This window comes from Astyanax mexicanus, chromosome 23, assembly GCF_023375975.1.
Source record: "Astyanax mexicanus isolate ESR-SI-001 chromosome 23, AstMex3_surface, whole genome shotgun sequence".
Taxonomy (NCBI): Eukaryota; Metazoa; Chordata; class Actinopteri; order Characiformes; family Acestrorhamphidae; genus Astyanax; species Astyanax mexicanus.
In genome coordinates this window covers 17,003,584-17,059,436 of record NC_064430.1, presented here as the reverse complement: position 1 = coordinate 17,059,436, position 55,853 = coordinate 17,003,584, and the positions used below count along the sequence as shown (strand labels likewise).

Here is a 55,853-nt window from a genome sequence, read left to right as displayed (position 1 = left end):
TCTTTTGTCTTTATAGCAGTCCTAATATTATATATTTTATTTTTCTTTCCGTGCTAAAAATAATGTGGTTATTTTTTCAGTGTGAATAATCAGCAGTAAAAATTAAATATTAATATTTTCCCACACGCTGATATTTAACAGTATCTATTTATATCAGGATGCTGTTATTTAAGCTCAGTTAAAGGTCTGTGTGTAGTGTGAGCGGGCTGACTCAGTCCCTCAGGCTGAGGAGCTGCAGTAGCTGCGCTGATGCTGGACATGCGCGGATGGGCTGGAAAAATGGCGGCGAGCTCCAATGGAAGCGAAGAAAAGCGCTGAGATTTGAGGCAGTAAACGGTGGGTAAGAGCGCTGGCACTTATATTCCGATTATAGATTGAAACCGGGTCATTCGCTCGCGATTTCTGTGTGTTTTCTGTACTAAATATACATCCATAAAAAGAGAAAATATATATCTGCGGTTCAGCATGTCTTCTGTGCGTGTTATTACCAGAACTGTGCACTAGGGCTCTCTGACACACACACACACACACACACACACACACACACACACACACACACACACACACACACACACACAAATATAACAGAGGTGTGTGACAGTAAAGGTAAACACCCTGTACACAGTCCAGTCCACGCTTACAGTAACTGAACCTGAAGAAGCGGTTTATTTACATTCACACTGCTGGATCTGTCAGGAGAATCTAATCTGATTTCTCTGTGGTTTAATAGCTTATACTCTCTGATTTAGTTTTTACACTGTGACTTTTCACCTCTCATTTCTTTATTAAACCTGAATCCGGATCAGTTCTCCACACAGAGACTCACAGCCTGCGCTTCACTCACCGCTCTGATTGACACGCGGGAGGAGTGGGCGGGGCCCACGCTGTCGTTCTGGACACGCCCACTCCCGGATAACAGCAGATTAGTGGATCAGAAAATCACTTTCACTGAGGGGCTTAATCCAATGCAGTCTTTTTGCAACTCTTTGTTTATCCTTTATTCATTTTTCCTTTCTTTAATATTTATATTATATATTTCTCTCTCTTTTTATAGCAGTCTCAATATATTCTTTCTTTCTTGTGTTTTGTTATTTTATTTGATCCTTCTTTATAGCAGTCTCAATATAAACTTTATATTCTTTTTGTAATACATTTTATACTGTCTTTCTTTCTTATAGCAGTCTCTATTATATCTATCTATCTTTCTTTTCCTTGTTTTCTTTCTTTATTTTTCCTTGTATGCTTTCTTTCTTTCTTTCTTTCTGTTTCCTTCTTTATTTCTTGTTTTTTTTGTTATTTTATTAGTTCCTTCTGTATAGAAGTCAAATATAAACTTTATATTCTTTTTTAAATACATTTTTATACTGTCTTTCTTATAGCAGTCTCTATTCTATTTTTCTTTCCTTCTTTCTTTTTCTTTGTTTTCTTTCTTTTTTTCTCTGTTTCCTTCTTTATAGCAGTCACAATATATTCTCTTTCTTTTTCCTTGTTTTTTATCTTTTTCCCTTATGTCTTCTTTATAGCAGTTCTAATATATTCTTTCTTTCTTTTTCTCTCTCTCTCTCTCTCTGTCTCTTTCTTTCTTTCTTTCTTTCTTTAAGCAGTTCCAATATATTCTTTCTTTGTTTTTATTTTTTTTGTAGAAAATATATTATTTCTTTCTTTTCTTTCATCTATTATTTTTCTTAGTTTTGTCTTTTTACCATTTTTCTTCCATCCATTTTTCTTTGTTTTTCTTCATTTTACAATTCTCATTTTTCTCTTTTTTTATTGCAGTCCCAGTATACTTTCTTTCTTTCTTTCTTTCTTATGGCAGTTCTTTCTTTTTTGTTTGTTTCTTTTTTTTATTCTTACTGAATCTTCAGGTTACTTTAGATTCCCTCTCCTTGCTGTAAACTGGCTGTGAGTTTACAGGAAGCTTCCTGTGTCTTGGAGATGGAGGGGTGGGGTGGTGTGTTTGGGGCAGGGTCTGGGTCCTTCAGTAGAGTGGGGCTCATGAAATGTAGACATCGTCTGTTAATGGCAGGCACACAGCCGGACTGCTTTTTACGGCATTTTGGAATCTTTATGACAGGCAAGTGAATGGGTTTCGCTGTGTAAGACTGAAGAAAGAGAGGAGCTGCAGTGTTTGTGCAGTGAAGAGCAGAAGGTGAATGGAAAGGTTGGCGTGAGGTTGAGGAAGTTTTATCTTCACTTCTCCAGCAGTAGGAACTGATTATAGAGCCTTTTGGAAGAATGAAAGAAACCTGTTAAAATGTGTTTTTGAGAATGGATTCAGACTTATCTTATTATTTTTAGAGTAGTTTTAGCAAAGTTTACTGCTCTCTTGTAGGAACAAAGTGTTTAAATGAATCTCTGTATAATGAAAATAGGTATCCTTTTAAACTTAAAACCACATGGTTTATTGTCATTGTCTAAACACAATTTTGTATCAGATTTTTTTGTCTTTTTTAAAACGTATGTTAAAATATGTTAAAAGTAATAAAATGTTATTTTAACTTGGATTGGAAGTTTTTTCTACTCCCTTTGTAAATTTAGTCTGGTTTGCTTTGAAATAATATATGCAATATATATATGCAACATGTTTCTTTGCTGAAATAATATCTCAGTATTTCAGGATATTTTTCCGATAATGTACTGCATGAGTGTGGGGTTGTGTGGTAGACAGATAGACAAGTAGATATAGTGTCCATCCATTTCATTTGATGTGAATGAATGTTTTTTTTATAGTTTTGGGGTCCCCATAGAAAACAACTCTCTTTTTATTTATTATGATCAGAGCATTAGACTTTCAGATTCCTAACAGGATTTAACGAGTATTTAAAGAAGTATTTGAAAAAATACTGGGTTAATCTGGGTCAAATGTTAGTGAATTGAATACACTGATTTTTTTTTTTAGTTTAGTTTTTTTTAGTTTTTTTAAATGCACTAAGATGAAAATATTGGCCCAAACTATTAGAATTAAACATTTGGATGAAGGCTGTACACTGAACATGTTTCTTCGCTGAAATAATATTACAATATTTCAAGGTATTTTTTTTGATAACGCTGTGCTTAAATGATAACAAAATGATAATAAATAAACTATACTGGTCAGATATAATCTGTCCCTAGTAGATATATAATAGGAAATGAGAACAGTGTCAATTTCTCTGTTTGCTACAAACAGCAAAAAGTTGTACCCTTATGGCTCTTATGACCCTAAAATAATATGATTTTAGCTTATTTACCTCAGGAGTGCTTGTGCTAGTCCTGATCTTACTTCAGCAGTGATGTTGACACAGACTTAGCTAGCTAGCTAGGTTGCCGCAGCAGTGCCATCAGTACTGCAATTTCAATTTTATTCATACATTTACCACAGCAGTGCTTTTTAAGTCACATATAGGAAGCTGTTAGTAAGTTACGCTCAGCTTGTGAAGCTATCTCAGCTATCCCTGTACAGCTTGTATGTTCCAGGTGGAAAACAGCCAGACAGTTTGTGAAGAGATAGTAAACTGATAGGGAGTGTGATGAGTGATAACTGAATGCTTCATTTAATTTATGGGAGTAAAGTGTAAAAAAAATAAATAAAAATAAACCTGTGTTTTTTTACACAGCAGCATGAGTATCCCTTAATACATAATACCAAAACATCTCGTTCTGGTTTATTTAAATAAAGAATTGATGTCAGTGAAAGTTAGATTATTTAATTATTCTTTGTATGTTCTTTTTTTATTTGTTGTTCGTCTCAGAACCCAGAATGTTAGGCTGAATTAAACAGTATAATTTCTCTCTGTTCTAAATCAACCTAAACTTTTATACTCCTTCATGCCAGTACAGGAATAAGAGTCTGCTCCTCTGTTTCTCTGCATCAGCTCGCACTCTGTCTCAGCTGTAGCCAATTTTTGTTTGGCCGTAGCCAGCCTGGGACTTATCGCTCACTGGTGAGACAGAGGCTTTGATCCGACCATCCTGCGTTCTTCAGGAGCTTTACTAACTTATTTCTGTCAGCCTCTTCAGAAAACACAGATAGGTGCAGTGCTTTGATTTCAGCACAGCTATCTGTGATTTAGTGACCCTCTTGTCTTTGCGGGTGAAATGAATGGGGTTAAAATGAGCGGAAGCAGTGGGGGAGATAATCCACGTCTTCTGTAATGCTGGAAATATGGTTCTCGGGGCTGGTGTGCTAATGGACTAATGTGAAGTAAAGCTGTGGTGGTACATGCTTGCATTGCTCTCAGTGAAATAAGGCTTTAAAGAGGCAAAAAACCTATGGTTTGTCAAATGCCTGATAAACAGATGTATTTGGTATTTTATAATGTTACAGTACATGAAATTTTGGCCAAACATAGTTTCCAGGTTTGGTATTTTGAAATAGGGCTGTCCCTAACGATTATTTTTTAAACGATTATTCTAACGATTATTTTTTTTCGATTAGTCGACTAATCTATTCATTGAGAAACATATTTAAATAATTATTTTACGTTTTAAAGCAAACGATAAATTACTATATTTATATAACAACAACAACAACAACAACAACAACACAAGCCTACTAAACCAAACCCCACACTTATAATCACTTAGATGTACAGCACGTTGTTTAGATCTTTAACGCTAAAAATGGATAAGCTCCCATACACCACAACCGTGTGTTGCACTGTTTTCTGTGACCGCTAGATTTTGTGACCACTGGCAAGTAGTTCTCAGCAGACCGGTGCACTGGCCGATTCGAAACGTGTTCGTTTCTAATGTTTACCCCGACTGGCCAAAACGGTTCAGTTTAGGGCTGAGGGTAAGGTGTAGGTATTGAAAGCTTCCGTTTTGCCAATGAACGCTCATAACCGTGAGCACTGGTCACAAAATTCCGACGGTGACAGAAAACGGTGTGACACCGCAGCGCCGACGGCGCTAGCTAAAATAACTTAAGGCAGCTAGCTTAGCTAAACACCTGAACTTATGAATAATGCTACTGTTTCTGGAAACTGCGAAATGCCATGCACAAATATAAACCAAAAATGTATAATTTCTGCCTGTGGCAGGTTTAAAACCTTTGGTAGACAGCCTTAAGTCTTTTTAAGGACACCCGCGGAGACCCTGATGTAAACGGTAACTTACTGTGTGACCCTGTTGACATAGTGCTCCTGGATGTTTGCGCTTCAAGTGCTCCTTTTGCACGTATGGCAGAGGACCACATTGTTGCCCTTTTGCGTGAAATGCTCCCAAACTTTAGATGCCCGCTGGCGTTTTTTTTGTAGCTGGAGATTGCTCTCCGGAGTCCAAGCTCTCTAGAGCTTAGATTCTCTGCCCGAACCCGACATGACCCGAGGCCCGCCCGTAAATCCTACCCGGGCTCCAGAAAATAGTCCGAGATGTAGGCGTCTGTTTTTTAATTATATTTTTATTAAAAAAAAAAATAACGAAAACTGAAAGTGAAACTAAACTAATTTATTTATAAGCGCTGTTTTCACTACCGCAGTTCTACAGCGGGGGTGTTGTGCCGATTCTGTCCGCGAAGCGGGAGTCAGATTCAGCAGAGAGTCGGATTCGGCACAAACGCGGCGGCACCTCGCGGTCCGCGGTGTCAGTTGTAAGCGCTCGCGCTAGCCGCAAAATACGGCAGAAAACACTGAGGGAGCTGCAGAATTATGAATGGGACTAGAATATGAGCACGAGGAGATCAAAGAGAACCTTCACCTGTGAGTAGCTCTCACCAGAACAAGTCAGAACAATCTCTCTCTCTCTCTCTCTCTCTCTCTCTCTCTCTGTGTCTCTCGCACGTGAACTCCTCCGCGTTTGACTTGCAGAACTGTGTTTAGCTGTTCTTAAAAATCATTTTAATTAAATAATAGTTCTATGCTTCTATGTTACCGTGTTAATTAACATAATTCTGATCACATTTCGCTCATTAAAACAGCCCGAAAACAGCCAGTTGGAATTTTTGGGCCCGATCTAACCTCTAATGCTCTCCACAGGCACCGCCATGTTTACGACGCGCCGACGCACGTTATGCAAATCGATGTATTTTTGTAATCGATGACGTCGATTATGTCGACGCGTCGCCCCAGCCCTATTTTGAAATAATGAGAAATAATATGTGTATTCTACTTTAATTCACATTGTAATGCTGCATTCAGTTTGTCTCGAGTGTGGGATGTTGGAACTGTGAACATAAATCCTTTAATTTTCCCACAAAATGGTCAGTGCGCCTTATAATCCAGTACGCTTTATGTATGAATTTTACCAGTCAGGTTGTAAGGAGCAGTAAAGACACTCCACTCAAGTACAGCGTTATACAGAAATTTCAGTTTAGCTATCCAGCTCTTTTGCAGTTCAGAGGCGAGTTTTATGGGACTGTAGCCTGCTGCTAATTCTGGATAGCACTCCTGGAGCAGAATAAGCATTAGCCGCTAACCACACTGCACTAACTTTTTTGCTGATCAAAGGCAAGTATATTGGACTGTAGGTTGTGTGTGTACCATGTTAAAACAAGCTATGTGGGACAAACCGCTGCCTAATATCGCCCTGAACACTCAGGGTTCCTAGCAGTTAGCTGCTAATGCTAATGCTGTTGCACCTAGACTTAGTGGAAACCTGGAAATCTAAGCTAACTGTAAATAAACAAAATCCCTTTACTCACCCAAAAAAGCAGTTGTCTGGAGAGAAATCTGTGTAGATTAACATCCAGCGCTTGTTTGACTTTAAAAGGAAATGTTTTTTTTTTTTTTTTAGAAATACAGTTTTGTTTACTTAGCTTAACTTAACTTAGTTACCCGTCCCCACCACTCAGTGGAAAAACTACAGTAAATTTATTTTAGGGCCTAAACAGAGTTTCCCGCTGCTCTATCTAGGTAGGGTGGTCGTCTTAACAACAGACACTGCTGCCTTGACTGCATCTTGCTCCTCATTCATTCTTAATGGAAAAAGATCTGATTTTTAGTGAACCATACATCAAAACTGTGCTTCTGATCGAAACTCTATATACAAAACTGGATCACACAATCAGAAAAAAACATATAATGGAATAGTGTTGATACTTTGAACAGTAGGACAAATTATGCAGTAAAAATCCTGAAGAAAAATAATAATAATAAGAATATAAATGAATATATATGGTGGAAAGATGGATTAAAAACTGATAAATATATAAGTGTGGGTCAGTATGGCCGTGTATTAAAGTTCATTTACATGAAGCACATGTGCATTGTCTTCTGAGTGAAAAGATAGAGATTAGATATAATGCAGGATTTTTTCTTTAATATTGCATGTTTTTCTCTTTCTCTAGGATGGAATTGTTTTAGCAGTTTCCAGACTGTTCCATTACCACGGGCTGCAGTGCTTAATGTCAACATGGGAAAAATACCTCAGAGAGGTAACTGCTTCAGCTGTATTCTTTTTGTATTTACTTTTGCACTTTTTTATCAATCTGTTAATCTGTTTTCCTGTCATGTTGTATGTTGTACATCTTGAATTCTGTTTATTTGTACAGACCATAAAGAAGGCAAACGGGAGAAAGGGGTTAGCTGTGATCCACCAGCCCCCCTACAGATGTCTTACAATGGTACTGCCCCACTTTAATGCATGTGTTGGTTATACCTAATGTATAGCAGACATTATCTCATGCTCACATGCTCATCATATGTATGCTTCCCTCCCTTGTATGTTTCCCAGAGCCATTCAGGTGGGAAGCTTATTTAACGGAGACTTCCTCCATGCCAGCATCTCCCAGCTGCTTCAGACAGGTATGCAACGTTTAATAGCAGTGGCACCAGAGCTGCACAATATACAGCTCTGAAAAAAATTAAGAGACCACTTCAGTTTCTGAAGCCGTTTCTCTGATTTTGCTATTTATAGGTAAATGTTTGAGTGAAATGAACATTTTTTTTTTTTATTAACTACGGACAACATTTCTTCCTGATTCCAAATAAAAAATATTGTCATTTAGAGCATTTATTTATTTAAATGAGAAATGGCTTTTTTCAGACCTCAAATAATGCAATGAAAACAAGTTCATATTCATAAAGTTTTTAAAGTTCAGAAATCAATATTTGGTGGAATAACACAGGTTAAATCACAGTTTTAATGCATTTTGGAATGATTTCCTCCACCAGTCTTACACACTGCTTTTGGATAACTTTATGCCTTTACTCCTGGTGCAAAATTTCAAACAGTTCAGCTTAGTTTGATGGCTTGTGATCAACCATCTTCCTCTTGACAATATTCCAGAGGTTTTCAATTTGTTAAATCAAATAAACTCATAAATTTTATTTGGTCACTTATTTTTTTCCAGATCTGTATATTGTTGTAGCAACATAGTCACAACATGCTCATATGCAGTAGTCACATTGAAGGGCACCTAGTGGTGTGTAATTTTGTCATGTAAAATGATTTCATATTATCATATTACAGTGATTTTGCAGCTCAACACAAAATAAATAATTTTGTATTTTTAAAAGTTTTCTAATTTTTATGACTAATACGTCAGTGGCAAATTAGATGTATCCAATAGAGGGGACACACTATATAATCAGAGACTGAAATAATTTAGCCATAAATGGCACAAAAAAGTAAAAAGGATGGATATTTTATACCAAACAATGACATTTTCTTTAACAAGCAAGAAAAACATTTTAAGACTATTTATTTCATGCAATGTTAAAAAAAAGCCAAAATTTCAAAAAGGTTTCAAACAATTTTCCATATTCCATATAGTGCATATTAATATAGTAACATGTTAGATCACCGACTTCTGGAAAAAGGAAAAACAAAAAGAAAATGTGTTACAATGTCAGTTTTTACCTTTATTGTGCAGCCCTACATGGGTTGCTAGCTCAGTCTGATTTTATGCTATTTATGTCACTTAACTTCCTAATAGGAATGTACTAAAATAAAAATCTGGTCTGTGTAGTGTGACACAGTCATAGAGCAGTATTTTGATGTGAGCGACGCCGTCTGAGATTCCGACGAAAAGACTAGCATGTTAGAATTTTTTTGTATCCTGACACTGACCAATAGGAAGACGTTCTGCACACAGATGTGAACATGGGAATAGTAAGCGGGACGGTGCTCCTGCAGTTCGCTGGAACAGCAAAACAGACGAAAATTATTCTGTTTATTGTTTTATTCTCTTTAGATGCACTGAAAGCTAGCTAAAGTAGCTTCATCCTTATCATACCTCAAGTTCTCTCTGGAGTACAGAAAAACTGTGATGTTCTCTTTGGGTCCTGCAGAAACGAGCCAACAGTCACATCTTCCTCTTTTTTTTATGTTTTTCTAAGCAATAAAGTGCTTCCATCACGCAAAGCGCTTCTGTAGCTATAACTGTCAGATTCTATCCTCCTCCCTTGCGATTACCTATGAACTCACGGAGGATGTGGATGATGATTGGTCGGTGACTAACGTATAGTGTTGCCAGTCCTCTGAGTACCACACGAAACGAAGATAACTGCTTAATCTGACATAGTGAACACCGTGAGGAACAAAAATGTTGTGTAGTCTGAGCTTGGCATAAAACAAAAAATGTTCTCAGTTGTTTAGGCATTTAAATAGCAATTACAAAACTACAATTACTACAAAACTACATCCCAGCAATCCTTTAACAAAGCACAGTATGACTTCATTATGAAATCGGCAAAGAAAAAAGCTATTTAATCATGTTATCAGAAACATTGTTTGGTAAAAAATTATTGTTTTTTTTTTTTTCACTTGTTCAGGCCGCACACTGAAATAGTTTTTTTTTGCCATTTTATTTAAAATAATTTCAGTTGCCAAAAATATTAAGTGTAACTTTACTTTCTCACATTTCTCCAATGTCTTCAGTCCAGGATTCCCCCTATCAATAGTTTCAAAGTGGGTATGAAAGTTGAAGCGCATGACCCAAGGAACTCCAACTCCATGTGTATTGCCACTGTCATGGGTATTATTGGGGTGCGTCTTCGTCTGCGCTTGGATGGCAGTGACAACACCAATGACTTCTGGCGATTGGTAGATTCCTCTGACATTCAGCCTGTGGGCATGTGTGAAAAGAGCGGGGACATGCTGCAGCCACCACTCGGTAAGAATTACTATAACCTTAATTTAAAGATTTAAAGAAGACCACTCCTGATTTTACCATGGTTCATCACAGTAGAATTATTGACAATAGACTGTGTAGAGTTGTTCTAATTATACATTTACCTCAGCAGTGCAATTTTAGTCATACATTTACCACACAAGTGTTATTTTAGTCAGACATTTACTTCAGTAGTGAGAGAAAGGCAGCCCAATTTGATAGACAAACAAACACTAGGGTTGCATTAGCAACCCCAGCAAATGTTACAATCTTATTCCTGTTTTTTATTATTATAATTATATTACTTTCTATCTTATTGTGTCAGGTTGGAGCATGAAAATGATGCGGAGAGCGGACGCAAATGCGAGTTTATATCTTTATTAAACAGAAATTAAGCAAAATAAACACATAAAAAGGGAAATAAAAAAACAGGGTAACTATGAGAACTACAAAATACACAAAGACTGAAAACAAAGTAAAACCTACAACCTAACAGATGTAAAACGTACAAGAACTGACAAACTTACACTGAAAACAAAGGGCTATATATACACAGAAGGGGGCAGGAAACACCTAGGGACAGGTAATGAGGGGGCGGAGCTACATATGAACACAGGTGGGAGCCCTGAAGACATGGGTGGAGACAAGAAGAACACAGAGAGGGTGCCATATGTTTAGGAAAGACAGAACAGAACAAGACGAGAATGTGACATATTGGTTGTAAACATCATTTTGAACCATTGAGATTAGAGTTGGATGGTCTAATGGTAATTTTTTTATACCACAGTATTTAAAGAAATACAATTTTTTATCACTTTTGTGGTGTACAGAATGTTTATGGAAACATTCTAGTGAAACATGCCAAAATTCTATATAGACTTTTGCGCAGACACTCTTTCTCACTCTTCCTCTCTCTCTCACCCTCTCTTTCTTTCTGTCTTTCTCTCTCTGTCTGTCGCAGGTTTCAGGATGAATGCCTCCTCATGGCCCATGTTCCTGTTAAGAACATTAAGCGGAGCCGAGGTAGCTCCGGCCTCAGCCTTTAAAAAGGTAAACATAGGAAATGTAGACCCAAGCAGACTGTCAGATCACATCATAATCAAATCCTTTTAGGCCTGAGAAAGTGAGCGAAGACTTTGTATGAACTTGGATGAGATCACTTAGAAACAAGCCAGCAATATTTAGACCTGAGAGCATGAGCGTCAACCGTGTATTAACTTGGACAAGATTACTAAGAAAGTAAGCCAGTAAAATACACTTTTGTGAACATGCTACCACCCTTCACTCGACAGACCCTAATGAACACTGGAACCAAAACGTGAAACATGATACTGATGTTCCTCACATTGTAAGTTTCAATGTTATGTTCAGCTTAAAAAATGCATGGACATTACAACGTAATTACAACATTACAACTCTGCCCATTCTCATATGTTACCAAAACTTTGAAAATGCAGTGTTCCATCCATACCTGGCATCCACTTTCAGGCCTCACTCAGACTCTGACAGTTCACATCATCTTGCCACACATGTAAAGTCAGTCACCGTCTTTTTTTCGAACTGCTGCTGATGCAGTATTGCCAAGTAGCATCACAGCACACTCGGAGGAAAGTGCAGCGATAATACTAAATACTAAACTAATACTAAAGCCATCCAAACTATGAAGAACTAGAATTATGGAATACATATGGAATTATTTATTAAACATAGGAAATTATTTATTAAACAAAAAAGTGTTAAACAAACCAGAATATGTTTCATATTATAGATTTTTCAAAGGAGCACCTCTTGCTTAGATGCTTTGCAGTCTTTATAGGGTACAGTCACCTGGAATGGCTTTCAGGAGTTAATTACTTGAATTTATTGTCCTCTTAATATCTTTGAGAGCATCAGTTGTAAAGTAGTGCAGAGGTAGAGTTGGTATACAAGAAATAGACCTATTTGATTAATGTTTGGATTCATATTATAGCAAGAACTAAGTGACAACTGAGCAAAGAAGAAAACTTCGAATATGTCGCCAGTGCAGTCGCCAGACCAAAAAATGTTATGATGAAACTGGCACTCATCAGGACCGCCCCAGTAAAGGAAGAGCTAGAGCAGGGGTGTCCAAACTGTTTGGACAAAAAAAATCTGACAAATTAAATATACACACTTCCCTCTGAACTCAGTTAAAAAATAGTCATTTTCCCAACGTGCCTGAAATTTTCTGCATTTTCAGGAGCCACCCAGGCCTTTGCACAACCACTTCAAATCAGGTATGAAGCTGGAAGCGGTGGATAAAAAGAACCCCTACCTCATCTGCCCCGCCACTGTTGGCGAGGTTCGCGGAGACGAGATTTTCATCATGTTCGACGGCTGGCGAGGAGCCTTCGACTACTGGTGCAAATACGACTCCAGGGATATCTTCCCCGTGGGCTGGTGCCAACTGACACATCACAGCTTGCAGCCCCCTGGAAGCAGCTGTGAGTACCTCCTATTTCCACTAGATGGTGCCAGATCTTTTTGTTCCAAAGGTTCACCTACAGCTCTGGAAAAAAATAAGAGACTTCAATTTCTGAATTTTGCTATTCTCTGATTTTGCTATTTATATGTATATTTTTGAGTAAAATGAACATTGTTGTTTTATTCTATAAACTACAGACAACATTTGCCCCAAATTCCAAATAAAAGATTGTCATTTAGAGCATTTATTTGAAGAAAACCTTAAATAATGCAAAGAAAACAATTTTATATTCATAAAGTTTTAAGATGTCAGAAATGAATATTTGGTGGAATAACCCTGTTTTTAATCACAGTTTTCATGCCTCTTGGCATGCTCTCCTCCACCATTCCTACACACTGCTTTTGAATAACTTTATTCCACTCCTGCTGCAAAAAATCAGCAGTTCAGCTTGGGTCAGTAGCTTGTGATCATCCACCTTTTTTAATTTGGTAAAATCAAAGAAACCCATAATGTTTAAGTGGTCTTTTATTTCTTTTTTCCAGAGTTGTAGGTGTTTTTAGGCCTGCATGACCACAGTATAATAACAGATCATTACCAGCCTTTCATGCTGTCATGCTTTTGTCTGACAGGACATAATTTGTACTGATAGTAATTGAAAGCTCTTTAGGCATGAGGTGTTATCATTCTGTTCAGAATTTTGCATTGGTTTTATAATTGTAGCTTTGAGCAAAAAGGTTTGACAATTTCACAATGTGATTATTATGGAATAAGTAAAAATATAATCACTTGAACAGTAGAGGAGCGTGTGGAGCATGTCTGCTTTTTCTCTCCTGATTGTATTCAAATAAACAGCTTAATGTAAAGTAGTAAAGTGCATTTCCTAAAGGGAAAGCAAAATGGAGAAGCTCAAATCTGATTTTTTGCTCAGTGTGACTCAGATCTGATTTTTTCATGGCTTTGTGAACATCCCAAATTCAGCCTTTTCACATCAGATCTAAGCCACTTTCATATGTGGCCCTAAATCGGATACATATCCGATTTATGGACATGCAACTAGGGGTGCAGGAAAAAAATCGATTCGAGCTCGAATAGCGTTTCTAACATTGAAAGATTCAGAATCTATTCTCATTTTCAAAAATGTTTTTTTTTTTTTTTTTGCGGGTGCAGCTACTGTCACTATTTTTGCTTTTTATGCGTGTAACCTGGTGTAACTATAGCTGCAAAAACAGCAAAAGCAAACCGCCTGGCCTTTTTTCACCTCCTCGACCTGAGCGTGTATTTCAGACCATCTCGAGCAAAAGGTACTTCCCATATGAGCTGCTAACACATCCATTTCCCTTTATAAAGACTCGTTTACATTACCCACAGATACAGGTCACTTAAATTTGTGAATGTGAACCGTCCTAAAAGCCAAATCTGATCTGAGCAAAAAAAATCGGATTTGAGTAATGTGGCTTGTAATGTGAATGTAGCCTGTGACCCTTAATAAATAAAAGAGTAATAATATAGTTTTTAACAGCTAATTATTAATCAGTATTACACACTTGTTGCTTTAAACACCTTTCAGTATCTCAGTAGACTGTGAGAGAAAAAGCGGTGTATAGACAAGCCATCAATCCTGCACTGTGCAGCTTGATTTAGGGCGTGTCAGCTTGTCTTTGCTATGCTATTGTGATGATGGGAAAAGTATGCCTTGCTCGGCTCGAAAGGCACAAAAGGCAAGTTCTAATTCTCTTAATTAATCATGGGTGTGTTTAAGTCATAACGTGAAATAAACCAATTAGTGTGACACTTGCTATTCCCTTTAAGAGCCAGGTGCGCTCTGACTTTGGTGGATTTCTATTTTAAAGGCTTAATGCTTCTGTGCTTCTCAGCAGAGAAAACTGACCTGCTTGTTCACTTTGTGAAGTTGAAGAGCGGATCATGATGTTATTTTATTTTGTATTCGGTTTGTTGTTGATGCAAAAGTTGGGTTTGTGCACTGCTGCATGTCTGTGTGTGTGTAACGAGCGTGGGGGTGTGCAAGTCTGACGGGCGACTGTCGAAAGGGTTTTAATCAGTCTGTGGCGCACCTGTATTGCTGCCGCCAAGATAGCAATACACCAGAAATTTACCTGAACACACCTGACTTCCAGACCACCATGCATATCGTTGTATATGCATAGACGAAAATAGATTGTTGATAGGGTGTTGGATAGCAATGAGCATCGCAATGCACCTTGCACAGGGTGTAAAATAGAAAATAGGGCCCACTGCGTTTATAACAGCCTGTAGTTTACAGCCTTGTTTCCTGGTGGGTCATAAATCTAGAGGAGCTGCTTTATCTCTGCCTGCTGGTTCTGTGTTAAATGTTTAACCTGCACAGTTCCGATAGTTCCTCCAGAGCTGGCAGGTTAATGGATGCAAACTGAATTAGAGTTTAAAGTGTGATGGATGGTGGTGTTCTTGTGTCCCTTGTAAGGTCAGAATCAGTCCTTTGTCAGTTGGGCAAGCTAAGGTGCTTTGCAGCTTTTAGTTATTTAGAAGGTCACATTTCGTATATTTTGTTCCATTAAAAAAAAAATAGTTGATGAAATACCTCAAAGTTTTTAGGTAAATGTACTGGTTGTTGTGGGTGAACAGGGCAAACACTGACACAGTATTTTCAGAAAAATGAGTGCATGTTATGTGCACTCAGAAAGCTGTTTATTGTGATTATTTAATTAGTCAGGAAAACAGCATACTCTGATTTTTTAAATGAAAGAAATATGATGTTGAGAGCTTGATTTTATCCCAGTAATCATATTTTTCAGTCCATGTTTCTTTTAACCGGAGTATTTTTGGATTTTTCAGTCGGTGCATGAATGAAAACAGTCGGACCAGAATAAGTAAACAGTGTCAAACACAGCTCAAGATGGCAACATAACACTTTTTGGTAACACTAAAACTGAAAGACTTCCTCTACTAGCACATATAATTACTGTGTTTTTCAAACAGTTGTGTATCTTCTTGGTGGGGTTGGTTTGGTTTGTTTGTTATTTGGCCGCAGTTCAGAGATGTTTTGTGAACAAATCCATAATTATATGATCTGTCTTTTGTGTTGAAATAACTTAATTCACTCATCACTTAGAAAATTGCCTTATAGATTAGCCCAAGCCGGAAATAAAACAATTCACTAGTAGGGAGTCCCAGCATTAAGATAGCAATACACCAGAAATTTACCTGAACACACCTGACTTCCAGACCAGATTATAGATTAGCCCAAGCTGGAAATAAAACAATTCACTAGTAGGGAGTCCCAGCATTAAGAATAGCAAATCAAATGCTGATTTTTGCTTCTTCATATTCTTTACATTAAATAAAACATTTTATTCCCAAAGGTTGTAAAACAATTAGAAATATTATCTTTGCAGTTTTATCATCCATCTGAATAACTAACTGATTTAAAAGTGAATAAACAACATTTTCAACAACAGGTTTATCTTATGTCATGGCTAAAAATGTAAAATATTGATTTTACTACAGAAATAGCTATTGAAATAGGCATTAGACCAAGTACACATTCTAAAAAAATGTGTTACACAAGCACACACATCCTTTGTGTCATCTATGCTAAAACATTTTGTTACTGTATTGTTATATTTTTTTTACATTTTACGTCTTAGGTTATGGTATTTAACACATTTTGTGTTTAAAGTAACAATACGGCTTGTTTTAGCACATCTTTTTGAACTTTATAAGTTAAAAATTACAGGTATTTTCGGGTTTCTCAGTCTGTGCATGAGTGAAAACAGACCATGTTACTGGAAACAAGCAACCTTCAGCTTGTTGTGATAAAATGATGCAACAATACTTCTAGGTGTTTTCTGTCTGGTAGCAAAGCAATATTCTGTTTGCCTTGCTTATGTAAACTATGGGTTTTTCCATTATCTTACCTGTACTGTCTACTGTTCATTTTTAACCTTTTTTGTCAGTGACCATAGTCTTTATACTTTTACAGGCTCAAAAGTAATATGAGAGTAGAACAATGGTTGGTCCAGCGGGCTAAGGGCTTCCACTATTATTGAAAGATTATCGGTTCGAATCCCCGTCATGCAGCCCTGAGAGAGCATAACTGGCCTTGCTCTCTCTGGGTCAGTAAATTGCACTCTTTCCCCTCATCACTCCAAAGGGTGATGTCGTTTAGCACGAGGCATCTGTGAGCTGATGTATCAGAACCGAGTTGCTACGCTTTCCTCCGAGCGCGCTGTGATGCTACTCGGAAATGCTGCATCAGCAGCAGTTCGAAAAGTATAGATACTAGGGTTTAAAATACTTCTGTAGAATTAGTTGAAGTATCAACTCAAGCTGTTTACTCAAGTAAAAGTATAAAAGTACTGGATTCAAAACTACTTGAGGTACGAAAATAAAAGTAATGTAAGGATGCTGAATGCCTCAAGGATGAAAGCTTAGGCCAGTGATTGCAGGTGGTGTAATGGATCAGATATAAATGAATAGGGTGTCAGAATGGTAGTTGCTTATACTTCTCATCCAACCACAATCAAAAAATTCACTGAATTGAGGTATTTATCTAAATAGGATTTTTTTGAACGACGAGAAGCCAGAATTAAAACAAGCTAAAATTAAATAGGAGTAACTAGGCAATTTTAAAATGTAAGGAGTAGAAGTTTCAAATTGGCTGAAAAAAATTTACTCTAGTAAAGTATATAAAACCAACATTCCTACCTAAGTAAGGTAAAAAAGTATTTGTACTTCATTACTTGACACCTCTTCCTATTTAAAAAGAATAAGATGGCATCTTTTTTGGCTGAATGGGATTTCCTTTTGAGTCTTGTGTTTCTTCCTTGTGCTCCTAGGGATTATTTCCTGCTGCTGTCACCCCATTGGTTTCCTCGTTAGGGGTCCAGACCTGGATTTCCGTAAAGCTGCTTCAGGACAATAGCTATTGTAAAAAGCTCTATACAAGTAAAATTGCATTGGATTAAATTGAATGTAATAGAAAAGGCACCTTTTGTGTTGATATGTCTGGCATTTAGGTTCTGTTCTCTAAGAAGTGGTGACATTATTATAGCTGTTATTATGGGGAGTAATATTACAGCTTATAACAAAAGCAATGGTATTGTAGCCTTCAAATATCTCATAGAAAATAAATATATCTAGAGAGCAGACCAATCAGAAACCTCTTTGTTTTGCATGTGCTTCATGAATATGCACACAAGGGGAGCGCTTTTCTCTTCCATTTCTTCTGTGTCACCTAGATTCCGGGAGATTTGTATCTGATCTGCGGGCATCAGCTGTTTTTGATATGTGGTAGACTCCCGCGACTCCTGGGAGACTTGAGACGTCTGGCATACTCTGTTTTCCTCCTATCACCCTGTTGGTCTGTGGTCAGGGCCCCACAGGGTCATTCTCAGCAGAGTTAAAGAGGACGAGAAAATACAATCTATTTGGTTATAAACACTCGCGAGTTAAAATAGTTTCATTGCTGCTCTGCTTGTAGCTGCGCTTTAAGAGCTGCATTGTTGCTATATTAGCGTGCTTGCCTCTATTTTTGGCCATTTCGGTCATGATTGTGGAAATCTAAGCTTACTGTCAATAAACTTAAGAGGTTTACTCACCCAAATAAATGGTTTTCAGGAGAGAAATCTGTGTAGATTAAATCCTGTGCTCGTTTGACTGAAGAAAATTTTTGTTACTTCAGCACCCGCCAGCGGCAAGACCTGCAGAATTACAAGGGTCCCCTATTTTAGCCACCTTACATTCAACTTAAAATACCCTATATTAACTGGAAAATATATACACTTAAGCTTTTATTTGAATAATTACAACTCTTGACCTGATATTGGTGGTTGAAAATGTGTGTAATAATACGTATTTTTTAATCGCTGGTCTTATTTATTTGTGTGGACCGCGTCTTTGTCTGCGCTGCCTATTGGAGACATGGCATTTCTGCACTGTGCCTAAGGAATCCAGCAGACCCCAATGGTGTTTATTGATATCGCATTTGGTTTGTATTTGGTTTGTAAGCGCTGCTTTGTTGTTAGGTTACCTGTATGTGGTGGAGTAATACATCAAGAGCTTAAGTTACAGTGCATTACCGGCTGAGAATGTCACGCCTCTCAGCCAACCACATTGCAGGGTCGGAACTAATTGTGGTATAATGGTTCTATGGTGGTGGTGTGTTATTATTAATGGGTGTTAAGCCCAATGTATACTTTTTCATCAAAACTACAGCCGTCAACACGCACCTCCCTGAATATGTCACAGCGTATCACAGACAGTTACAGCTGTGATTGGTCTGCTGGGCCTCATGTTCCCACCTACACAACTGCCTTTGCGGTTCTCAGTCCAGTATTGACACTTTGGTGTTAAAAAACTCCAGCAGCACTGCTGCATCTGATCCACTCATACCAGAACAACAGAAACCAACACACCACTACAAGGTCAGTGCTGAGTATAACCCACCACCTAAGTTCTGTAATGAACTGTCGCCTTTACAAACCACCCTTTAAGGTTTTTTTTAATGTGGTGTCATGTTGTCATTTGTCTCAACACAGTGTGTGTTAGGAATAACACAAAAGGTGTTGTCAATTACATAATGTGTTGCTTTTAACACCTTTGTCTTTGGATTGTTCCTTGTGTTGTTTTAGGGAGACACTTTTTACACTTTTTACAGGTCTGGTCTATAAATGGAGACGATGCCCGAGTGTCTCTTTTCTCAGAGAGACCACAGACTGCAATCTTCTAACCCGGCTCAGATTACATAACCATCAGATCCTTTCTTTCTTTAAAAGCCTCTGGTTTAGTGAGCCGACAGCAAATCAATATAGAATACTTAATGTCTTCTAAAGAATTTTCAGACAGCGCCGCCAAGGTTTACACTTTCTTTACTTTCTTTTTTTAGCCTTTTTATTGCTAGAGATGCTATTTAATAACACACCAGTCTTACACAGTAGTATTTCTTTTTTGGGGGTTGGTGTGGTTTGATTGTTATTTGGCTGGAGTTCAGAGATGTTTAGTGAACAAAAGCCACTTAAGCGTATGATCTGTCTTTTGTGTTGAAGTCACTCCATTTATTGACAGGGTCAGGAAATTTCCTTATAGATTAGCCCAAGCTGGAAACAGAATAATGCATTAGTAGCGATCCCAGCATTAAGAATAAAATATCAAATGCTAAATATATTCTGTACATACAGCTCTGAAAAAAGAGACCACTTAAAAATGATGAATTAAAAACCTCTGGAATATAATTAATAGGACGATTGATAATCACAGGCCATCTAACCAAGCTGAACTGCTTGAATTTTTGCACCAGGAGTGGCATAAAGTTATCCAAAAGCAGTGTGTAAGACTGGTGGAAGAAAGCATGCCAAGATGCATGAAAACTGTGATTAAAAACCAGGGTTATTCCACCAGATATTCTCAAAATAATCTAATTTTCTGCAAATAAATGCTCTAAAATTACAATAGTTTTATTTGGAATTTGGGAAAAATGTTCATAGTTTGTAGAATAAAACGACAGCCTTCATTTTACTCAAAGATTAACCTATAAATAGCAAAATCAGAGAAATCAGATTTAGAAGCGGAGAAGGGTTCTTAATTTAATTTAATTTTATCCATCTTCCTGTTGATTATATTCCAGAGCTTTTCAATTTGGTAAAATCAAAGAAACTCATCATTTTTATAGACTCATGGTCTCTTATTTTTTTCAGAGCTGTATATATTTTGGCAATGTAACAGGTGATTACTTTGTGTGATTACTTTGTACATGTAATGTTATGTTTTGCTTAATTTTTACTTCTTTTTTTGTTTGTTTTTTGGGATTTAACCCCAGGCAGTGAAATCTGTTTGTGTGTGTGTGAGTGTTTGAGAGAGAGAGAGAGAGAGTGAGAGAATGAAAGAAAGAGAGAGAGAGAAAGAGAGCGAGAGTGCATGCACACAATAAATGTGCCAGCATAGCATAACTATTTAAGAAGGGAACAATACAGAGGAAATCACAAACCACAACTCACTCTGGGGTTTACAGTGGCAGCTTCATTAATGAGCTGATAAAGTATTTAGCTCCGGTTTCTACATTTACATTCCTTTCTGAAAACTCCTGGGGTTTTATTTGCCCTGCTGTTGTCCTTGACTTTACTGTAATATTAATTTTAGTATTAATATTTCACACATGTTCTCTTCTTGCTTTCTAAAGAAATCTTTCATCTATTTTAAAAGGTAGATCTCAGATTTCAGTGCAAGTATAAAATAAAAGATTTAGAAAAAGAGTGTGTGTTATGGTAGTGGGGGATGGGGAGGGGGGGGGTCTGGATTAGTTCCTTACTTAATGCATTTTGCATGAGTGTGTTTGCGCTTGAATATGGGTCATCATCAGTGTGATCTTCAAAGCCTATTGAGTGTGCATAGAAGTGTGTAGCTGTAGTCCCAGCTTACATACAGTGGTGGACAAAAGGGGAATTGGAAATGGAAATTTTAAGCATCTTAGCATCTTTGTTGAAAAGGGGATTCTACAAGGAATACGTCTCGTCTTTATTTGTCTTTTTTGGCAGAAAATAACAGGCATATTGTGTAGTTTATTTTTTAAAGCAATGGTTTCAAAGCCATGGTTGTCATTAAAATAAATAAAAAAACATTTGTTGTACATACAGGAGTTTGTTATGTTACAGTTTTGTGTATGTAGTATGTATGTAGTTATTTTATTAGGCTAATTTAACAGCTAATGGTTCTAATAAATCTCCACATATCTATCATCACATATCTATCTAAATATCTATTAAATTTAAACACAAAAGCATCACAACATTTTCATGACATTTTTTACAATTTTGCTGTAGAAATTAGGTCAGAGCTCATTCTATTGAACATAAAACATTTAATTAAATTATATTGATAAATGGTTAAAATGAAGCTGTAAAATCTAAGAATACACTTTTTAAAAAGGCAAGTTTTATCTCCTGCTCTAACCCAGCAAATAAGGCCAGATGAACGAACACATGTTTACACACTGTCCTGTGATACTCTCAAAGATGTTCAGTAAATGTCACTTAGGCACTTCATAAGTTAAAATGACTGAGAAAGTGATGTAAGGACACATAACCTTTATCGAATAAAGTTATCCAAAAGCAGTGTGTAAGATTGGTGGAGGAGAACATGCCATGATGCATGAAAACTACAATTAAAACCATAAATATGGTTTATGGTTAAAAAAAGCTTTATGAATATGAACTTGCTTTCTATGCATTATTTGAGCTCTGAAAACTGCATTTTTTTCATCCATTTCTCATTTTCTCCAAATAAAAGACAATATTTTTATTTGGAATAAAATATTATAGTTTATAAAATATAGTTTATAGAATAGAACAACAATGTTAATTTTACTCAAACATATACCTATAAATAGCTAAATCAGAGAAACTGATTCAGAAACTGAAGTAGTCTCGTAGATCTTTGGCTTTGTTTCTTGTTTTTATGTATGTTTGGGTTTGTTATGTGTGTTCTTATTTTATGTATTATTAATGCAGTGCTCTTACTAGGCTTATTTAACTGTGAATTTCACTAGAGACTCTCCATTAATTGTATTTTTGTTCATTTTTATCTATTTTCCCTTCAGATTCTCCTTATTCATCAGGGCTGTGTGTGTGTATGTGTTGTTTCTGCAGTTAATGAGCGTTATATCAGTCTTATATCTGCCAAGCTGTTCTTATCAATTTGTTTTTAGATATGCAGCCCTCTGTGTTCTCCATTTCACATCTATTTTACACCTAGTCTAGCTAACCTAACTAGCTAGCTACCTCAACAATAGAACAATAGAGCATTAGAGCTGCCTTTCTTAGGTATGAAGTGTTGCTGTTGTTGCTGTTGCCTTTTCCCTCTAGATTTAGGATTTATTTATGCTCAAAAGGAAAGGAATTGGAATAATAGGTGTTATTAATTCAGTTTTAGTACTGGTTTGTGCTCATGTGAGTTATTTGAAGCCAACTAGCTTTATTTGAGGTTTAAACTGTTGTTTTTCTGAAAACAGCATTCTACATTGAGCTATGGCTCATTTTTAGCCACCGTTTCCTGCTTACTTAAAGCTGTCTGTCAGCCGCTTCTCCGGGGATTTGTGAATAGGTTTGGGTTACAGAGTGTCTGCCCCCCTCACCCCCCATCCTTCCCTCTATCGGGGCATGTGAGGGCGCTAATGCCCCCTATAACCCCCCTCAGCACACACACACAAAACTGCCTCAGCCTGCTACTCTCATCCGTTTTAACCTTTTGCCCCTCCCCCTCGGCTCTGAAAGCGTGGGAGGAGCCTTGGAAGGCAGGAGACTGATGGCTGGCTGCTGTCAATACAGCCTTACTACTTACCCCACGCGCTTTCTGGCAGTCACTGCATCCCTTCACTTTTATTGGCTAATAGCTCTGAAATGGAAAAAAATAGGTATAGAGTTCTAAAAAATTAAAAATAAAAATCTCTGATTGATATATATATATATATATATATATATATATATATATAGGAATACATTTAAGTAATATGAACATGCTGTTTTATTTTATAAACTACAGACAACATTTCTCCCAAATTCCAAAAAAAAAAAATGTAATTTAGAGCATTTATTTGGAGAAAATGAGAAATGGCTGAAATAACAAAAAAGATGCAGAGCTTTCAGCTTTAGAGATTTAATGCAAAGAAAACAAGTTCTTAGTAATAAAGTTTCAAGAGTTCAGAAATCAGTATTTGGTGGAATAAGCCTGTTTTTTAAAACAGTTTTTAATGCATCTTGACATGTTCTCCTCCACCAGTCTTACACACTGCTTTTGGATAACTTTATGCCTTTACTCCTGGTGCAAAAATACAAGCAGCTTGGTTTAATGGCTTGTGATCATCCATCTTCCTCTTGATTATATTTCAGAGGTTTTTTTTATATTTCAATTTGGTAAAATCAAAGAAACGTGTCAATTTTAAGTGGTCTCTTATTTTTTTCAGAGCTGTATATTTTATATATTCCTAACTATTATTAATCAAAAGCCTTTAATTTAACTAGTATATTAATATCACATTACATATTGTTATATAATTTAATTATCGAGGCCATTAAATTGTCCCAAAATTGTAAGGACTGTATGGAGCTAAAAAGCTGACATTGATTTGAACGTTTGAATTTGCCTTTTATAATTTGAATATTTAAAATACTCAATGGCATACTTCATATATTTGAATTTTCTCAATGCTTTTTTGTGTTGCTGAACTTATGTGTCATTAAATGTTCAGATTCAAAAATGAAAATCCACACATTTTCAGATTTAAACAATCAGATTTAGACAGCACCAAGTATGTGCCACATTATGTAATGATCATTTACGTACTGTAGGCTTTATAGTAAGCAAGCAAAACATTCACTGCATTTGGGACACAGCCATACCTGTCAATCTCCCGTTTTGGCTGAGAACCTACCGTATCTTAGCCCTCTTTCTCGCCGTCCTTCCGTTTTAGTATTTTCACGTAATTTCCTGTATTATATTATAATTTAAAGAACATTCCTGTGCCTCTCCAAAATGAAATGTCACTAACCTTGTGTGAACTGCCACCCAGACTGCTGCAAGTGGCAGTCTTTGTGAGGTTAGTGCCGACAGCGGGAACAACCCTCAAACAACAAATTAGAGAGATGGATGGATGCAAGGAGAGAGAGGGCATTCCTTCCAAAAAAGTGTTTAAGATAAGATAAAACATTATTGTCCATTAAATTTACCTTAAATGGAAAATTGTCTTTGGCAGTCTGGCAGACAAATACATTAAATTACATAAACACAGACAAATAAAATAAATAAATACAAAACTAAAAACATACAGATTATGAATTATGTGGGATGCACAGAATGCAAAGTCTGCAACAACTCTGTATAAGTCAGTGAATGCCAAAGAACCACGAGTGAACATGAGAAACTAAAAAGTGTGTAATGAAAATTAAATGCAGTTTAATTTTCTGACTGTATCAAGCTAAACTCGAAAATAGAAAATTGGATATAAAGTATAATAATTATTTTTTCCATTCAGTAGAGTGAAGAAGAAATTAATTTTCATCCAATTTTTCAATTATATAGTTTTTAATTTCAGCCTTTTGCAAACAGAATTATAAGAAAAATAAAAAGGTGAATCTTCTCTCGATTTTCAGATTTGTGATTTTTTGTATCTTGTAACACAAATCTGATTGTATGATCCTTGCAAAATGCAAAAATGGAAAAATCAGAAAATAAAGATTAGTTTTTTCCTGAAAATCCACGAGGTGCAGAGATGAAAAAACTAAAATTGAAAAAGACTTATTTCTTGTACTCTGCACTACATTAAAAAAACAAAAAAGGAGTTTTTACATTTTTATATTTAGCCTCAAACAGTCAGTAAAATAAATTAATAAACGTTACACTGACAATCCACAGCATTTCAGTGTCAACAAAGATAGGCCTATGAGATTGTGATAATCTAATTGCAGTTTGTAAGTGGTTCACAGGTGGTTATTTTAGATTTCATGTTAATCTGTATTTAAAATGTAAGGGATTCTGAACCTCGGTTGGACTGGTGGAAAATTTTCCTTTATTTTTAAATCCAACTGCTGCTCTTGAACTGGGGCTGTCTCTCCGGCCCTGTTATCCAATCAGCGCTCAGTGGGCGGGATTTGTTCGGAATACAGGCGGAAAACAGAACATCAGTCCCGGGCTCTGGTACCGTCCTCACCCGCCCCGCCCCGCCTCTCTCCCGCCCGCCTCCATGCTAATCACTTATCGCCCGTTCAGTCGCCGGCATCGCGGGGCTTTGTTATGAGCTTCTGCTGATAGCGCTGCTGGAGAGAGAGACTGTAAAACCGGCGGAACTACAGCGGGTAAAGTCTGCCGGGCGGTCTGCGCTGTTTCTAGAGAATTAGACCCGCTACTGGAGCCGGGAGAGCGGTGAACAGAGGCCGTGCTGGTCCGCTGAAGACGCGGGGGTTTGGGCACTGAAACGCCGCTGTGGGTGAGTCGCTGTTGCTGGTTGTTGAGCTCTGGGGCTTTTGTTTGACTGTTGCGCTTCTTACCAGTGTAAACTGACTGAGTGACTGAGTCTCAGTTTAATTTAATAATTTCAGGGTTTTATCTTAATTAAAACACAGAATATAGGTTTCCACTGGCTGCTCAACGTAGCTATGAACTTAATATGAATATGTGTGTATAATAGACGTAAATATATTTAGATACATTTTTTGGAAATGTTTGCTCTTTAATACTGTTCAGCTTCATTCACGTATTTTAGCTTTTACTACTCAATATTTTGTTTCTTTGTCACAAGAAATTGTATCCTTAATTACTGCAAAAATGTTTTGTCAGGCATGTTTTTCTGTAGTCCAAAAAAAGCATGATGTACACATCACATCATAGAATGTATAATTGTTAATGCATAAAATGTTAAATTGGGCTTTTAATTCAATTAACCCAATTTTTTAAAACATGTACCTACTAATTGTTACCCTTTTAACATTTGTGTGTCTGCTTTAAATATATTCTCCATAATAATGGAAAATATGACTATTTATTTTAATATTTATTTTTTCATTTAAACACAGCACCTCTGAGGGCATTATTCTTCTAAAACAAAATGTACCTCACTAATAACAGGTATCCGGTAGTCTCACTTTTTTATACTTTCTTTGTAAACATGAAACATATATTTTTAACTATTGCAAGATAAATCAACATTTATTTTTATGTAACCTCAGGAAGTAGCCCAAGTCTTTTGAATTTAAAGTGTTTTCTGTCATTTAGAGCATTTATTTGTAGAAAATTAGTGTATTAAAATTAGAGTGTTCAGACCTCAAATAATACAAAGTCAACAAGTTTATATTCATGAAGTTTTAATAGTTCAGAAATCACTATTTGGTGAAATAACCCTATTTTTAAAAATGTATTTTATATATCTTGGCATGTTCTCCTCCACCAGTCTTACACACTGCTTTTAGATAACTTTATGCCACTCCTGGTGCAAAAATTCAATGAGTTCAGCTTGGTTTGATGGCTTGTGGTCATGCGTATTCCTCTTGATTATATGGAGGTTTTCCTTTTGGTAAATCGAAGAAACTCATCATTTAGTGGTCATTAAGTGGTCTCTCATTTTTTCCAGAGCTATATGTTTTAATCACCTCCTTTTTTTATATATATTTTGTACTTTTAGCTAAGTACAATACAGAGAGTTTGGAAAATATACTCTTTTTATGATTTTCTGTTTTTGTTACCCATTTTGTAATTTAATTAAGTTAATCTATATAATATTCTCATATATACAGGCTATAACTCTTCATTCTTTTATCTCAGTATCTGCTTAGACTGTTTTGACATTTAATATCTCTAACAGATTGCAGTGTTTCATTTAATCACTTGAAGCCTCAGGCAACCCATATTTCTCCATTTACACACACACACAAACAATGACCGCCCCCAACACACACATGCACATGCTCACACTCCCCCACAACATGTGGTTCGAGTTCCACCGGGCTGTGGCCTGGCAGCGTGGGTGCCGAGTCCTGATCCAGGACAAAATGGAAATGTGACCGGAGAGATGGGGACTAATTAGACCGGTTGTGCTCTGACACCCCCCTCCACAAACACACGCCACTTTATCCAGGAGACCCCACCCCCCCCCCCCCTCCCTTTTTCAAATATACTTGCACACACATACATATACGGCAGTCCCAGCACCTCCTGGGCACCACTGGACCTGCTCTGCTCATGGCCTGAAGCTGATCAGCAAGACTGATAAGCTCCACACATTTGTGTAATTAAGAGGTGATTAATGGAATAGAAATGTGATCTCACCTTCAGGCCGATCACATTTCAGGTCAGAGTTGCTTTGACCCATTGAAAAGGATTTTTGAAAGTATCAGGTTCAGTTTGTGGAGAGAAAAAAAAAATTTCAGGCTTTTTTAGTTTATTTGTGGTAAAGAGTGAAGAGAAAATTCTGTAAAATATTTATGGAAATATCAGATTTGATTAAAATGTTATCTTGCTATGGCTAGTTCATTATTAACATGCTGAGTAAATTTGAAAGCTTTCCAGAATCAATGTAAGAAAAGAACTGTCTTGCAGTTGGGCTTTCTGGAAAATTGGCTTAAGTGCAGCTTCAGCAGATTCTGTGTAACATGCAGCCAATATACAAACATAGACACACAAATGCTGACAAGAAAAAGAGAAAATAAAAGGAATTCATGAATTAAAATGGAAAAAAAAGAAAATATCATGACACTACATACCAGGAATGTAATAATATAATCTAAACTATTTTTGTGATATGGCCTAATGACAAAGATAATAATGTAGTTAAACTCAATGAAGTTTTGATTAGAAAAATGAAATTGTACAATGTTTAGAAATCCTAAATTATAAAAACACTTTTTAACCAAGTACCTGATTTTCCACATGAATAGGTTCTCCTCTCTAAGCAAACAAAAATGTCAATATTGAGGACAGCTAAACTTATTGAGGTTGTCTTCATATTTTCTTTGCTAGGTCAATAATGTAATTATTTTGACAGCCCTACCACAGACAAGTGGTTATTAACATTATTACATTATTAGTTAACACAAGTTGTAAACACAATAAAACAAAATGCTAGATAGATAGATGGATGGATGGATGAATAGAGAGATAGACAGATACATTATTGATCCCAGAGGGAAATTCTGGAAATATACATAAGACAAGACAAAATACTAAAAACAAAATTCACTTTAAATGTACTTAATTGGTATCTAGATAATCCTGTGGCTGTATTATATGTATTGTAAAAGCCCCACATACTTAATAGTAGTTATATAGTAGGGGTGTGCCATATCATATCGTATGCGATAATATCGACAGCATTTTTGAATATCGTGACCCATATTATATTCTGAAATATCGTGCCATATCACCCACGCCTAATTATCACATTAATGTATTACTTTTTTGCTGTTTTTAGCAAAAAAATAATTCACACTGTTCTCATTTCACATTATATATCTATTAGAAGCAGATTATATCTGTCCAGTGTCATATGTGATATATGGAGTACATTATTAGTATCATGACATTCTGTTAAAAGTCTGATTTAAAAATCTTGTATTTTTTAATATCTGAGTTAATATCTTTAATATCTGAGCAATAATAAAATGTAATTTTCTTTTTGTTGCAGTAGGGTATTCTTAAAATATATTTTTTAATTTAGTGTTTTGTCATATCGCCAAAGTATCGTTATAGCAAAAAAGCCGTGAAATATTGTGATATTGTTTTAGGGCCATATCGCCCACCCCTTTTATATAGTTATAGATAATTTTAGGATGTTCTTGATTGATTTTTTTTCTTTTTTTACCAAATACAGTGCATCTTTAATCCAGTGAGTGTGGAAAGGAGGATCAAAATGAGCCAGCTTGCTATAAGAGTCAAAAACCTTGAGTTTAAAGTAAAAAAACCTTGTTTAAGTAAAGCAAAAGCAGGTGGAAGGACACCAAACATTATGTTCTACACTTGGCAGACTAGATCCTTAATTTACTTTAGTGTATTATAATATCATAGTGTAGTTTTGCTGTTTTGTAATATCTCAGGATAGTTTTACTGTATTATAATATATCTGGGTAGCTTTGATGCTTTTTAATCTAGAATATTGTGATGTCCTTACTTACTGAGTTAAACTGGGAGTTTTAATAGAGAAAATAAACACTAGTGTAGCTCCATATTCCACACTCAACAGCCTGAAAAGAGTAAACGTGCCATCAGCTGTGTGTACGTGTGTGTTTGTGTGTGCATGACCATGTGCATGTTTGTAAAAGAGAAAGAGAGTGATAGATAGAGAGAGAAAGAGAGCATAAACTTCAGCATAAATAAAAGGTACTCTATCTTCTCGAGCTCGAGCTTAACAGTAAACCTTACTGTGTTATATCGCTAAATAAAACTGATAAATTTTTTTTTATTATTAATTTTGTTTTATTTGCTCCAGCTTGTTTTATGTATTGTTTTGTGCCCATTTGTCGAATTGAGAGACTCCAGTTGAACAATACAAAGCAATATCCTGTCGTTAACTGTTTTACGTCTGGAGGAAAATGAAGATGTCTGTAAACCCATGTGCCTCGAAGTGGCGTAACCCAGTCCCTAGGTGAACTTGCAGCTTTCAGTAACATGACCCACTCACCTATTCTTCATTCACTTTCTCTCCTGACGCCCCCTCCAGAGCTTCACCCCCCACCCCCTGCTCTCCAAAGTGAAGCCCAGGGGAGGCAGCTGTGCTTGGGCCCCTGTGAACGCTCCCAGATGTACTTAGGGAAGCAAGCTTCTGCCGACTGCCCTTTCAGCCTCTCTGAAATATGAGCACTTTATCTGATCTCATTCGAGATGTGCCATGCAGAGCCAATAAAGCAAGACTCTGCTGACGCTGGAATAGAAAGAGCGAGAGAGATAGAAAGAAAGAGAGAGAGAAAGAGGGGGATCCTTGCTTTTGTGTGATTCTCACAAAGCTTCTCCTCGTGCCATTTTACACCTCCATTGATGGATTGGTTGACACTTTGAATTGCAGATATCTGATACTCTGTTGTGCAGTCCCTTCTTAATGTGTGTGTGTGTGTGTGTGTGTGGTTTTGGGGGGGTTTGGATGGAGTCAGGAGGAGGGGGGAGGGAGGGATGGATGCACAAAGGCTAGGAATTTCATGCATTAAATGTGTTTGGATTGTGCTGGTTGAGAGCTGGTAGATGAGCTAAATATTTTATCATCATACCCTCATGGAAGCTTTTGATGAATTTAAGATGAACAAGTTGCTACATTTGAAATGCATATCACTGAAATCATACCATCTTGTACTTTTAGCTTGACCCTTTGTTTTAGTGCAGGATTTTCAATTGCAAAAAAAAATATATATATATATATTTAAATGTCACTAAAAGATTGTTGTTTTCCCTCTGTGTTTTTGTACAGTTTAGCTCAGTTTGTGCCACATTATAGACATTATACATTATATTCTGAAATTTCCAACAGGACTCAGATTGGCTGTAGATTTAGAATAGTCACATCTGTAATCAAGCAGAGAGAGTAAATAAGCTATAATAGACTTGAGGGAGTGCTGTGATGTGGGTAATTGGCATCTTGGTATTGGATATTACTGTACCAGCTCCAATAATCTCACGTTACAGACAAAACCGAAAGTATATTTTGGTACCACAGTTTATATGCTATTATATCACAGCTTTATCCTGACCATTTATTGTTAAATATTAAGAAACATATATGTTTAATTGATTATCTGAGATAAAATACTTCCATGCTATCATCATACCTTTTTTTCTTCAGTCATAAAACTAAAGGAACAGTTAATAATTTCCCAAATATCAGGGTAACATATATTTTATTTGAATTAAAAAGACTTGTGACTTTGTTAAAAGTTTCCAGCCCTATATAATGATAGAGTAACACAGCTATGCCAGTTTACAGCAATTAACTTTTAATTTATATTGATTTGGATGATTGGTTGGGCGCTATTAAGCTGAGTATAACATGTTAAAAACATTTATATTTACTGCATGATATGCTAATATTGTGGAATAAAATACTATTGCAATGTCCTTTGTCAGTTACAGTACATTTACAGGTTATAGCATGTTCGCTAACAGCATGTTTTGTATTATAATGGCACAGTTCATGGTTTTACTGCTCCATATAACCAAATAAGCAACACAACAATTTGCTGCACCTGCTGTGTAATTGGTCTAGTTGTCTTCGGATCATATATTTGTGGCCCTGGTTCTAAAACAAAACATCTATCCAGTTAGACAAGTAACTGTGGGTCACTGTTCTGCTAATGAGGATTACCTGTGGCCTCTAGAGAACAAACCTTTCACCACTGGGTAAATGAGGGGGAGTGGGAATAATGAACAAAGGAATAGTAAAAAGATACAGAAGTCTCTCACACACACACACACACACACACCAGTCACAACAAGGATAACAGCTCCTCTGAGTATATTATGTAGGGACACTTTGTAGTTCCATAATTACAGACTGTAGTTCTTCTTCTGTTTTTACACAAACAAAAAAAAGACTACAGATTATGACCAACACAAACTGTGCACCAACACTTAACACACTACAGTGTTACTGCTGACTACAGTGCTGAGTAGGGCTGTCACAATACCAGAATTTTGACTTTGATACCGATACCAGTATCACGATTCTCAATATAAACACGATGCGTAGGAGAAGAAAAAAACACAACAATAAAATTGTCTGAACATAAAGCATTTTCTACCAGGCATGTCATACTTTCCGTCTAACTGCTGTATCAGATTTCTAAACCTGGATTTCTCAACTGTATATACAGGCACTCGGTCCATGCAGATGTATTTAGCTATGTTTAGTCTGAATAAGGAAAATGAGTGGGAAGAACATTAGTAATGTTATAGTAATTTGAACACTCATTGCTCCGTTGTATTAAGCAACATTTTAACATTTAAAATAAGCCCATGCTCAATGTAACGATTGAGCAGACTATGTGCCTGACATCCAATTTGTGATGAAAACACAAGTTAATACAGAAAGATGGTAGTCTATCTTATCCCTGACTCTTAAACAGTTTATTTAACAGTGGCTAGTAAATCTTAGTAAAGCTAAAGACTGTATCTTAACTAACCCCACTAACCTCTCCGCTTCTCAGCTCTCTGTAGGGATCAGGGTGTCCACCTAATGCTCGTGTTGGCTCCTTTGCTCTGGAGAGATTTGTAACACCATTTGTAAAATGGGTTCAGCTAGTGCTGGACGATATGGCCAAAATTTATATCACGATATATTCCTTAAATTTCGGTCGATACGATATAATTTTGATATCGATAAATACTTTGAAGGCCTCAGAAAAAGAATCCCTGCAATCTCTGCAGCTTGCACTGCAAATTTAAATTATTATTTAACTGTGTATTTGCACTTTTTGTATCAATCTATCTAATGGAAATCTGTACCTACTACTGTATGAAAATGTTTTTTAAGTCTTTGAAACCTTTCACAAAAACTTTAATACTTTAGAAATAAAAGTAGTCAAAATAAATCAATGCTCAATTTTATTTGCATATAGCAAAATAATAACATGACATCCCTGTCAAACATAAGCCTATATAACTATTACAAATAAAAATAACTTTAAATGACAACAGAGGCAGAGCTTCTTATTCATTGTAAACAAATTTAACAGATTAAAACAAAAGTGTTTTAACTAGGATATATAATACAAGAAGCCTTTATATACATAAAAGCAACAAGATTTTCCCGCCAAATAAACAAACCTATAGGATTTTTCAACTATAAATAACTTAGTGACAACATAATCTATTAAAGTGCTTCAGCCAGAATACAAGAGGTATTCAACATGATATCAACGGCAAATAAACAAACCTAAAGGATTCATAAACTTTAAATAACTTAGTTTCAACATAATCTATTAAAGTGCTTTAGTCAGAATACAAGAGGTATTCAACATGATATCAACGGCAAATAAACAAACCTAAAGGATTCATAAACTTTAAATAACTTAGTTTCAACATAATCTATTAAAGTGCTTCAGTCAGTATAAGGAAAATATTGTATGTAGTGAAGATGCTTGAGGTGGTGGAACAGATTAGATGTATTAACGTTACGCTGCTTGTCGGCTCCACTCACCGGCACAATTTGCAGCAAAGCGGCAAGCGAGCGGACCCGCGGCTGGGCGAGCGGACCCGCGGCTGGGCGAGCGGACCCGCGGCTGGGCGAGCGGACCCGCGGATGAGCGTGCGGAGGCGCGGATGAGCGAGCGGACCCGCGGATGAGCGTGCGGAGGCGCGGATGAGCGAGCGGACCCGCGGCTGGGCCAGCGGAGCCGCGGATGAGCGAGCGGACGAGCGAGCGGACGCGCGAATGGGCGAGCGAAACAGCGGCTGACCGAACCGAGTCTACCCTAGCCTTGGATCCGCTCGTCCCGGCTCCGTTTCGAGACATTTTAGATGCGTAGCGGAGCGGACCTGAACCTAACCTAGCCTAGCCTAGCCTAGCCATTTTAACCTAGCCTAGCCTAGCCTATCTGGCTACGTGCCTGTGTGATTGCGTCATCACGCACTGAGGTAGCACAGCTATGGGGGCTGAATGTGTTTGGCTCTGCGGCGAGCTGACGCCAGTAAAAAACGCCTGTCCGTGACAGATTCTGTACATAATACATATCGATATACCACAAAAGTGATATCACCGTTATTGAAACATTTCTTATCGCGATAAATACCGATATCGAATTATTGTCCAGGCCTAGGTTCAGCGATATAAGCAAAACATGCCCACACTTCACTCCTTGAGCCTGTTTTGACCTCAAGTCTTGGATGAGAGAGGAGGTATTTTATCTTAGCCATTGCCATTCCACAAACGCTGCTTCTCTCTCGCTGTTTGCTTGCGTGTGTGCGTGTCGCTCAACTGAGTCAAATGAATACTCGCAAATTGATTACCGGTAATTGGTTCAGAGTACTAGGTTTACCTTAATCCTGCCACACCAGCCGTGATGTGAATCAGTTTTTTTTTTTTTATGAACTGAATCAAATGGCACTAATTTCACCCCTTTGAAACTAGTAACTAGGCTAAATACAGTATGGAAAGCATCGAACACTAAAGAACCAAATCATGTGTAACGACGTAGTATTGAAAAAGCATCAAACGTTCAGTGCATCATGCAACTCTAGTGCTGAGAATGACCCACCACCCAAATAATACTGTGCTGCTCTGTGGTAATCCTGTATTTTCCTGATCAATAAAGAACAGGGTGAACAGAAACCGATACACGGCTTTAAAGTGCTACTGCATGATCAGTGGAACTGAAAAAATGGGAAATGGTGATGAAAAATTGACAAGACAGATCCTCCACCCAGCCCTCACAAGCCTAAAGAAACAACAGATTTTCAGTAATATAGAGGATTAAAAAGAAATGTTTAAATTTTAAATTCTGACAGAAGTTATCAAAAACTGAAAATACTTTAGTAAAGATACACAAAACCTATTTAGAAAAAAATACAATAGCACATTGTTTATTTACACTTAGAACAGTACAGGAAGCATTTATTCAAGGTGCTTTTTTCATTGTTTATACACTTAAATGAGAAATTCAAATAATGAATCCAGAATTATCAATCGAATCAAATCATATTGTGACCAGAGTAAATTGTTACACCCTTAGTAATGGGTGTAGAAACAAAGTGGTGGTCATAATGTTATTCTTGATTGGTATACATCCCCTATAAAGAGCAGTGGAAAACCTCTTCTCTCAGACTAGTTTGGTGCAGAAGTGATTTAACCTCAGGAAATCTCCCCAAATATTTGCCGTTGCCTTCGCCAGTTAACAAGCAGCTGACCGCAAACCAGTAACGTAACTGCTGCAAATATGCAAAGTAGCCTCTGCAGGAGAGGAATCGGCAGAGGGCCGTCAAGCAGCGAGACTCAAACAAGGATCAAAGACATTTCCTTCTTCTTCTTTTTTTCTCCCCTCTTCCCATCATGCATATGTCTGCGTTTGATCCTGTCTTGCTGAGGGCGTGTGGACGGCTTCACCTTAGGAGAATTCTTAATATTCAGCAGGGGAATTAAATATGTGTTATATAATATGAAGTAAAGCATGTGATAAATTGATAAAATGATTTCGAAAGTTGCAAATATGTGCAAATTATGTATTTGGTCCTCATATATGTACAGCTCTGGAAAAAAATTAGAGACCACTTGAAATGATGAGTTTCTTTGATTTTACCAAATTGAAAACTTGGAATATAATCAAGAGGAAGATGGAAGATCAAAAGCCATCAAACCAAGATGAACCGCCTGAATTTTTGCACCAGGAGTTATCCAAAAGCAGTGTGTAAAACTGGTGGAGGAGAACATGCCAAGATGCATGAAAACTGTGATTATAAACCAGGGTTATTCCACCAAATATTGATTTCTGAACTCTTAAAATTTTATGAATATGTACTCGTTTTCTTTGCAGTATTTAAAGTCTGAAAGGTCTGCATCTTTTTTTTTATTTTAGCCGTTTCTAATTTTCTGCAAATAAATGCTCTAAATGACAATACTTTTATTTGTAATTTGGAAGAAAAGTTATCGAATAATTTTATAGAATAAAACAATAAAATTTTACTTAAACATATACCTATAAATAACAAAATCAGAGGAACTGATTCAGAAACTGAAGTGGTCCTTTATTTTTTTTCCAGAGCTGTTTGTAATTTTTGTTTGTGATAAATTGTTTATATGTAGCATCAAATATGGATATGTTAATTAAAACATAAGTGCTTTAAACTTCCTTAAGCCTTTAAGGAATGGGATTAGTTTCTCAGGGGGTCCTGGGGTAATTTTCTCTTTTAATGGGAGTCATTTTATTCCAGTCAGGAACGACCCTGTATGTATTTTTTCTCAGACGTCTGAGAAAATTACAGGCTGGACTATGTACTGTTTTCCCCAGTAATTTTACTCTTGTCCAGACTCACATCCCTGAGTTTCGTCTCCTCAAATTCATATATTGAATAGACGTTTTAATCATTTGTAATAGTAATTCTTTAAGAACACAGAAAACTGTGGCGGTTTATAGCAGTTAAAGTGTGTTAATAATGAGCATTAAAGTCAATAGCTTGAATAGAAATAGTATGAATTCTTACACTTTATAGGTCTTTATATGATGTTTCTTTATGTGCTTACCGAGTCTGTGCTCTTTTTCTTTCAGTCACTCTTCCCAAGAGCCTGATTCCGGCTGTTTCCCCGTCCGGATTATCCCGCCGCTCCATGCAGTCTCCATACAGGCTGCCGCACCCGCTGCCCCCTCTGCCCGTACGGAAGGGGGTGAGGGGCCGGCGGCCCAAGAGCGAGACTCTCGCCATGCTGAAAGCCGTGGCTGAGGCGGCAGCCGCTTCGCAGAACGGCCAATCGGAAAACATCATGGATAAGAGCATGGATCCCACACAGCTAATGCCCAGAATTCACAAAAAGAGAGGGCCCAAACCCGGCAGCAAGGTATTGCATTCTCATAGAATTACATTTTGAAACTGTAGTACACAGTGATAATGTTTACCAAAAACACTTTGATGATGCGTGCAGTAAACTGGATCACGTGATTGTTCATAATGTGCAAAAGACACAATAGAGTTTAAGTAATTTAGACACTTCTGCACATTCTGCAAGGTCACTATTGAAAAGGCCAGCATTGGGATAATCACTGTATTTCTCGCACTATAAATCGCATTGCCAATGAACATCTATTTTCTGGTCCATTTTCATACGCAAAGTGCACCTGATTATAAAGCACATTATGCTACACAAGTAAGGAACAGGGATGTCGCCATTGTTTCCCTCTAATTCAGCAGGTCTCGCTGCTGGGTGGTAGTGGGTAACGAATTTAAGTAAAGCTTAGCTAAGTAAACAAAACTTAAAAATAAACGAGCACTGGATGTTTATCTACACAGATTTCTCTCTTGGAAACAATTTATTTGGGTGAGCAAAGCTCTTCTGTTTATTTACAGTACCCTTAGATTTCCACGAAGACCTGGGTGCAGCAGAATTAGCATTAGCAGCTAACCTAGCGCTAGTAAACGCCGCCCGACAGTGCTACACTGAGGAACCCTGAGTGTTCTGATAAGCCAGGGCGATATAAGCAAGCGGTTTGTCCCACAAAGTTTGTTTTAAGATGGTTAACACACAGACTACAGTCCGAACAGCAAAAGAGCTAGCGCTTAGCGCGGTTAGTGACAATACTTGATCAACTGATCATGTATAATCGTGTCTGCATGTGAATAAAGTTACATTCTGAACATCCAGCATTCTGACTTCTGTACACCAAATTTCAAATAATAAAAAATAATACTGAATATAATATTCTGGATCGTGGTTGTATGTGGGGTTCGCTGCTTGCTGTTTTGTTTGTTAACTCTATATGATCTATACACGCATGCGCATACTTATATACAGCTCTGGAAAAAAGAAACTGTGATCAGTTTCTTTGATTTTACCAAAACCTGGAATATAATCAAGAGGAAGATTGATGATCACAATCCATCAAACCAAGCCAAACTGCTTCAAGTTTTGCACCAGGAGTAGCATAAAGTTATCCAAAAGCAGTGTGTAAGACTGGTGGAGGAGAACATGCCAAGATGCAAGAAAACTGTGATTAAAAACCAGGGTTATTCCACTAAATATAGATTTATAGACTCTTAAAACTTTATAAATATGTTTTCTTTATTTGAGGTCTGAAAGCTCTGCATCTTTTTTGTTATTTCAGTCATTTCTCATTTTCTGCAAATAAATGTGGTGAATGACAGTATTTATATTTGGAATTTGGGAGAAATGTGAGTAAAATGAACGTAGTTTATAGAATAAAACAACAATGGACCAAACATATACCTATAAATAGCAAAATCAGAGAACCTGGATTAGAAACTGAAGTAGTCTCTTAATTTTTTCCAGATCTGTATATAGGACTTAGTCTTTTAAATGCAAATATATGCATCACTAATAGGTGTCATGCAGAGAGATTTAAAGTGATTTGTGGTTGTGATTAATCATTAAAAAGAAGAGTTCTAATATAAATATGTTGTAATTTGGTTTTGGTTGGTGATTATGGTGAATTGAGGTTAACATGTCAGGAGGAATTATCCAAATGCAATGTTTACTCACCATGAAGAATCATTTCCTCCTGAACGCTTCATTAACCCTGTCCTGACTGACTTAACAATAGTCTCCATCGCATTTCTGATACACTCATTTCAGTTGTGGGTCAGTGGCAGTCAAGCCTGACCCTTTGTTGTCTGCTTGTCTGATTGTTTGTATTCACCACATCTCTTTCTCTGTCTCCTTCTCTTTTTTCCTCTCTTTTCTTTCTGCAGAGAAAATCCAAAATTCTTCAGTCGCTTCCCAGTCCATCTCTATCTTCCTCTATGTCAGACAGCAGGCTGTCCAGCCTACAGATGACCAAAGACTCTGGAGTTCTGTCTACAGGTGAAATATTGGCGCAGTATATTTATTTTTTTGTCAGTGATTCCAAATTTAATAAGTACATAGGAGATTTTATTGAAGCAGAGCTTTGCTGATTTGATTTATTGCTGCAGCTAACTGTACCTCTCTGTAATCGATTAATCAGGATAAGAAAAGGCTCCATTATGATTAACAGTGTAACAACAACTGACCACAATTTCACAATTCACTGTCTTTATTCAGGGGCAGAGCTTAAATGAGCTCAGAAACAGAAGACTTAAAGATGCTTTAGCACACTTTAGCACACTTTTTAGAAATCTCTATTCACAAGTTTGCAAGTTTGTTACCATCCCTGGTTTAATAATTAGTCGTCAATAAATAGAATTTGGTCTGGCAATTTGCACACATGCTCTTATGATGTGGTACCTGTTATTTGGGTAAATATGGTAATTACTTAAACACATATATCATTTACTGTATTTTTTGCACTATATGATTCACCAGATTATAAGGCGCACTATCAGTAAACATCTATTTTCTGGTCTATTTTCATACATAAGACACATCAGATTATAAGGCGCATTTTATGCGACACTACTAACTAGTTTTACTTCTAAATTCACCTGTAAAGCTAAGCTAAGTCAAGTAAACAAAACTCTTAATTCCTAAAAAACTAGCACTGGATGTTAATCTACACAGATTTCTCTCCTAGTAAGTAAAGTGCTTCCGTTTATTTACAGTAAGCTTAAATTTACAGATTTCTAGCAGTTAGCGGCTAATGCTACCCAGCAGAGCTACACTGAGGAACCCTGAGTACTAATGAGAAATTCCTGTATAATGCTGTACCTTAGCGGAGTGGCTTTACTGCTCCTTAGAACCTGACTGGTAGAATTCATACATAAGGCGCAGCGAATTATAAGACGCACTGACGATTTATATTGAAATTGTGGATAACGTAGTGGTTTAGTAGAACGGCCAAAGTAACTGTAGTCTTGTTTGTCTCCTGTGTACCCTTACACTCCTGTTCTTTTTAAGTTTCTATTCACATAAGTCCAAACCTCATCTGCAGTGTTAAATTTGATTCGCAATCAGATAATACAATGATATGCGAAATGTAATAGAACCAGACCTAGTCTTGTGTCCCATGGAAGATAAAGAATACTGCACTGAACTATGGGATATGTGTGTGGGTTTTCCTGCATTGAATGTGGATGTCGTGGGTTTCTGCCAGAGACCCTTGTCTGTTGGCATGGACGATTATTAGCTAGACAGCGATAGTCACAGACATTACCACCCACTGCGCTGTCCACTGTGGGAGGTAATGCCTTCTGTGACGTGTTCCTAGTGCATTGAAGAATGTTCCCATCCTTTTGTACCCACTATCAGTCCTTGCTTAAACTTGATAATTCATGGAACTTGATAATTCATCTCACCTTGCCATGACAGGATAACACCGCTCACGTTCCTAATATGATATGTGGAGGTAACACTTAATGATCGATTTACATACTGCTGTTTTAATTGCTTCTTCATAATCTGATCACAAGCTCTTGTCACAGTTTACAAATATCAATCCACACTCCATAAATTACTTTAAAAAAATGCAGCATGTTAAAACAGGTACTTCTCACAAAGTAACAAAAAATGTAAAGCAGTCATTTTTCATTGTTTATTTATTTTTTTTTTAAGTGGTGTGTTTATCAAGCATACCTCAGCAGTCATGTTTTAGGCAGTATTGCAGACCTCTCTAACACTGTCTCTCCTGTCTTTTAGTTTGTGTCTACGTGAATAAACACGGTGACTGCGGCCCACACCTGGACCGTAAGCTGATGCTTCAGCTTCCGGACCATTTTGGGCCAGGCCCGGTCAACACCGTCCTCCAGCACGCTGTCCAGGCTTGTGTGGACTGTGCCTACCAGCCCAAATCTCTCTTCAGCTTCTTACAGTCGCAGTCAGATGGTGGCGAGATCATCCGAGGTAGGACACTGTTTTCTCACACCAGTATAATCCTGCTTTGGCATCATGGTACAATGAATTTCCCAAAATCAAGGTTAGTAAAAGAAACAGCCTCTATAATTTTGGGAAGGCTTTAGAACATATTTAGGAAAATTGCTGTGAAGATTTTATTGTATGTAAAAGTAAAAACATTAGTGAGTTTAGGTACAGATACTGGATGATTAATTTTGGACCATAAATGCCACTGCAGTTTATCTCTCCAGAAAAATCACTATATGCCACTGAGAAAATTACAGCCTGAATTACCTACTGTTTTTCACTAAACTCTGTGGTCCTTCAGTAATTTTATTCCAATTTTTATTTCCCCTAATTAATTTTATCTCAGTATTTATCTCAATATTTGGATTTATTTGTGAATCAATTCTATTTTTACTTTAAGAAACTCAAGGAGCTTCAAAAATTCTGAATGTTAATCAGTCTCCTTAAATTCTCCTCCGAGTTGCTCCCATGTTGCAAGCTGAATGAGGTGGAGACTACAAACGTGGAAGTATATTTTTAAGGGGACAGTACGGTATATGAACACAAACAGTGAAACAGGAAAAATCTACAGAGACAAAATTTACTCTATATGAGTTTCTTAATTGAGTTTTTTTTATTTAATTTTGGATTAATTGCCCCCCAGCCCTGATGTGAGTGTTTCTGTCTTGTGCTCATGTGTTTTTATAACAGAGCTTAAAAAACAGGGGGTGGGGGATAGCATCTTTTTCTATTTTAGTAAATGTGCGCTTGTGTGTTTGTGTAGGGAAGGCTGTGCATGTGCTACTGATATAATCTGCTTGAAGGTAATGAGGAATGACATCTGTGTGTAACCTGGTTTAGAACATTTGATTGGGGCTCTCCCCAGGGGGGGAATATATATGTGTGTGTGGAGGGGGAGTGTTGGTTTGGCCATCTGCTACGCTGGTCTGACTCCCTAATTTAGCCAGACCCTTACAATGGAAGACTGAGAATAGCAACAAAGGAATCCCCTTATGCTCATAAATATAAGCAATGCTTATAAATATAAGCAAACAGCTTATTTTATTAACTTTCTGTTGTAACACTATAATACACCAACTTTATAGTATAGGTTTTAAACTATAAATTATTTAAAAAAAAAAAGTTTGATTTTTGACAACTTTCTCATAAAATGTTCATAAACATGTTGTTTTAGGGGGTGTGTCTTGTTTGGTAAAGACCTCTATGTAAATTCAGCTGTACATTAGCTGAACAAACCTAAAAGCCTAGCATGTGTTTGTTTACCAAAATACTGTTTTACACCACAGAGGTAAATGTGTGACTAAAGTAGCACTGATGAAGTAAATTCATTAATAGAATAGCACTGCTGAGGTAAATTTATGATTAGAATAGCACTGCTGGGGTAAATTCATGATTAAAATAGCATTTCTAGCGTAAATTTGTAGGGAGATTAGCACTGCTAAGGTAAATTAATGATAAGAATGGCACTGCTACAGCAAACGCATGATTAGAATAGCACTGCTGAGATAAATGTATTAGAATTGCACTGCTAAGATATATTCATGATTAGAACAGCACTGCTGAGGTAACCTTATGATTAGAATAGCACTGCTGGGGTAAATTCATGATTAAAATAGCATTTCTAGCGAAAATTTATGAGTATTTACTGCAAAGGTAAATTCATGATTTAGAATATCACTGCTGGGTTAAATTCATAATTAGAATAGCACTGCTGAGGTAAATTCAAGATTAGAATGGCACTGCTACAGCAAACACACGATTAGAATAGCACTGCTGGGATAAATGTATTATTAGAATTGCACTGCTAAGGTATATTCATGATTAGAACAGCACTGCTGAGGTAAATTCATAATTAAAATAGTACTACTGTGGTAAATTCATGATTAGAATTGCACTGCTGGGGTAAATTCAAGATTAGTAGAGCTGTGCTTACTATATAAATCAGAATATGTCCTTGTTCTACTAAAAAATAGCTAAATTGTCTCTGTTTTCATGTGTGTTTTCTGTTTTTCTGTCCCTCTCTCAGTTCGCTCAGAAGGAGGGATTCACTATGTTAAGTTGCCTCGTGCCTCCAGTGCTTCTTTTGTGCTGCGGTTCCTGGAGACTCTATGCCACCACCTGCAGTGTGAAAACCTTTTCAGCAGCCAGCCTTTCAGTCCACTCACCACCGCCAACAAACACAACGCCTACGACAGGAGCAAGTCAGGTAAGCACACGTGATTGTGCAGAAAAGAGCTCCACAATCTACACTGTTTCTGAATTAAATGCATCACCAAAGTCAGTGTTGTGCTAACGATGCATTTCACAGGACATAACTAGTGGTGTGCTTGACTTAGCAGGAAGTTGGCACCCCCACCCTTGTGTGTGGGAGTGGTCTTATCCTTTGCAGTATTTACTTAGATTCTTTTTCTTCAAAATAATTTAGGGATCACATTCTGACTAAGTTCGAACAATATAGACAAAATAGTATTGCAATGTTAAAAAAAATCTTAACCACAGTGTTATTTGAATTTAAAAAAATATTAAGAAGTTATTCAAGTTTTTTGTGATTGGTCATGGTGCTCAAATGTATACGTCATGTATATGTAATTTGGTATATGGTATTTTCGCAATAACAGTGCGCTGGGTAATATGATAAAACGCTGAATTAATTTCAAGAATACTCAACTGCAACAAAATGAAAATGACTTATTTTATTGCATATGATATGATATGGCACACCCCTAACTGAAATAAAAAAAAAAATACAAGAATTTTATCAGATTTGTAACAGAAACCAATGATCCAGAATGTCATTATATTAATAATGCACTCATAATATCTCCATATATAAAGTCAAATAAATTATACTGGAGAGAAATAATCTGTCTCTAGTAGATATATAATGGGAAATGAGAACAGTATGTTTTTTTTTTTTTGTAAAAACAGCAAAAAAGTAGTACCTGGATGTGATAATTAGGGGTGGGTGACATGACATAATATTTTAGTGTATAATGTCATTCACATTATTCAAAAATGTTGGTGATATTATTGTCACCAACAATATGGCACACCCATAATGAGCACCCCTTTTTAAACTCTGTGGTGGCCAATGCAGGAAAGTACAATGACCCTGATCTTAGAATCCCCCTCAACTAGTTGCTAACAGTAGCCAGACAGGTTTGTGATTCCTGCAGCTGGCAAATATGAATATGGTTTATTGTGGTTTATTTTGCTTGGTGCCCCCAAATGCCTTGAAACTGTCCTGGGTAGGTCCCTTGTTTGCATATTATATTTGCATAAAGCAACAATATAAAAGAAGGGAGTGCTGTAAAACGTAAAATGTTGACACTGATCAGCACGAACCTCCAATGTAATATTGTCATTATACAATGATCACCATTTATTGTAAAAAAAGAAATGACAGAAAAAAACTCTGGGTCATCTGGATGAACCATTTTATTTACTTTTTACATGTAGTAATTTTTTTTTTTTTTTTTTTTTACAAATTTGTACTCATCAATTATTAATTTTTTTCTGTTTTGCTCTTTAGTGAAAGAAGAGACATCAGAGGCCTTATCCATAGCACGGACCAGCAGACGCTTCACCAGAGACTCCTCCACATACAGTAGCACCCCGATGTCCCCCAACCCACAGAGAACGGACACACACCCGGTAGAAGGTAATAATAATCAAAACGGTTAAATATCTGCTCTGTCTGTCTGTATAGATAGTGTAGTTAGTAGGATTCGTGTTAATAGTTGCATGTAAGTACTAAATAATATTTTCAATGATTGCATGAAGCCTCCTGTTGAAGTTGCTTCTCATGAAACTGATCTGATAGCAATGTACTGTAGATCCACTAATTTACAGAACTTTACAGACTATAAGGCGCACTGGATTATAAAGCTCACTATAAGTGAACATTTGTTTTCTGGTCTATTTTCATGCATATGGTGCACCGGACTATAAGGCCCAATGTTTGCCTTCTAATTTTAGCAGGTCTCACACAGGGGGCACCTAAATAAACAAAACCTGTAAAGAAAAAAAAAAAAAAAAACACATTTTCTTTTATTTAAAGTAAGATTAGATTTTCAGTATTTTAGCATGGTTAGCAGCGCTTAGTGCTAGTAAATAGCTTGTTTTATCACGGTAAACATGCAGGCTAAATGCTGATATACTCACCTCTGAACAGCGGAAGTGCTAGTGCTTACTGAGGTTAGCGGTTAATGCTAATACTGCCTTGGTGCTCAAGAAAAACTTCACTAAAATCATTTATAACGCTGTACTTCAACGGAGTGGCTTTACTGCTTCTTAATACCTGACTGGTAGAATTCATACATAAGGCGCACCGGATTAAAAGGGGAACTGACGATTTTTGGAAAAATAAAAGGATTTTAAGTAGTCTTGCCTTATACTGTGAACAATACGGTAGTCTATATGTCTGTACTTCTACACAAACAATACATTAAAAAAAAAAAAAAACAAGACAGTACAGATTTTTGGAAATGAGTATTTATACACATAAACCAATGCTAAAATTATTTATTTGTGATGTTATGTATTTATGACATTATGCCTGACATAATAAAATAATAGTCCAACAGAGAATCTGTGTCTCCTCACAAACTGTTTATACTGTTTTTACTACATAAGCTGCAAAAAATCCATTGACAAAAACAAGACAAAATATACGTAAATTAATGTTTTTAAGTAAGATTTCACATACACAGTCTCAAAATGAGTTAGACAAGACAAGTAAAAATCACTAATTTTTGGCTTAAATTTGGATACAAGAATCACAGTAACTTTTATGTGCTTATTTAAGTAGTAGTTTGTGCTAGGGTTAGCATTTAGCTTAAAATGAAGCTGTTTATTTATTCATGGCTGAGGTAACTGGCTTTTCCAGCATTACGCTTGCGCTCTATGACAAGTTTCGCTAAGCAATGCTAATGTGGCTGTAATAAAAAGTTGACCAGCACCATATTGGGTCACTGTTAGCCACATTATCGCTGTTTGGTTGATGTCTCTCTTTAACAGAGCTAATCTCACCCGTGCTAAATTTTGCAAGGATGACGATTAACATCATGGCTTAACATGGGGCGAGCGACTGCTGTGTTCCCAGGGAAACACCCCGATGCCTTTCAGAGAGATCTTGGCAGGGTTCTTGCGTTGCGTTAATTGGCGGAATGGAGTGCTTCCTGCTGCTGCAGCTGAAAGCCCTGTGGCAGGAGATCACCGCCTCCATTCACCCCCTCATTAACCACTCATCCATTCCCAATGATTAAAACTCTCCTTCATCCAGCCCCCACGTCTAATTAATGTGCACACATTGTTAACTAATTAAGTGCCTCAGATATTGTAAGTTTATTGGCAACCAACGGTTTTATGAGTTTTTAAGGGGTGTGCTTTGAGTACAGTGGCAGTGCTTTAGTGTGGTGTTTGAATTTGGGGGGTCTGGGGGTGGGATTGTTTTGAGTGGATTGCTGTGTGTCATTTTAGATTTGTGTGTGTGAGAGAAAAGATGAAAGTAGCGTAAAATAAAATAAAATCTTGAAATAATTTAAATCAACTTTATGAAGGATTTTTACCTCAAAATGACAGCGATAGAATACAACGCTGCTATCTAGTGGTCGAGGTTTATGCACAGCACTAAATAATTTAGATTACATGTTCAATACTATATAAGAAAAATACAATATCATAATTCCATAAAATATTGATTTTTTTTTAAATCTTTGATAGAATCTCTACCATTGCTAATCTGAGCCCAGGACACTGCTAACAGCAATATAAAACTCTGGGAAGCAGGCAGAACAACTGCATAACTCTAGCCATATTTGAGTAAAATCCTTTAATATTGCTCTACCCCCTCAGTCCACATGCTTTTTTTCAATTTCTTTGTTTGTCCAGAAATGCATGTATGAAGCATGTTCTTTAGGGGACGATTAAAAAGCAAGACAGTTTATTTGCAGAGCACTTTTTTTATGTGCACTGGAAATTCAAAGTGCTTTAGACATACAAACATTTTAAAAACAGAACAATACGATCTAACATCTGATTATTAAAAATTAAAATTTATTTTACGTTTTATTTCTGTTCAGTATTTGGTACAAGAACTTTAAATCAGAAAATAATCAAAACAGTCAGAATGCCAGAAACAACACTTTTTAACTTGAATAAAATAGGCAGAAAACGACTTTGTTATAAATATAACATATATATATATATAATGCATAACCTAGTCGTATTCAGGTTTTTTCCTGTTATATTACTTTACCACTTTAGTCGACATGCTTTTTTTCTTTAAAGATTGTATAAAGGTTCTATATTTTTTAGCTTGTCCAGAAATGCATGTGAAAAGCATGTCCTTTTGGAGTGTCTTAAAGCATGAATTCCACTGCCTGACTTTAGGGGGAGCCCAGGAGCAAGAAAACCAATTCTCGCATAATGCTGCTTTAATGTAAAATTGCTACATAGCTTTAATCATCAAATTACTTGTTAATTCCCTTAAATAATTGCCCTGCCTACACACTTATTATCTCTGTTTCCTCTAAACACAGAACCTCTTCCCCACGCTGAAAACGGTGTTACAACAGACCAGCACTTCACTGAGGAGCCCATGGACATCAGCTCTGCGCCGCCTCGTCCTCCTGCCATACGAAACACGCCCGAGTACCGCAGTCCGTCCGGCAGCAGCCCGCACTACAACTCCCAGCCACCCCCTCTCCGCCGCATCAGCTCAAACCCGGCCGAGCTGGCAGCTACACGCACACACAGACGAGTGGAAGGTACGCTATGTAAGAGAGTTTTGCTTTATCATCGTTCAAGTAATGCTGTTTTTAAGACTAATTTATATGTTCATATATTTACAGACTTCTGAAAGAATATGTAAAATATTTGTAAAAATGATAATACATCAGGGGTTGGTAAAATGTTTAATTAAATTTCCTATCAATATAATATTCACTGTTTAACCTTGTTTGTGTTCTTACTAATTTGTTTTGTATGCAGCTGCCAGTTCTACCACTGGTCCAGATCATCAGACGACTGAACGAGACGTGTCCAATAAATGCCCATCCTCCTGGACCATAGAGGAAGTGATGCAGTTTGTGCGTGACGCTGACCCTCAGGCTTTAGCTCCTCATGCTGAGCTCTTCAGGAAGCATGTATGTATCATTTTTTTATCTAAATCAGTGGGGCAGAAGGGGAGCCCCAGAAAAATATTAGAAGTTATATTGCTTCTATATATTACTTTCAGATATCTGATTTGGCCATATCTTAAATAGTAGTGTCTGATAATAAAACATACACACAGAGAAATATTAAACATTGAAACATTAAACCTGTTCAATACACCTCAGCCATAGACTGCATATGGTGTTGCTCAGATCACCTGACAGTCCAGACAGATATATTGGTTGTTCTCTGCTTCATTCGGCGAACATTCAAGTCATAGTAGCTTTATGTTTACATAATTTATTGCAATTTTGCCAGACAGTATGAACCAAAGATATTTCATGTTTTGTCTGGTCAACTTCATTTAATTTTGTTCCTGCAGGCAGGCCAGTCCAGTACACTCTTTTTCCACAAAGATGCCTTTGTAATGTGTGCAGCTGTGATTTTGCATTGTCTTGTTGAAAAATACATCGGCATCCCTCTTAAAGGCAACATATGTAAAATGATGTAAAATGTCTAAAAACCTTTCTGCATTAATCCTGCCATCAGACACAACCTTGTCACAGCTTTTGTGCTGCAGGCCTGAAATTCAGTTATGGAACTATTAACAAATAAAGTCAGGTCAACCAGACAAAACATGTAAAGTCTGCACTTAAATAAAAGCCAAAGTAGATTTATAAAACAGTGGTTCTGAGGTATGGCCAATTTATTATTCAGTGTCAAATCAACATGTTGTCTACAGTGTAGCCTGCGAGAGAGCCCTATGCAGCTGTTCGCGTTTATACTTTTGTTTTCATGTGTGGGTGGTTGAGTGAACGAATCACAACTGCTGCTGTCCACATTGCCCAAAGTGTATCATATTTTTCACACTATAAGGCGCACTTAAAATACTTATGTTTTACCCAAAATCGACAGTGCACTTTACAAATCTGGTGCGCCTTATGTATGCATTTTACCAGTCAGGTTGTAAGGAGCATTAAAGCAACTTTCATTTTAGTTCTTTAGCACTATTAGCATTACACGCTAAGTGCTAGCTATTTGACAGTTGAGGGGTAAGTATATCGAACTGTAGCCTGCTGCTAACCCCGACTAGCACTGCTTGAGCAGCATTAGCATCGCCTGCTAAGCGCTAGCCATTTGACCGCTTAGAAGTGAGTATATTGGCCTGTAGCCTGCGCGTTTACTGTGTTCAAACAGGCTACATTGGATGAACTGCTAGCTAATATTGATATTTTTCGGTTACAGGAAATCGATGGCAAAGCCTTGATGCTTTTGCGGAGCGACATGATAATGAAGTACATGGGGCTGAAGTTGGGCCCTGCTCTCAAACTCTGCCATCACATCGAGAAACTCAAACAGAGCAAACAGTAGCTGGCTCTTCCTCAGCACAGCATGTACACACAAACTCCAGCAGGGGGCAGCAGAGTGCATCCAGCATCAGGTGCTCTGGAAGTCATCATTTGGAGAAGGACCAGGAAGAGACAAGGAACGGATTTGGATGGGAGTGGATTAGCCAAACACACCATCAATCGGACTGAATTTACTGCAGTTAAATTTGAAATTGTTGTAGCAGGATGCAGAGATCTTTAGAGATCAGGGCGGCAGAAGGATGTCTGGACTCAGATGCTGGTTGGAAGCCGCCAATAATAACCTCAGCACATCCTTTTCATGAGAAGGACAGACACAAAGGCAGCAATTCATAGTAACAGTGGACTAAGCTGAATCCCAAAGGGTTTCTGTGTCTTGCGTTAAAGCATAGTGTTCTTATACTGTTTATATAAACCACAAAGACAGAACTGTGCTCTCTGATAATAGAGACTTACCCTGCGTTTACACTGACAGGTGACAGGTCGCTAACATCTCTCCCTGAGGATGTCTCTTTTGTGTGTGTTCAAGGCCATTCAGTTACCTAGAAAGCTACCTATTTAGCTATCCTTCTTCATTTAACCATGCTTAATTTTTATTTGGATTTGTCTTAAATATGTGCAGAATCATGTGTTTAGAACAACACTGTTAAGAATATGTACAAAATGCTGCCAGGATCTAGAGATAGATCGATTAGTGTTTTGGTGCTGTCTTTCAGATGGATTGGCCAATACCAATCGAGGGTGGAGCTAGACACTACATTAACTGTTCCAGGTAAACTTTAGGAAATGCATTGTCATGCAGGGATTCTGAGTGCTGCTGTACTTGCTACTCACTGTTTGGGCCTAAAGATACACTCTCGAGAGGGATATCCTGTTAGTGCTGTTGAAAGTCTTTATTCTCTTTTCTTTGTGCCAGACCAACAGAAGAGAGGCGAGACAAACTAAGCTGAGCCTGCACAGTGAGAAGAAGTAAAGCCCTGGCACCGTAGTTCCATTTGTCCATTAAACAAGGAAAACTTTCGCTTTCTGCTTTTCCGTACAATCAGCCTCACAAACCTTAACCCCCAAATATGATCTTATCGGCTTAGAGAATTATCTGCCGATTGCATGTTTTGGCTGGAAATTGGAGGATACTGATACGCAGCTGATGAAACTTTCCATCTCTAGTAGGAATCAAAAGTGCAGAGAGCAGAACCATTTTGTTTACAGCTTCTCTACAAATTGTATACTCCCATAGCAAATGACTGGTTGCTTGATGTTCTGTTGCCTGCTAATGTGAACACAAGGTTATGGTGCTTTTATTCTACCTTTCTGGATCTTTTCAGTTTGGACCAAACCAAACTAGATGGTGTGAAAGGTGCTGTGAACTACAGTCAGTATAAAAGGACCACAATTTGGTCCGACCAAAAGAGGTGGTCTCAGTTCGGATCAATTCAACACTAGCCTGCACACGTCTGCAAACTGGAAAAGACTGTTGGAACTGTCAGTAATAACTTCGTATCTCATGCTGTATATTTCAGTGGGATCCCTGTTAAACGTTTAGTTCTGGATAATGCTGCCAATATGTGAAACCATGGGAAAAAACGGAACTACTGGAACAAGTGGAAACTCAATTTTTATGTACTATCTATTATTACAGCTATAATGGTGCACCATTTTTGTACACGCCATAAACCAAAAAAAAAACAACGATTTTTCTACACAAGGCAGCTCTCCACTTCTTTCAGATCACATATTCTTGACCACAGACACATGTTGAATCCTTAGCCTTGACTCAGCAGCTGCAGAATGCTGAAAAAAATGTATATTATTATTATTTATTGCGAAAACTGTAATTTACTCAGGATGTATTTTTTTTCGCTTTGCATTTATTAGCCACCCAAATCATGTTATCCTTCCTTCATCACTCATAAAAATTATTTTATATCTTTTATTTCAGAAACAAAGTGAAAAAGGACATATCTGAATACCCCAGCATGTAATGGGTGAGGAGGTCTACCCTTGAAAGATACCATTGTTTCTAAAATAAAAGAGTGTCCTCCATCTTTTGACTACATTTGTCCAAACACAAATCTGTACAATCCTATATCCTGTTTACACAGATTAAAGTTCTGAAGGAAATCAGGAGAGTTAGATGTCACAGAGACACCAAAAACTTCTCTGCAGACAACTCCATATGAAGTTAAGTTCATACTAAAGCAGCAGTTTTTTTTCTTTAAATTAAAAGCAGTAGTATTGCTGAGTTGGCAGATGATAAAGTATTGGAATTAATGGTTTCAGTATCCTGAAAAACATCCCTGCAACATCTACTATATACTAAAAAACTGGTAGGTTTGATTTAATTAATGTAATTTCTCGCTACATTTAATTTCCCAAATCCGTAAAATGTTGGGACTGTCGCTTTTAGTACTATACAGGATCCTTACTATTAAGGATAAACAGTTTTGCTGCTAGCCTGGGGTCACTCTGGGTTGGAAACTACACACATTTTCTATTAGGTTGCCAAATAAACTGTCTACTAGTTGCTGCATTACACTGATTGGCCACTTCTTTAAACCACCTTTTTGTTTGACAAGTATTCAGCTCTGGAAAATTATTTTTTTTCTAGAGCTGAATATAGCTGCTCCACTTTGTAGATGTAAAGTCGAATACAGAATCTCTGTTTCTGTTGCTGCACAGTTTGTGTTGGTCATCCACTAGTACTTCATCAGTGACCACAGGACACTCCCTGCCTGCAGGACACTGCTGATAAAATGGACAATGGACTAGGAGGTGGTATTAATGTAGTGACCAGTTGGTGTGTATATATTTTTGCAAACTCTTTTCATGATTCCAAATCCTTCATATGTTTTCCATGTTGAGCCATGATACAGATAAGGTTCCATAATTCAGTGTTAAATCATTTATTTAATGCATAGAATTCACTCATTTGTATAAACACACAATTGTCTTGATTTGTTTTTGATAATCCATTTTTTATATTTATATTTTGTATTTGTATGTCGTTAGTTTGACCTGCCAAGTCCTTAAGACTTCCTTACGTTACTGTGACTCAGGTTGAAGTAGCTTTCATTTAATGGAGCAATTTTCAACAGTAGCATAAAAATGAACATCTCAAGATATTTTGCTTTCATTTCAATAGAACAAAACTGTTCCCCCTCCCAAAAATGCTCTAATATGTACTTGAAAACAATGTTTGTTACGGTTGACCTCATTGGAAATGACTGCCATTACCAATACACGTGTTTTTAATAAAATCTTAAAATGAGTTGGTGTGTAAACTGTCATGATTATTTAAGGATGAGTGGCTCCATGTGCACATTTGGTCATTTTGAAGAAAAAATGGGGTTGGTATTTGGTATTGATTTCTTTTGAAAAAGATTTTAGGCTCAGAAATAAAGAAACATAAAGACAAATGCACAGGTAATCAAAAATAACTTTTTGCAAAACTCAAACTTTATGCCACAAGTTGTTTAAGTTCAATTGTGCTCTCTTAGACTGGCTGTTGATGGTAAGCAGCATGATCCAGGATTGAACGAATGCCTGTGCCTTGAACCAATTGAATAATCTCTATCTCTATCAATAATACAAACCAGATATACTGTATGTCTCTTTAACGTAAAGCTATGTTCTGGATAATGCTAATAATAACTGGATAATGTTTCTTGATGTTCATGCTGCTGCACCCAGCCCTAGTGCTGGAGAAACTTCACTGAAAAATCACCCTTAGACAAAATATTGGAAATCTAAGCTTACTGTAAATGAAGGGAAGTGCTTTACACACCCGAATAAACAGTTTTCAGAAGAGAAATCTGTGAAGATCTAAATCCAGTGCTCGTTTTACTTTGAATTTAAAAAAAAAAAAATTACAGTTACATTTTCTTTACTTAGGCACTTCCCCAGCTTCCTCATTAGAATGAAAACATGGCGACACCCTTGCTCACTTCGATGTAGGTATCATTACTAGTGTCCCTAATGTGTAATCCGGTGTGCCTTATGTATGAAAATAGACCAGAGAATAGACATATTACAACTTTTCACTGTTTACAGCTGCAGAATATTTAAAAAGAGGGAGCTGGAGACTGTCCAGTCTAAAGAGGTTAAGCTCAGGGTAATGGGCCCATATGTCACTGTTTAGAGGGGAAACTTTTCATATTAAGGGGCTGAGAGGCCTGTGGTGAACCTCTGGAAAACTCCCATAAGTACATAAATACCCAGAAACCAAATGGTCATTTTCTGCCAGAGCAATAAAGTGGAGCCTAAATCAAACAGTTGTTCCCTCATGTAAGGAATCACAGGATCTGTACTATGCCAATGATCTGAGCCGTAATGAGATGAAAGCCTGATGAATTATTGACATAACTGCCTTTGACTTGAATCCACAATTAGTTTTTCATGGTCTCGCTCATCCGTGGAATATTTTGGTCCAGTCTAGTTGAGAAGAAAGAGACAGAGCTAGCACTGTCATATATCTAAACATTTCAGCATAACATGTCAGTTTAAATGTGTTTTAGGAGTGGCACTTTTTGGGCAGTCTTGTATTCAATTTCTTTAAACTAACACTGTTGTGCTATATGCAAGTGCCATCTTACAAAAAATATGTAATTAATATTCAGCTATAAATCAACCATTTGCTTAAATCCTTGGAAAATAAACAGACGCACATATCCCGAAACTACACCATGCAACTGCCCCATAAACCATTTCACATTAAATCCCCACTAGGTAGGATTGAGATTTTGTGCTCGTGGGCTCCCCCTACAGTTGCAGAATGTAATAAATGTATACAGCACTGTCATAAAAACCTCCCCCCTCTGTCTCCAGGCACTTTTTATCTACAATACTAACATAACATTGTGGATTATATGTTTACAAAGTTATGATCGTTGTGAATGGAAATGCGTTGGATAGAGAAAAAGTACCTCATAAATAGTGGAAAATCCACCTGCATATAAGCTACTTTTTCCATCAAAAAGTAAAATGCACACAAAAATATTTACAACCAATCTGAACTGCATCATCAACGTGTTTCTTTTAGCATGAAATGTTTACTTCATTGCAAACACGACTGAAACAACAAGACTTCGTCTGTCTACAACTGATAAAACAGCGAGTTTACAAAGTAGCACTGTTAGCCCTCACCATAAAACAAGCACAACATGACATTATAGTAAAACAAAAGCACAGTATCAGTAAAAGCTTTCACAAGCCCCAGACTAAAATTATATTTCAGTTTGGAGCAATATACTGCAAGTTAAGCTTACAAAACCTGGATCAGACACAATTTATGTAAATACTACTATAACCATGGTATATATCCACAAACAACAAAACTGTAAACAACTAAACCCGGACTACAACTCTATGAAGTAACATTATGAATATGAAGCTAGCTAGACTATTTTTAGCAAAACACCAGAGCAACAAAATAAGACCAAAATAAGAGTTACTTGTCCAACAAGAAGCCGGACAGCTCAGCGTCTGTTTTCAGCTGTTTAGCGTGTCTTGGCTCACGCCAACGAAAGAGATTCCTATATTTATTCTTGTCCGGTCTCTAGGCTGATTAGACTCTCTTTCTCGCTTTCTGGCTTTCACAGACATCTTCGGTCTTTTTCCATTTTTTTTCTTTAATAAAGATATATTATTAACTTTATCTGAGAGAAAGATGCTCCTTAAAGTACCAAAACTATTAACATATTTGAGGCTAGACAAAACAACTGTTATTTTTATATTTTAATTTTTTTCTTTAAGAAGATGAGATGAGATGAGATTCACATTCTCTGAAAAAACGGCTGCTCTTTGAGCAGTCACAGTGTCCATGGCGTTGGCTATGTACTGCGCCAATTGCGTAGCAATGAAATATCGAAATCGTGACACCCCTACTATCTATCTATCTATCTATCTATCTATCTATCTATCTATCTATCTATCTATCTATCTATCTATCTATCTATCTATCTATCTCTCTCTCTCTCTCTCTCTCTCTCTCTCTCTATATATATATATATATATATATATATATATATATATATATATATATATGTACATTTAGTTATAACATTTATATATTATTATTTACATTTATCCACTTATTAATATGCCATAGCATATTCCAGCACGAGGCGTCATTTAGCCCAAAGATTCGATTGTTGTTTTTATTCAGTTTTTCTGAACCCGAGCGCAGCGGCAGCTTTTCACCGAGGACTCCAACTTGCAGAACAGGAGATCTCAAAGCAAGATGAAAGGAGAAAAAATAAACACACAGCCCAAGTGTAAAACGAAAACGAGTGCGAAACAGAAACAGGTAGAAAATGAAAACGAGCGTGAAACGGGCGCAAAACGAAATATAGTGGAAAACGAAAACAGGTGGAAAACGAAAACGGGTGGAAAACGAAAACGGGTGGAAAATGAAAACGGGCGGAAAATGAAAACGGGCGGAAAATGAAAACGGGCGGAAAACGAAAACGGGCGGAAAATGAAAACGGGTGGAAAATGAAAACGGGTGGAAAATGAAAACGGGTGGTAAACAAAAACGGTGAAAAGCGCAAACGGGTGGAAACAGTGGAAACGCAAAGCATAAGACAGGAAGACAACAGGCAGGGTAAACAAAGGCTATCCTTGGGAGCCAGACAAACACACTGGAGAGAAGCACGAGGGAGGAGGAGCCAGGGAGAGAGGAGCAGGGGCGTAGCAGCAAATTCTGGACCTTGTACAAGGTCCAGAATTTGCTGCTACGCCCCTGCTCCTCTCTCCCTGGCACAAACAACAAAACTGTAAACAACTAAACCCGGACTACAACTCTATGAAGTAACATTATGAATATGAAGCTAGCTAGACTATTTTTAGCAAAACACCAGAGCAACAAAATAAGACCAAAATAAGAGTTACTTGTCCAACAAGAAGCCG

General features: G+C 37.1%; 1 protein-coding gene across 3 annotated transcripts; it reads left to right on the top strand.

Annotated features, from left to right (window-relative positions):
• Window positions 1–232: 232 nt before the first annotated feature.
• On the top strand, window positions 233–52,215 carry scml2 (Scm polycomb group protein like 2). Of its 3 annotated transcripts, XR_002649750.2 has the most exons (16): window positions 233–336; window positions 7,265–7,351; window positions 7,469–7,540; window positions 7,651–7,721; window positions 9,799–10,033; window positions 10,992–11,080; window positions 12,249–12,492; window positions 36,188–36,474; window positions 38,340–38,451; window positions 40,201–40,404; window positions 42,449–42,628; window positions 43,955–44,083; window positions 46,965–47,201; window positions 47,416–47,570; window positions 48,826–49,719; window positions 49,864–52,215. XR_002649750.2 is itself a non-coding variant. In XM_007259376.4 (15 exons), the coding sequence occupies exons 1-15, from the start codon at window positions 267–269 to the stop codon at window positions 48,949–48,951; spliced, it is 2,289 nt and encodes a 762-aa protein (XP_007259438.3). In that variant the 5' UTR covers window positions 233–266; the 3' UTR covers window positions 48,952–52,215. The 3 variants fall into 3 exon arrangements, 2 of the variants coding, with proteins under 2 accessions (XP_007259438.3, XP_022523930.2); XM_007259376.4 differs by having other exon boundaries at window positions 46,965–47,192; window positions 48,826–52,215; XM_022668209.2 differs by having other exon boundaries at window positions 48,826–52,215.
• The last annotated feature ends 3,638 nt before the right edge of the window (window positions 52,216–55,853 follow it).

Bases quoted from the DNA above. Each gene is read 5' to 3' on its own strand.
- scml2 (XM_022668209.2), top strand. From the start codon at position 267: ATGGGCTGGAAAAATGGCGGCGAGCTCCAATGGAAGCGAAGAAAAGCG. The intron at 337-7,264 runs GTGGGTAAGAGC...CTCTTTCTCTAG, and splicing joins GAGATTTGAGGCAGTAAACG to GATGGAATTGTTTTAGCAGT. The intron at 47,571-48,825 runs GTATGTATCATT...TTTCGGTTACAG, and splicing joins CTGAGCTCTTCAGGAAGCAT to GAAATCGATGGCAAAGCCTT.